Genomic DNA, 72,089 nt, shown 5'->3' with positions numbered 1-72,089 from the left:
CTGAAAACCTCCAGCTTTTGACACCTTGTGTCACCAACTAGACTTCATTGTCATCACTAGCAAACTTCAGTGCTCCTCTCCCTTATTTCTCAAAGATTTTAGCTCCTGGAACTATGTCATCCCCAATGGTAGTAGTCCTGTCTTAATTCCTGGTGAGCTCAAGAATGATCATTCTGATACACTGGCTCCTTCATTTCTCCTTCATGACATCGACCTTGACCCCAACTCAGCTACTCATTTGCATGGCCATACCCTAGGCCTTGTCACAGCAGTTACAGCAATTCCTGAATAATCTCAATTTCAAACATCCCTCTTTATGACCATCACCTCCTCTTTTTCCAGCTCATTTCCTCTGGTACCCAGACCCCACTATCCTTTAACCTCACAAAAATCTCCGGTCCATTGGTTTTGCCAGATTTCACCATCTCTCAGTCCCTTATTGTTTTCTCTCCCCTCCTTCCCTAGCTCAAATGTCACGCTCAGTCTTTATAATCACGCACTGACATATACCCTCCAGTCTCCTGCCCCTCTCTCACTTTGTTTGCTTCCCTGGCAAAGTCATAACTCTAGCTAAGTCCAAATACACCTCAAGGAGCCTGAACTCACACAGCTAAACCTGGCTAGAGGAAAATACACAACCACAAACTTCTGAATTTTGAACTTTCCCCGGGCTATCAATATGTGGTACGATACTCTCTCGTGATGCTGGGCAGCAGCAGAGAGCTGCAACTCCCAGTCAGCCACACGATTACAGGGTAAACAACTCATACTGATACACTTGCAATCATTCTGTACCCATTCAACCATTTTGTTTTTCACTTTCAGTACAATATTCAGTAAATTACATGAGATATTCAACATTTTATTATAAAAGAGGTTTTGTGTTAGATGATTTTGCCCAAATGTAGGCTAATCAATGTAAGTGTTCTGAGGACGTTTCAGGCAGGTTAGGCTAAGCTATGATGTTGGGTAGGTTAGTTGTATTTAATGCATTTTCGACTTATGATATTTTCAAGTTACAATGGGTTTATCCAGATGTAGCCCCATCATAAGTTGAGGAAGGTCTTTAGATCTTTTTCTCTCACACCAGTTCAACAATATCACTACCATCTCTCGCCCCTTTATCACCATCATCAATGTTGTACTCTCTACTAGGTCGTTTCTATCAGGATACTATCATGCTGTTATTTCTTATCTTCATGTAAATACATTCTCATCATTATATATGGAAAAAAATATATATATATATACATTCTCTTAACTCCACTTCTGAAACTTCTAGCATCCTATTTTTTGCTGCCCTTTGAGGCACATTTTTCTTTACAGATGTATGTAATATAAACCTCCATGTGCAATATTTGAACATGAATATTTGAAGGCATCGATTGAACCAGTTCCTGGTCTAAGACCACATTCCCCTAGGCTTTCTACCTACATCGATCTGGTGTCAAGAGGGAGCCCCAGACAACTTTCCTTCCATAGCCCCCTACCCTCTCTGCCTGCTCTCCACCTCACTCACTCTTCCCCAACCATGGTCTCTCTGCTGTTCCTCAAACAAGTCACAGTCACTCTTGCCTAGGGCATTTTCTATGTCCATTCCATCTGTCAGGAACGTTCTTCCCTCAGATATCCACTTGGACTACTCCTTCACCCCTTTATAATAGTTGTCTCTATTCACTGTTTCCAATTTTTCTCCTCCTTCCTATTCTCATTTGAACACATTCCAATCAGGGGTCCACCGCCACCACTCCACTGAAATTGCCATTCTCAAGGTCATGACTAATTTCTACATTGATCAATCCAATGGTCAATTCTTAATCCTTACTGGACCTATCAGCAGCATTTGGCACAGCTGATGAGCCCCTCTTCAGTTCACTGTCTTCAGTTGGCTTCCAGGACCCCACATTCTCCTGGCTTCCTCTGACCTCACTGGCTGCTTCTTCTCTGTGACCTTTACTGGTTCCTCTTCTCCTCCCCAACCTCTTAAAATGGGAGTGCCCCTGGGCTTGTTCCCTGTTCTTCTCATTTCTATCTACACTCCCTTGGTGATCTCTTCTAGTCCTATGCTGTAAAACACTTTCTATACTGATAACTCTTAAATTCAAGTCTGCAGACCAGATCTGTATTGCTGCCTACTCAGCACCTCCACTCAGATGTCTAATAGACATCTCAAACTCAAAATGTCCCAGACTGAATTCTTAATCTTTTTTCCCCAAACCTGCTCCTCCTACAGCCAGCCCCATCTCAATTGATGACAAATATATCAGTCCATATGCTCAGGCCAAAAATCTTGACATTATCTTCAATTCCTCCCTTTCTCTCCCACTGTACATTCAACCCATCAGGAAATCATTTTGGTTCTAACTCAGCGTGTACCCAAAATCCATTCACCATCACCATTGCTACATATAAAGTCTAATCCACCATCATCTCTCATCTGAATAACTAAAATAGCCTTCTAAGAGATCTCTCTGTTTTCATTCTTGATCCTCTATGGTTTATTCCCTACACACACAAAAATTAAGTGATCATTTTTAAATATAAATGAAATCCTTGTACTTCTCTGCTCAAAACGCTGAAAAGATAGCCAGTTCCATTCAGAGTGAGAACCAAAGTCCCTACAAAAGCCCTACATTTTCTGGCTCTCCATTATATCTCTAACCTCCCCATCTGCTCTCTTCTTCACTCACTCTCTCCCATCTGTGGCCTCCTTACAGTTACTCAGAAAAGCCAAGCTCACTGTTGCCATAGGGCCTTTGGAGTTCTCTTTTCCAAGTTATCCATTTATTTAAATTCTCTCACCTCCTTCAAGGCTCAAATCTCACCATTTCAATGAAGCCTATCTGTACTATCCTATTTAATACTGCAACCTTCCCATCCCTATTCTATCTGTCTTACCCTGCTCTGCTTTCATCATTCTCTAACACACTATACAACTTATTTACTTGCTATGCTTATTGCTTTATTCAGTCTTCCCCCATTAAAATGTAAAGTCCACGAGGGCAAGATCTCTGTTTTGGTCACTGATTCTAAGCACCTAGAATTGTGCACAAAATGAAGATTTGTTAAGTGAATTGTTTTCTCATGATTTTTGCTTCATGGTAAATTATATCACACTGTGTGTAAGCATCTACAACTCGATTTTTTCACCCATTATGCTTTTTAGATTTATCCATGTTCATGCTATAACATATGTATATCCATTTTAACTGGTATATAATATTCCATTATATGAATAGTTTCCTTATGCATTTCCATTCTTGTGAACATTTGGGTTGCTTCCTTTTTTCTATTACAAACAGTACTTCAATTAATATTCTTGTTATAGCCTCCTATTACTCTATAAATGTGTTTCCTAGAAGTGGAATTGCTAAATTACAGAGTATGTTCATCTTCAACCTCACTGGACATTGCCAAATAGCTTGTCATAATAATTGCACCAATTTACACACATATCAGCTATAGAAGTCCCCATTTCCCCCACATTCTTGCACATAAGTATTTTTAAATTTCTTTTTACCAATCTAACAGGTGAAAATGAGCATCTCCCTAGTGTTTGAATCTGCTGTTCCCAGATTATTTCATGACATGAGCACTTTTTATAGGTTTTCTGGCCAAACTCATTTATTCTTCTGTGAATTACCTTTTGATATCTTTTACCCATTTTTCTTTTGTTTGTCCTCTTAATATTGCTTGTTATGGGTGCTTTACATATTCTATATTCTAATTATTTGTCTGTAACATATTTTGCAAAATTTTTTCTGCAATCCTATTTTGTTGGTTTGGTTTACAAACCATTCCTATTTGGTTTCCAACAAGTGTAACTGGAATAAACCTGTTTAAGGAAAGAACAACTTTTGGTGAACATGCAACTCTACTGGTGGGAAAGTATCCTATTAGGCAGGTATTGAAAAGGTTTTACTTAAGTATAAAATACATACAGAAAAATTGACATATCTTAAGTATGCATCTTGATGAATGTTCACAAAATGAAGACACTCATATAACCAGCCCGCAGATCAAGACCATCCTTTATCCATCAATTATCCATCCTTTCTCCACTCTTTTGCAGTGCCATATCCTTCATAAATCAATTTCCTGTATATGCCATTTCCAATTTTGTAATCAATTGTCAAGTTCCACAAAAATGGGCCTGTTAATATTTTGATTGGAATGTTATTGGACTTATGGATTAATTTGAGATGAATTGCTAACTTATTGACATTAAGTCTTCCCATGCATAAATGCAGTATTGTTGGGAGACCCAATCCACCATGGGCCCTGAGCATCCCTGCATTTTCTTGCTGAGTATGCCAAAAATGCAAGTCCCTGAAGACTGTTTATCTGAGCCTTTTCTCAGGGTCATGTTTGCAGTAAAGGATGAAGAAGTATCTCCCCACAGACAAAGAGCAGGCTTGCTTCTACTTTCCATAAAATCAGTGGAGCTTCCAAACTCATTGTTCCTCCCCTGTAATGCAATCCACTATGTGTGCAGCCATCTATCATGCGTCCTTTACATCATCCTTGTGGGACTTGGGGGAGCATTAGGAACAGATGCAAACCAACATGAAGCTCTGGTTACTGCTTTTGTTGTCAATAATAAAGTCCTTTGTCTCTCACCCAAGAGTCTCATGTCTTATGCCAGAATCCATGAAACTAGGGCAGGCTAATGTCTTAGCTTTTATATAGGCAAAATCCCAGACTCTGTGCAGGTCTTGACAAGTATATTTCTTCACTTTCAGATATTTTAATATGTCTTTTAGTATAATTTTATACTTTTATGCATAATGGTTTGTTCATATTTGTTAGCTATCTTTTTAGCTGCCTTATAGATTTGGGGGCTACTGTGAATGGGTTATTTTTTCTACTGAATTTTCTAATTGGTTGTTGAATTCTACATCCTTTTTAAACATAGCTAGTGTAGCTATTCATATGGAATAATGTATCTTTCCCTCAACAGACTGTTGGCTTCTCTTGAGAGCAGAAACCATGCCTTATTCATGTCTGTATTCTCCCAATGAAATATTTAGTTCAATTAACATTTATTGAACATCTACTATGTATCAGTTGCTAAATAAGGAGTGAGAGGCATTTAACCATCAATAAAACAGGGTACCTGCTCTCAAGGAGTTTATAAAATGTGAAGAAGACCAAAACATCCACAGACTATTACCATTAAGAAAGTTATATTATGCATGATAGCAGAGATATAAACAAAGTACTACGGAAGTAGGGGCAATTCAATATGATTTGGAGGATTATAGAAGTTCTTGTACCATATGGTGTATTTGAGTTGGGCCTCAAAAGGTAATCAGCATCTAGACTGCTACAGATGGAAAGCAGGGGAAGGGAGATGACTTCTCATACCATGTCTGGCATTCAAAGTCATCCACAATTTACCTCCAAGCTATTTTTCTGAACCCAGAAGTTTAGTCCTCGAGGAGATAGGAACTAGCCTCTTATCCATTAACCCTTTCCCAAATTCATAATATTTGAGTTCCCACCTGTTGCTTTACATTGTAACACACTGATTAAAAGCAGAAGATTTAGAATCAGATAAATATGGATTCTGGCCCAGGCTCTATAACTTACTAATGATGAGATCTTGGGCAAATGAAAACTAGTAATGGTGCTTATCTCACAGGATTGTGTGATAGATTAGATAATTCTTGTAAAGCTTTGGTATAGTACCTGGTACAGAGTATGCACTCAGTATACATTAACTGTTATGAATGGTAACTCTATTTTATCCATCCATCTGGTATTAATTCTCAAGTCAATCAAAACACACTTATTGTATATCCACAATGTGTAATAGATTGTATTAGATATCATGGAGAACACAAAGATGAATAAGACCCTTCCTCTGCCCTCAGTGACCTGTCAAGTAAAGGATATAAAATATGTACACAAATAATCATGAGGCAAGGCAAATTAAAAGACCTGGATTTTCTCTCTGGCCCTCCATTGCATGAGGAAGTTGGAACATGATCACCAAGATTACTTCCAAGTCTAACATGATTGTATGACTTCGATGATTGTAAGTGCTACATCAAGGTGACTAAGTACCAGGGGAAAGTGGAAAAGAGGTTAAACCTGATTCTACCTGGGAGAGTCGGGGATGCCTGCAGAGAGGAAATGACATTTGAATTGTGTTATAATAGACAGGTATCATTTGGTGAGGGAAGAAATGGGAGGAATGAAATTCCGTGAAGAGAGAAAAATAAGAACAAAGGGAAGTGTAGGGCACACTCAGGGAATACCCAGTAGTCTTGTATGGTTGGAACATTGGGATTCATAATGTTTAAGTAGAGAAAAATATGGTGGAAGCAGTAAACTGGTGTCAGATCATGGAGAACCTTGAATGTCATGTTAAACCATTTGGATTTTATCTATAAGCTGCTCACATTGGAAGGTGGTAAAGAGATCTGTTAAAAAGAGTTGTGGCAGTTGTTCAGGTGTAAAATAAAAAGGGGCTGAACAAGGGCTGCAGGTCTAATAATAGAAAAGAAAGGACAGAAATCTTTCAGCATTTTCTTTTCTTTTTTTTTTTTTTTTGGCTGCACTCCGCGGCTTGTGGGAATTTAGTTCCCAGTCCAGGGATCAAACCCAGGCCCTCAGCAGTGAGGGAACAGAGTCCTAACTACTGGACTGCCAGGGAATTCTCACAGCTTTTTTCATATACTACTTTGTGTGTATTATTTAATAATTTTGAATCAAACATTTCTTCAGTGCCAGAACCATTCACTCATTCTAGAAATATTTATTGAGTACCTACTATATGCAAGACACTCTTCTGGGCACTGGAAATACAGTGGTGAATGAAAGAGTCAAGGTCCCTGTATGTTAAGACTCTTTCTGTTGAAAGTATCAACAAATGATGATACCACTGGAAGTGGGAAGACTAGGTTCAGGTGGGTAGGGGAAAATAGAAAGTTCAATCTTTGACATATTAACTTTGGGATTCCTACAAAATATCTCAGTGGAAATGTCAAGTAAGCAGTTGGATATAGACATCTTGAGCTTTTTTTGTGCTCCATCCCACAGTTCTTCTCCATTAACAGAGTAATTTATTTAAGGTGAAATGTTTACTTTTTGAAAACTTGATGAATGATTGGTATCTTTATAGATAATAGTATATTTTATTAATCAATATATATTATATTACAATGAATATGTCAATATGAAGGAGCAACACATATAAACTGATTTATTAACACAAGATGTATATTCTTGCTTAAAACAAAACAGAAGAACATTACCTATAAGAAACATTAAAATCCCATTCCTGAGAATCCTCTTTACTGTTAGCAAATTTTTAAAATTCAGCAATTAGTAAAAATCCAACAAAAGATGTTAGACACTATGAAAAATATTATGAAACTTTGAGAAACATTAAAATTAGAGTCTTAACCATTATTTTTGCTTACATTAAAACTCAACAGTTACTTTTGCTCTAATTTAAATCTCAACAATAATTTTTGTAGAAAATAAAATCTCAGCAACTATTTTGGTAGATATTGATAAGAACAGTTAAGAAACTCTTGAAGAACAAAAATGAGGTGGGAAGACTTTCCCTAACAGATAGCAAGACTCATTACAATGTTACAGTAATTAAGGCAATGCCATATTGGCACAAGATTAGACAAATAGATAAATGGAACAGAACAGAGAAGCCACAAACATTCCGAAGAATATATGAATATTTGATATTTGACAGAGTTGGCATTATGAATGAGTGGGGAAAGGAGAGATTTTTCAACAAATGATATGGGGCAATTGGGTATTTGTAAGGAAAAATAATGAAGTTGGACATCAATTCTCACACTCCATACAAAAATTAATTTCAAGTATATTAAAGACCTAAGTATAAAAGGCAAAATTATAGAAATTTCAAATGTTAATAAAGGAGAATATCCTCATGATGTTGGGATAGGGAAGGATTTCTTTGAAAAGACACAAAAAGCACTATGGATAAAGAAAAAAAGATTGATAACTTTGACTATAGTATAATTAAGGACTTCGGTTTGTTGAAAGAAAACATCAGGAAAATGACCAAAAAATAAGAGACAAAGTGGGAAAAGATATATGCAACCCATATAAAGGACAAAGAAATAAAGTTAGAATATATAAATAACACCTACAAATTAATTTTTAAAAGACACACTACCCAATAGAAAAAAAAAATTGGCAGATGTATTGAATAAATGCTTCACAAAATAATAAATCCTAACGTCTGATAGGCTTATGATAAGATGCTCAAGAGAAGAAAAAGAAATAAAAGGAGGGCTTCCCTGGTGGCGCAGTGGTTGAGAATCCGCCTGCCGATGCAGGGGACATGGGTTCGTGCCCCGATCCGGGAAGATCCCACATGCCGCGGAGCGGCTGGGCCTGTGAGCCATGGCTGCTGAGCCTGTGCGTCCAGAGCCTGTGCTCCGCAATGGGAGAGGCCACAACAGTGAGAGGCCCGCGTACCACAAAAAAAAAAAAAGGAATAAAAGGAATCCAAATCGGAAAAGAAGAAGCAAAACTGTCACTGTTTGCAGATTACATGATACTATATAGAGAGAATCCTAAAGATGCCACCAGAAAACTACTAGAACTATTCAATGAATTTCATAAAGTACCAGGATACAAAATTAACACACAGAAATCTCTTGCATTCCTATCTCTAACAAAAAATCTGAAAGAGAAATTAAGGATCCAATCCCATTTACCATTGCAACAAAAAGAATAAAATACCTAGGAATGAACCTACCTAAGGAGACAAAAGACAGACCTGTATACAGAAAACTATAAGACACTGATGAAAGAAATTAAAGAAGATACACACAGATGGAGAGACGTACCATCTTCTTGGATTGGAAGTATCAACAACATGAAAATGACTATACTACCTAAAGCAATCTACAGATTAAATGCAATACCTATCAAACTACCAATGGCATTTTTCACAGAACTAGAACAAAAAATTTCACAATTTGTATGGAAACACAAAAGACCCTGAATAGCCAAAGCAATCTTGAGAAAGAAAAATGGAGCGGGAGGAATCAGGCTCCCTGACTTGAGACTATACTACAAAGCTACAGTAATCAAAACAGTCTGGTACTGGCACAAAAACAGAAATATAGATCAATGGAACAGGATAGAAAGCCCAGAGGTAAACCCACACGCATATGGTCACCTTATCTTTGATAAAGGTGGCAAGAATATACAATGGAGAATAGACAGCCTGTTCAACAAATGGTGCTGGGAAAACTGGACAGCTACATGTAAAAGAATGAAATTAGAACACTCCCTAACACCATATACAAAAATAAACTCAAAATGGATTAAAGACCTAAATGTTAGGCCAGACACTATAAAACTCTTAGAGGAAAACATAGGCAGAACACTCTATGATATACATCACAGCAAGATCCTTTTTGACCCACCTCCTAGAGAAATGGAAGTAAAAACAAAAGTAAACAAATGGGACCTAATGAAACTTAAAAGCTTTTGCACAGCAAAAGAAACCATAAACAAGATGAAAAGACAACTGTCAGAATGGGAGAAAATATTTGCAAATGAAGCAACTGACAAAGGATCAATCTCCAAAATATATAAGCAGCTCATGCAGCTCAGTATCAATAAAACAAACAACCCAATCCAAAAATGGGCAGAAGACCTAAACATACATTTCTCCAAAGAAGATATACAGATTGCCAACAAACACATGAAAGAATGCTCAACATCACTAATCATTAGAGAAATGCAAATCAAAACTACAGTGAGGTATCCCCTCACACCAGTCAGAATGGCCATCAACAAAAAATCTATAAACAATAAATGCTGGAGAGGATGTGGAGAAAAGGGAACCCTCTTGCACTGTTGGTGGGAATGTAAATTGATACAGCCACTATGGAGAACAGTATGGAGGTTCCTTGAAAAACTAAAAATAGAACTACCATACAACCCAGCAATCCCATTACTGGGCATATACCCTGAGAAAACTAATTCAAAGAGTCATGTACCACAATGTTCATTGCAGCTCTATTTACAATAGCCAGGACATGGAAGCGACTTAAGTATCCATCGGCAGATGAATGTATGAAGAAGATGTGGCACATATATACATATATATGTGGCACATATATACAATTACTCAGCCATAAAACAGAATGAAGCTGAGTTATTTGTAGTGAGGTGGATGGACCTAGAGACTGTCATACAGAGTGAAGTAAGTCAGAAAGAGAAAAACAAATACCGTATGCCCATATGCTAACACATATATATGGAATCTAAAAAAAATGGTTATGAAAAACCTAGGTGCAGGACAGGAATAAAGATGCAGACATAGAGAATGGACTTGAGGACACGGGGAGGGGGAAGGGTAAGCTTGGATGAAGTGAGAGAGTGGCATGGACTTATATATACTACCAAATGTAAAATAGATAGCTAGTGAGAAGCAGCCGCATAGCACAGCAAGATCAGCTTGGTGCTTTGTGACCACCTAGAGGGGTGGGATAGGGAGGGTGGGAGGGAAACGCAAGAGGGAGGAGATATATGTACATGTATAGCTGATTCATTTTGTTATAAAGCAGAAACTAACACATGATTATAAAGCAATTATACTCGAATAAAAATCTTAAAAAAAATAATCATGTACCACAATGTTCATTGTAGCACTATTTATAATAGCCAGGACATGGAAGAAACCTAAGTGTCCATCGACAGATGAATGGATAAAGAAGATGTGGCACATATATACAACAGAATATTATTCAACCATAAAAAGAAACATAACTGAGTTATTTGTGGTGAGGTGGATGGACCTAGAGTCTGTTATACAGAGTGAAGTAAGTCAGAAAGAGAAAAACAAATACCATATGCTAAAACATATATATGAAATCTAAAAAAAAATTGGTTCTGAAGAACCTAGGGGCAGGGCAGGAATAAAGATGCAGACGTAGAGAATGGACTTGAGGACACAGGGAGGGTAAAGGGTAAGATGAGATGAAGTGACAGAGTGGCATGGACATATATACACTACCAAATGTAAAATCGATAGCTAGTGGGAAGCAGCCCCATAGCACAGGGAGATCAGCTCAGTGTTTTGTGACCACCTAGAGGTGTGGGATAGGGAGGGTGGGAGGGAGATGCAAAAGGGAGGGGATAATGAGGATATATGTATATATATAGCTGATGCACTTTGTTATACAGCAGAAACTAACACAACATTGTAAAGCAGTTACACACCAATAAAAATGTTAAAAAAGAACAAAAAAATCATTAAAATCAAATGAGAGGCCATTTTACACCCACCAGGTTGGCAAAAATTTTAAAGTTTGATAATAACAAATGTTGCCAGCAGGTAGAGCAATTGGAAATGCTAGTAAGTGTAAATTGGTACACAGAATTAGGAAAAGTTAGTCATTAGGAAAAGTTATGCATCATTTAGTAACATTGAAAGTGCCCATACCCTATAAACCAACAATTCCACTCTTAAGTAAAGATCCTAGAGACGTCTGTAGTTATATACACTAATAAGAATATTCATGGTAGCACTGTTTCGTAACAGTCAAAAACTGGAAACAAGCAGAATGTCCCTAAAAGTTTTCATGGATAAATTGTGGTATATTCACTCAATAGTACATACAAAAATAAAGTGAAATAAACAAACAACACTATACACATACTTGAATGGCCAAAATTCATAACACTGACAACATCAAATGCTGGCAAGGATGTGGAGCAGCAGGAATGCTCATTCATTGCTAATGGGAGTGCAAAATAGTAGAGCCACTTTGGAAGGCAGTTTGGCAGTTTCTTACCAAACTAAACCATATGCTTACTATACAATCCAGCAATTGTGCTCCTTAACATTTATCCAGAGGAGTTTAAAACTTATGGCCACATAAAAACCTGCACACGGATGTTTATAATAGCTTTATTCATAACTGCCAAAGCTTGGAAGCACCCCAGATGTCCTTCGGTAGATGAATGGAAAAATAAACTGTGATAAATCCTGACAATGGAATTATTATTCAGTGCTAAAATGAAATGAACCACAAAAAGCCATGGAGCAACCTTAAATGCACATTACTAAGTGAAGGAAGCCAATCTGAAAAGGCTACATACTGTATGATTCCAACTATATGACATTCTGGAAAAGGCAAAACTATGGAGATAGTAAAAGATCAGTGGTTGCCAGAGGTTGGGCAGGGTGGCAGAATAGGCAGAGCACAGAGGATTGGGGGGGGGGCAATGAAACTACCTTGTATGATACTATAATGGTGGATACCTGTCATTATACATTTGTCCAAACCCATCCAATATACAGCCCTAAAAGTGAACCCTAAGGTAAACTGGACTTTGGGTGATAATGATGTATCAATATAGATTCGTCAGTTCTAACAAATGTACCACTCTGGTGTGGGATGTTGATAATTGGTGAGGCTATGTACTTGTGGCAGCAGGGCGTATATGGGAATTCTCCCATATCTTCCTCTCAAATTTGCTGTGAACCTAAAACTTCTCTAAAAAACATCTTTTTAAAGTAAATTTATCACAGTTTAGAAAAAATGAAATAACTACAACTACCTGCAACAATATGGATGAATCTCACGAATAATATGAAAGAAGTAGTCACAATTCCAAGTATATAAAGTATATACAGTTCAAATATCTGTAAAATAAAACTGTGCTGTTTAGGGATGCTTATACGGAATGTTAGGGAACCATTGACTGAAACTGCCCTCCCTGGCCAGGCAGGATAATAACTGCTTGCATGAGTTATCTCACAACAGGAGGTCCTGATAAGGAACATAGAACTGACAAGCTACAGCCAGCCAGAAGAATTCAGGAGGGGCCAAAAGGAGGGAGGAAATGCCAGCCCATAATATGTCTGCCAACCTCCCAGAAACTTCACACTGGAATCCATCTTGGCTGAGAGATGCACACACCACCAGGAAGGACCCTGAGTCAGACCAAATATGGGCACAGGCAAGATGACTGGCCAGAGAAAACCAGGAAACTAACCTCACCACCATAAACCCTGAGACTGCGAGCCATGTGGCAGAGCAGTTCTCCTGTGTTTCCTTACCCTGTTGCCCAGGTGCTCCTCCCCAGTAAAGTCTTTTGCCTTATCAGTATGTGTGTCTCCTCGGACAATTCATTTCTGAGTGTTAGACAAGAGCCCACTCTCGGGCCCTTGAAGGTGTCCCCCTTCCGGTAACAAGAAGATAAATCTATAAAGAAAGTAAAGAAATGATATCATAATAGTCAGGATAGGAATTATCTCTAGGATGGGTGGAGGAATGTCATCAGTGAGGGGCCTGGAGTGCAGGAGGACTAGGGGTGGGGGTTATCAAGATGTTGCATTTCTTGTCTTGGGTGGTCATTACATGGGCAATAGCTTTATAAATGTTCTTTTAACTGGCAGTTCTCTTCTGAATGCTTCTCTTTTCCTAATGAAATAGAAAGTAAGGTCATAAACTGGGACTGAATATGGGGGAGGAGGTATTGAAGATTTGATGAAAAGGAAGATGGTATGAAAGAAACAGAGAAGTTAGAGAGTGAACAGAATAGAGAAATACAGTATTTTTTACCTTATTCTTTTAGGAAAACTTTTCACTTTTTTCCTGAGTTATCATGCTTTTTATCTCCTATATAACATTATTTTATTAACTTTAATATACTACACTATATGCAGTTATCCAAAACACATTATTAAATTATAATGCTGTTTAATGTTTAACACTAAATGTTAAAAGCAAAATTAAGTCTTCATAAACCATATACTTATGATAACAGTTGTAATACATTAGTTACTTATTATTTCACCTTGAGCGTTAGGAAGCTGATGTAGTTCATATTTAGACAAAAATACACAGAGCTCAGACAGGGATTTTTATTCTTTTTCTTTCAACTTTTTGTACCAAGTAGCTTTAGTGTTAACTTCTATATTTTATAAGTTTTAAACAGATGTAGGTATTTATTACCTCTTTATTTTATTGATCTCAAGTCCAAACGCCATTTTTCAAATGGCAGAAAATATAATATTAACACCACAAAACTAATTATTGATATTTAAAATTACTAGAAAACCATTACACTCTTAAATTTTACTCAAGAGTGTAATTGGCACAGTTACAGAAATTTTAATTCTGTAATAACTGTGCCAGTGTCATAGAGACAAAGCTCTTAGTCTTTTTAAAAGAATTTGAATCTACAAATATTGAATCTAGAAATATGAAAAATTGCAACTCAGATAGGTCAAGAAAAAACACCATGTGTGTGTAGACAGAGAATGAGTGCTCAAATAATAAAGCAAATGGTGTAAAGTGTTAATAGTAGGTGACTTTGGGTAAAGGGTTTATGGGTATTCTTTAAACTCTACTTATGCTGGCAACTTTTCTAGAAGTTCAAAAATATTTCTAAATAAGAAGTTTAAATGAAGAACTGACACATGGACTGACACAGTGACATAAATGGAAATGGACAGTGTACTTGGAAATAAATGCATCTCTTGAATAAAAAATGTGGGGGAGTACAATAGTTTATCCCCTTCTTTTCAGCTTAAAAACCAAAGCCATTAGCTAAGTAATGATTTTTGTAAATACTTTTTTTCATTCTGAAAGCTAGCGTTTAAATAGAAATAGCTGCTCTTCTACTTCCCCTTCCCTTGTACAAACTCTGTGTTCCCCATACTTGAATCTGCAAGCAGAGTACTGTCCCACCCCATCTAAGTCTGCACAGGGATCAGACATGGGAACTCATCTGCAGCGATTCTGGACCAGCCATTTTCTGTTGACCTTGCTGGCAAATGCTTTCTAATCTCATATTGCTTATAGCTGTGTCTTTAATTTCTTTGATATTCAGTGAGGAATCCCCACAGCTAGGATCTACAGTCAGATCATTATAAGTGACAATTTTGGTTTAGTAAGGAGGTGCAAGTGGAGATCATTACATGATATCATCTATAAGGGAAAAACTGCAACATATGTCATCTTGGAAATACTCAAATTTCCAGAGTTAAAATGAATCGGACCATTAGGCAATGTCTCTGTGAAATTTCAGATCCTACAGTGTTGTCAACAACAAACATGTCACCAATAACACAAACTCATCAAATGTCCCAGTGGAAAGTCATCTTTAATTGTTGTTGTTATTATTATCAGCAACAGCAGCATAATTATCACTAGCACAAAACTAAATCCACTAATAAAGCAAAAACCACACCCCAAAGGCAGGTCTTAATGACAGTGAATCAATAACATTATCTTCATGTACAAGGGACAGCACCCTGAGGATAAAGACCATATCACAGCTTGATAATCAATTCAATAATTTAGCCAACATTATTGAGCACCTAAGCACAATGGGAGATTTTAAAATGTATACAAGAATCCCTGCTTTCAAGGAGTTTTACAGTCTAGTAGGAGGTATTGAAGAACATCAAGAACACAGGACCACATGAAATCAGTGACATAATGGAATCAGTGCCACATATGAATATTGGAGAGGGGCATCACACGAGACTAATGTCACATTCAGTTAAGGGCAATCACATTCAGTTAGGGATAATCAGAAAAGGCTCCTAAGAGAAGGTGGCATATGAGCTGGGCTTTGAGAAACTGGAAGGATTTTGGCAGACTGGCATGTGGAGAATGGGTATTGCAGGTGGAGAAAATAGTGTGGGCCAAAGCATGGCCATGGGTAAGCTAGTCACATGTTTGGGGAGGGAACAATAGTCCAGTTTGGCTAGTATATAGGATCTATGTAAGTGGGAATGGTGTGATAAAATGCTACAAGTTTTATGGGGACCATATTTTGAATGGCTCTGAATGACAGACTATAATTTCAGATCTTTAACTTATGTCACAGTAACTATATTTATCCACAGCAATAAAATATGCAATTATTTATGAAGAGATATAGTCATTTCAGTTCCAGATTTCTTAGGGAAACTCAAGTGGTTTCTAGGCAATGTTATTGCCTTGCTATAAAAAATGTCCCAGCATTTAACACCAATCAACCTATAGTAGAATTTTCTATTCTGCATGCAACTAAACCTCTTCCCTCAAAGTCTATTCTTCCCATCCATCCAGGGACCACACTTCTTCCCACTCCCACCTGTTCTTGTGGCACATGATCAGTTGAGACAAGTCTAACTCAGGATTTCCAGCCATAACTGCTACCCTGAAACTAGTACCCATAGCCATGAGAAGTGAGAGTGGTGGTGGCAGGAGTAGTGAACAATGTCATGAAAATGTAGCCATCTGAGAAAGTCTATGGAATCCCCATCCTAAGAGTTAAGCTTAGTTCTCTGAAATTGGAATTCCTGGTCCTCCACTCAGTTTGGTCCAGAGGACAACTGGAGGGGTCCCAGAACTCACAGTGCCTAATTAAGGTCATCTTAGAGTTTCCTCTTATTCACATCTTTTAGAGTCAGTGAATTCCTTAAAGGAATGACATTTCATGTGGGTTACAAGTTACTTAAAGGCTTTCTGGGTCTGAGCCTGTTGAAGCTGTGGATAGACCGGGGTGAATTTCTTTTGCTAACCAAGGAACACTGTTGGCTTTGTCTTTGCCCAACAGGCTGGTAGTTGGGAAGTTCTCGAGTGCACTGACAGTTGAAAGATGCTAAAGAATAGTTGTATTAGGTGACCAAGCTAAAGAAGTAAGCTATTTAAACCAACCCAGGAAGGCTTAGAATAACAAGTTGCCATGGTCACACTGCCTGCAGCTAGTCAGTCTTTCAGCTCTTTCCTGGAACGATACCTCCTCTGGAGGAAGTCATGGATAGCAGTAGTGATGCCCCATGTCACGCTGGACCTTAGGATGACCAGGGAACCTCCACGGTAGATCAGGAACACCTTTCGGCCCCGAGTGTCCCACACGTCCTGGGCAGAGGCCCACAGGCTTGGCATGCTCTGCCAGCCAATATGGGACTGCATATTGGCAACTAGCACAATCAGAGGATACAGAACTAGGCAGGTGATTGTTCCATTGACACTCCCAGACACCAAGGCAGGAACCCAATGGGGCAGGCCTTGCTCTGCCAAGCTATCCTGAATGGGATCCTTGAAGGAGAAATACAGAGCACTCCCCAGGCTGTTCCTGAGAAGGACAGGCCAGAAACCGCGATAGTAACCCAGTGACAGCCGCCCCCAAAGCCCATAAGAGTGGAATTCCTTGAGAATGCTGAAGGTGCTGGGAAAGCGAGCTTGCTTGCGACCATCCTGGAGCACATTCTGCACCCTTTCAAAGGGGCTGAGTGCCACAGCCTCTACTACACCAGACATGAGCCCTGCAGCCCAGCGGTGTCCCAGGGAGTGTGGTCCAACAGGGGAGAGACAATACAGCAGGCTATCATAAGTCCCAAACAGCAGAGTCCCTTGCAACGTCTTGGAGAGAAGAGGCGGGTAGATTCCCCGGTAGAAGTATTGAGGGCCTTCATGCCAAAGCTGCCGCACAGCCTCTGACACCGCCACAGCATGGATCTGTTGCCGGAACACAACCTTATAGATAGGAAAGGTCAGAAAAGTAGACATAAAGTTGGAAACGGCCCCAAGGGTGTAGGCCTGGGAGTGCCAGCTTCTCTTTCCTGGAGACTCTGTTCGTGTCCAGTGCTGAAGCTCCTTCCCAGGAGAGTGGTTCTGTTCCCCCATGCTGAAGATAACTGGGTGCAGAAGGAAGAGATTGGCAAGAGTGGGAAAAAAAAGAGGTTAGACTGACCAATGAAATCTGTTGGTGAGCATTTTCATTGCTTAGTTAGAAACAGAGTTCCAAGAAACTCAGCTCTAAGGAAACGAGCAACTTGGGGGGCCAGTTTCTGAGAAACAAGTGCACTCTTAAGAAAGAATTCATCCACTTTAAATTAAAACAAAGGCAGTGAGTTTTGCTGAACAGAGACACCTCTACAGTGTTTTTCTGATCCAGCAAATACTCTCATATTCAAAGAAGGTTGAAGAAAATAAAATTGGGAAAGGAGGGCTCTGAAACCTTACTGCATTCATCACATGAAATCTTGCATTTGATAAACTGTTAAAATAATAAGTTGCTATTCTCTTTCCAAAAAGTGGCACTATCTTGTAGAGACAGAAGGCATTCAAAAGTTGTAGTGCAGTACTTTCTCTAAAAGTTGGTAGTAAATTTTGGGAGCAGGGAATCTCCTTGCCTCTCTTTCTGCAGATTCCTGACGATGTGGTAGCTGTTTCATGGCAACACCCTGCCCCCATCTCCCAGTTGAGGAACAGAAAGATTAGCTGTTCCTGGAAGTTTAGCATGAAAAGGCTCCGTACCTGACAGTTTCCAAGCTTAACCTTGTAGACCTGTAGATATATAACAGTGCAGGGCTTCTCAGTGTACATGCTACTGACATTTGGGGCCAGATAATTCTTTGTCATAGGTGCCTGCCATGTGCATCATGCAATGTTTAGCAGCATCCTGGCCTCTACTCACTGGATGTCAGTAGCACAAGTTGTGACCTACCCAGCTCTGACAGACAAAAATATCTAAAAACATTGCCATATGTCCCCGGAGGGTAGGGAGGAGGTAAAATTGCCCCTGGTTCAGAACCACTATACTAGAGGGAAGAGGCCATTCAAGGATTCCAAAATATTGGTCCTACCCCAGAATGGTCTGGGGCAGATGGAGATGTATGAAAGTTAACTGGGGAGCCAGGGTCCATGAAGGAAATTTGGGATCAAGAAGAAATGAATGCTCACTGCAGATCTGAGAACCTGAGAGAGTTTGTCAGAAAAAAACACGGGGTGAGAGGACAGGGTGTGCTGTGCGGGGGATGGCGTGTAGAGAAGAGGAACAGGAAACTGTGTGGGTAGGGGAGGCAGGGAGAGGGGAACAGGGCATGATGGTCGGGCAGGGGACTCACATCTAGATCGACAGGAAGCCTGGTCGGAACTGCAGACCCAGAGGTTTCACAAAGAACCCTGCGCTGTGTGGTCCCAAGAGGAGAGGAGTGTTGAGGCTCTAATTACACTAGCCTGTTCAGCTGAAACAAAGGGGTCCCTCAGGCTGAGGCACTGAGGGAGGGCTAGAGGCCAGGCACTGCAAGAAGCCCACTGCAGCCTTCCCTGGGCTGCCGCACTCAGAACCTGCCTTGAAGCGCTTCTCCTTCCAGAATCACCCCCCTTAAGCTCCTCCCTGGTTCTTGTTCCTGCTCCATCCATGACTCCACAACTGACCTTACAATCCACCTCAGCCACAATCTCTCTAGGTGGAGTGGGGTGGAGCCAGTCTACTGTGCTCTGCCTCCACCCCTCCCCCACCCCCAGCAGTCCAGGTGTGCCTTAAGCCTCAGCTCCTTAACCCTCATGGCCAGAAGGAGGCTGGGAGAGCTCCTCTGCCTTGGACCCTTTAGCTGAGAACTGGCCAGGAGCAAAGGCTCAAGAGGCCCACTCCTTGCATCCCTCTGGGGCACTTCTGGGCCCCTGGCAGCCACTTCCATCTCTGGAGCCAAAGGGGACCCCTCCTGCATGCCTGGGCAGGAGGTAGCTCCAGTCAGGCCCTCAAAGCCACAGGGGCACCTGATATTACCCAGCATTTCTACCAAGGATTTCTTCCCCAAGTTTTACCTGCATCTATGCAAGGTCAGGTAGGGAGGGAAACGTTTGTTCCCCCTTCTATCTCAGAGTGCAGTAATGTTCCTCTTCCTCCCCACATTTTCCTGAGTAACCTGTAAGCATGTGTTGATTGACTGCATAGGGAGGGCTGACTTAGCAGAAAGAAAACTGGGCTAGAATTTGGCAGACCAGAATTCTCAGTGCCAGTTCTCTTATCAACTTCTTGTGTGACCTTTAGAAATATATTGACATCTTGGAGTGTAATGCATCTCAGTTGTAAAATCAGCAGTCAGGGAGGAATGCTCTCTAGGCATCCTCATACTGTGCATGTGGCAGGCGGCTGATGTGGGGGAATTCAGGCCAGTATTTGATGGAGGAATTGTGCTTTTTCTATCCCTGGTTCCTTCTGCCATTTTTGCCAGTCGTTTTCAGGGATTAAAGCTGAACAATAATTTAGAAACCATTTACCTTAAATATGTCATCATTTTATAAATCTAATTTTCCTGTTTTATGGGGGAGGGGAGTCTACTTTACTGCCATGTGTTTTTCCGTTAAAATGCCAGCCTTTGGGGGCACACAGACCTAAGCCTGAATTCTCCCTCTACCACTTGCTTAGTTGTGTGACCTTAGGCAAGACACTTCCTCAGTCTCAGTTTCTTCAGCTACAAACAAAGTACAATAGACCTCCCTCAAAAGGTTGTTGCAAAGATTAACAAAATAAAATGAGATAAAGTGGTTGACCATCTCTGGCATGGTGGCCTCAGTAAACAGTATTTTTTTCAAAAAGATGCTTCCCGACCTCATCATCTGTGAGGATGCTGCAGACACTCCTGCAGGATACTCAGAACCAGATGAAGTGGTATCTTGTGTTCACATCAGAGGCAAGGAAGACCTTTCTTCTGTGAATGCAAAGGTGTTATAGAAACAATCCAGGACAGCCTGGCCCCTTAAACAAGAATTTCTAAATAGAGGCCACAGAATGAGTCTGGAGTCAGCCTACAGCAGTTACCCCCTGGACCCCATGATGTGCCTCCCATGTTTACAGCCTAGTAAAGTAAGCCAAGGGGATTCCAGACTCCCCTGGCCAGTCTAGTCCAGATGCACAGCTTGCATGACTGCGCCAAGATCTAGCCCTACATTTCTCATTCATTCCAGCATCCTTCAGCCAGCTCACAAACACATATTGATCATCTACGAAATCACTGTAGGTAAGTCACTGTGGAGGCAGAGGTGAACAGGACTTGGCACCTGCCCTCGAGGGCTTGGGAATCTAGTGGGGGAGACAGGCCAACCATGAGCTAAACTATCCTGGGAGGTAAAATAAAGCGTACACTAATCAAGGTCAGAGCAAAACGTAAGAGCAATTTATTTCACTTAGGATAGGGAGCAGCCAAAAATTTTTCTGAGGAGGGGCATCTGACTTGATCCTTAACCAGTGAGTAGGCTCCCGTTAGGTGGAGGAGTGACGGCAGGAGTTCTAGGCTGAGGAAGAGGCCTAAGGCACAGATGCCTAAAACATGAGTGGTACCTGGCTCTGGATACAGGCTGTGGGAAGAAGAGAGATCTGTGGGTGACAGAGACAAGCCAATGTAAAATGAGGGCCTTGTTTGTTTTCCCCACTGCAGTGCATTATAGAATAAAGATACAGCCTCTGGAGTAAGACAGCCCTGGGTTTGAACTTCACTGTGCCACTTCCTAGCTTTATGACCTTGGCCAAATCTCTTCCACTCTCTGAGCCTCAGTATCCTTATCTGTAAAATGATTGTCATGAAGGTTTCATGTTATGAAGTATATAAAATGCTTAGTGCTTTACCCAGTATACAAGTTGGTCCATAAATTATATTAGTAGCTTGATTTAAAAAAAATGAGATCCCAGTAATATAGGTAAGATCACAACAACATTGTTTTAAAGGCTGAAATCAGTCTAATGCACTGGGTCATCTGCAGAGTACATTTTAAATTGTTTGTTTGAAATGAACCTATCTATGAAACAGAAACAGAATCACGGACATAGAGAACAGATTGATGGTTGCCAAGGGGGTGGGGATTGGGAGAGGGATGGCGTGGGAGGTTGGGGTTAGCAGATGTAAGGTTTTATGTATAGAATGGATAAACAATGAGGTCCTACTGTACAGCACAGGGAACTATATTCAATATCCTATGATAACCCATCATGGAAAAGAATATATAAAAAAGAATGCATATATATGTATAACTGAATTACTTCGCTGTACAGCAGAAATTAACACAACATGGTAAATCAACTATACTTCAATTTTAAAATATTGATAAAAAATAAAATGAAGGAAGATTTTTTTTAATTTCTTGTTTGGAAGACAACAGAGAAGAGTCCTTCATGGGCTTTGGAGTCTGACAGCCCCGGACAAGAGTCCCAGTGCCTGCACTTACAAGGTGTGTTTACCTCCCTGAAACTCAGTTTTCCTCTCTGCAAAATGGGATAACAATGCCTGTCTCAACAGCGCTGCTGAGAAACTTAAATAAGATAACAGATGGAAAGTTCCTGGCACAGAGGAGGCAGGCAGCCAAGGGCAGCTATTGTTGCTTCAACTAATAGCTTTACCTCTCTAACCTTCAGGCTTTTTAGGTTTCTTTGTTGAAGTTGGAAAATGTGGTCTCATTAGAGCCATGAATTGGAACACACTCCCACACACGAGGCCAGAGATCAGGGATGCCCTATATCTAATTGGAGCTAGCTTAGCAAATCCTCCTCCCAGTCTTGCAGGAAGAGACCCTCACTTTGTTCTAATGGCCCAATCCAGGCACCGGTACACAATCTGTTTCCTTCCACTATTTTCTGTCAGAGCTATAAGATCTATTCTTTGTCCTATTTGATCCCACACCCACCAGGTCCAACTGCAGATCACCTACTTTGGCGATGAAGCCAATTAAAACACAGAATAAGAATCTGCAAGAGATCCAGGGTCAGATGTCATGATATTGGGAAGCAGAAGCAAGAGTCTGAAGGAGACCCTAGAGCTGCTGCTAGCATCACGCCTGATTGTTTGAAGTGAGCCTTCTCTTTACTTCCTCCACCCTCCACCCTCCAACTCTCCACACTCTTCCATCCACGAACAAGCCCACAGTCCTCAGATGGAAGGTGCTTCATCTCCAAATGTGTATTTTTTTTTTTTTTTTGTGGTATGCAGGCCTCTCACTGTTGTGGCCTCTCCCGTTGCGAAGCACAGGCTCCAGACGCGCAGGCTCAGCGGCCATGGCTCACAGGCCCAGCTGCTCTGCGGCATGTGGGATCTTCCGGGACCGGGGCACGAATCCGTGTCCCCTGCATCGGCAGGCGGACTCTCAACCACTGCGCCACCAGGGAAGCCCAAATGTGCATTCTTTACTCCAAGGAACTCTAGGTATTGAGGTAGTCAATAAGAAAGCAGAAAGGAGAAGGTGAAGTACGCAGGTTGAAGACAACCCAACAGCAGTCGAAGGGCATCAGATTGTTCACTTGCGTCGACACATCAGGAGTCAAGAACAATCCCTGAAAGGGGCCTCCTAACCACAGTCTACCTAAGGGAAGTAAGACCTGCTCTTCAAGAACCAGAAATCATGGAAAATGGTACAGATTTCTCTGCCCCTGGCTTCACAGCCCATTCACTCTGGACAGCCCTGCATGCCGTTTCCATGGAGTTGCTCCTTCTCTGGGGCCAGTGATGCCAAATCCAGCAAAGGAGAGGTCCCCTCAAGAGCTCACAGAAGGGCAACCTAGCAACGTGTCCTCAAGCCAAGAAATGAAAGAGCTATATCAGCGGCAGAGAGCTGAAGTTCGGGGGTTAGGTCAAATTGTGTTTCATTTCTCACACTTCTTCCTCAAGTACAAGTTGAGAGAGAAAATGTTAGTCAGAAAGATTGTAGGGGAGTGGTCCTTAACCATTTCTGGGCCACAGACTCATTTGAAAATCTACAAAGCTAAGACTCAGAAGAATATACAGAGTCCAACTTCTAGTCTTTGCAAACAATTTCAGGAAGGACCCTAGATAGGAAACTCTGCTCCAGACTTACATTTCACCACAGATATGGTAGGGACAGATACATTGGCCACAGTCCCATTTACTTATTACCACCAGCATAACGTGGTGTCTCCAGCAGTTGTTCACAAGCCTCTCTACACCTCAGAATTAACTACAGCACTGGTTAAAAATATAAATCATCCTCCCCAGCCCTAGTCCTAGTAAATCCGAATCCCCCAGAGGTAGAGCTTAGGAATCTACATTTCTGAAAGCTTTTCAAAATGATTCGGAGGCAGCCAGCCTTGTACCCATACTTTGGTTAACAGCATGGATTCTGGTGTCAGGGAGACAGGATACAAGTTTTGGCTTCACCTTGTAATTTCAGGCAAGTCATTTCACCTCTCTGAGTCTTATCTCCTTTGGGAGTCATAAGATGTAAAAATAACTTTTTACTTAAAGAAAAAGGAGGCAGCTTGTTGTAGTGTAAAAACGAGAAAGAAAAGTGCCTCAGTTTCCTCTTCTGTACAATAGGTACCATAAAAGTTCCCTACCTCTTCCCCACTGCCTCCCCAAGCCCTCTCTCAGCACTACCGGCACACCAAGACTGCTGTTGAGCTGGTTTAAGACCACCGGCTTAAAAAATGTCCCCAAGGCAGATCAGCGGGGCAAATCGTTGGCATCTGGAGAACAGACTTGGGTGTAAAACCGGATGCTGATACTTATTTGCTGTATGATGTCGGGCAAGACGCCTAACCTTTCTATGACTGCTTCTTCATCTGCAAAATGGAGATGATAGTCCCTGCTCACCAGTTCTATATAGTAGTTCCAAGTGGGCCTTCCCATCTCCACTTTGGCTTTGGCTTTTCTCAACTAACCCTCAATCTGAGAGTAGAGAGGAGTGTTTACAAGGGGCAGCCTTTGAAATCAGTCAAGTCGACTTGGGTGTGAGCTCGTAGCTCTGCACTTCCTAACCATAGTGAGTGGATGCTTAAGTCCCGTCTCTGTTAAATGGGCATACTGCTACTCCTTCACAAGGCTGCTGAGACGAACAAATGAGATGTCCGTGCGAGCGCGTTTGCACGCAGAAAGCGCTCAGTAAATGATTTTCCTCCCTTCCCCCTATACAAAGGTGAGGAACTCTTATTGTTCACTTGATTTCTGTCCCACCTCGTGTTGAAGGCATCCGGTCTCAAAGCGCGGAGGACCACAGAGGTGTAAGGGGAGAAGGAGAAAGGAAGCGAGAGGGAAGCAGCAAACTCACGGGTAAAATGCAAATCGGCCCAGTCTGAGAGTCCGAGCTGGACTTGACACCGCACCGGCTCCCGCGCCTGTGTGCCTCAGCCCCAGCCAGCCGTCTCCGCCTTTTTGCTAGCAATGGCCTCGGGCAGGAGGCTGCGCGGGGAGGCCGCCCCCTCGCCCCGTTGATTGGCCGCGCCGCCCGACTCATCTTGCTCTTTTGTCTCAATGGGCAGAGGCTAAAAGAAGCGGCGGCTGCTGGGAGGGCCCAGCGGGTGGGCGGGGGCGGCCGCTGCTGCCTTGGGAACCGCGCTGCCTCGACTAGGCTACCCTTAGCTGGGCGAAGCGGCTCCGTCTGGCGGCTCCGGGTCGCTCAGCGGCTGAGGAGGCGTCATAATTTTCCCCTGCAGGGCCACGGTGACCGGAAGGCGGCACCCACAGCTGTCCACGCCAGAGCATGGGCTGCTGGTAAAGAAAGGGGGCGCGATTGCCAGGACCGGAGAGAGGAGGGAATAGCCCCATCAGGACTGGGCGGCTCCCCGTTTGGGGAATCCTGGACTGCGAAGCAGGGGAAGGAGCACTCCCGCGACCCCACTGCGCTGAGGAAGGAGGTGGGCTCCACTGGATGCTGCCGAATGGGTAGGATTTGCCAGGATTGGCGGGAGGGCGTTTTCAGGAGGTGGTAATGGGGCGGGAAGGGTGGGGGGAATCGCAAGCTATCTGCCTTGAACCTCCTTTTTATCTCCTGGTCCCTTCCTGGTGAGGGATATGTGGGTGTGCGTGTCCAACTCCCATTCCCTTTTTCCGTGGCAGGCCATCAAAGCCGAATCCGAACTTGAATTCTGTGCGGCTGATTGCGGAGCTGGTAGGCCAACGATTTCCCGGGGTGGGGTGTGGGTAAATCGCTTTGGCTTGTATTCACAAGGTGGGAGAGGGAATTTTCCGTCTGGCTACAGCGGAGGAGGGGTCAAGGGAGCAGGATGAGGGATGAGACTGCTTCTGACCCTTCCCTGCCCTCCACGATGGTCCTGAGGACTGGGATCTGCAACTTCATATGGACAGAGGTAGACCTACCTTGGAATCGAGCTTTCTCACGGAGGCACCTGTTGCAGAGACTGAACGTGAAATAAAGGCGCACACTTGTTTCTGAGCTCATATAAGAATCTTGAGAAATAACAGGGCAAACTTTGAGAAGGGGGTGTGGCTGAGACATGAGACCATGAGTTTAATGGAGATCTTACTTGCTACCACAAATCTGGGAGACTTAGACCATTGTACTCTATTTTCAGAGCCCAATATCGGCTCCACATACTGACTATTTCACCTAGAATTCTAAGCAACAGTTGCTCTCCCACCTGGAGGACTGGCAGGAGGGGATGGTTGTAGCTCTGAAAAGCACCCTGCTAGCACGGGGACACCCATTAGCTCCTGAGGGTTGTAACTGCCAGTTTCCTGCAGGATACTTTCAAGGCAGTCGACAAATGGAAAATGTACCTCAGGGTGTTCAGGAAGGTAAAGAAAGCGACCGCAGAATGCTTTCCTGCAGTCTACTACCTCACTGACCTCCCCCCACCCCTTTTCTTTACAGTCCCTACTGAGATACAAGGAAGGCAGAGTCCAGAAACTTTGATTTGGGGATTTCTCCTGCGGATTAGACTTTTCTAAAAAGCCTGAGCATTTTGTTATATTCAGATAAACGATCATCATCCATCGTGGCTAGCATCATTGCACATGTGGGTAATAGCCGGCGGCAGAACACATCCTTGCCACCTTGGGCCCATTCCATGTTGAGGTCCCTAAGGAGGAGTCTTGGTCCTTTAAGGGTCAATATGGCAGAAAGAAACATGAAGTTGTTCTCGGGAAGGGTGGTGCCAGCCCAAGGGGAAGAAACCTTTGAAAAGGTTTGAAAGCCCCAAGTCAATGGGGCTCTGCCAGATTGGAATATGTCTGAGGAGGAAAAGCTCAAGCACTTGATGAAAACCCTTAGGGACCCCGCGCAGGAGGTCATGCGTTTGCTGCAGGCGGCCAACCCCAACCTAAGTGTGGCAGATTTCTTGCGTGCCATGAAATTGGTGTTTGGGGATTCTGAAAGCAGTGTCACTGCCCATGGTAAATTTGTTAACACTTTGCAGGCACATGGGGAGAAAACCTCCTTTTATGTGATCAGTTTAGAGATGCAGCTCCAGAGTGCTATTCAGGCAGGGATCATAGCTGAGAAAGATACAAACCACACTCGCCTGCACCAGCTCCTTTTAGGGGCTGAGCTGAATGGGGACCTACGCTTCAGGCTGAAGCATCTTCTCAGGATGTATGCAGATGATCCGGGGTGGCTTCCCAATTTCCTGGAGTTAATCAAGATGATAAGGGAGGAAGAGGATTGGGATGACACTTTTATGAAACGGAAGCGGCCCAAAATATCTGAGCTGATCATGGAGAGCGCAGCAAGCCCTGTGGCATTTCAGGGCCCCCAGCCAATAACCATCAGCACTGCTGATTGCGACGTGATAGAGGTAGATGATACCCTCAGTGACTCAGATGAGGATGTGATCCTGGTGGAGTCTCAGAACCCTCCACTTACATCCATAGGTGTCCCCCCACCCCCAGAGTCAGGGCCAGACTTCAGGCTCAAGTACTGGTCATCAATTCCCTAAACAGTTCCCAGGCTCAATCTCCTTCTACCAGTAGTGGTTCTGCATATAAGAATGATGGTCCTGGGGATATACGTAGAGGCAGGAAGAGAAAATATACAGTCCGCTGTTCATACTGTGGTGAGGAGGGCCACTCAAAGGAAACCTGTGACAATGAGAGCAACAAGGCCCAGGTGTTTGAGAATGTGATCATCACCCTGCAAGAGCTGACACATACAGAGGAGAAGAAGTCGAAAGAGGTCCCTGGTGAACACAGTGACCTCTCTAAGCCACAGTAAGGAGCTAGACCCAGCCCTAAGTGAACGCTTAACTGTATTCAGAGACTGGTGATGGGGAAAACAGGGGAGGGGGTGGGGGAGGCTTCTATGTGCATGAATTAATCCACAAAGTGACTTTTATTGGGGAAGAAGAGGTTGTGAATACCAGCAAAATGCAGAGGACAGCCTGACCTCTGTCCCTGCTCCCCCTTCCATCTGCCTAAGGATCTATTCTGTGTGTGTGTCTATTTCCTTGATGACTTTATTCTTTTTGTGAAAGGAGTATAAGTCATTGTTAAACCTTCAAAAAATGAAGGAAAATACAAAACTAAAGTAAAAATTACCTGAAACTCTCCATCCTTGTATAACCATCGTCAGTCCTTGGATAAATGTCCTTCTAGATATTTCCCTATTCCTGCGTACCGAGATAGATAATAGATAAAAGTGATCAAATGTAAGTGCTCTTCTATTCTGTGTATTTTTTCACCAAGCAATGTATGTTGTGGATTTTTATGTCAATTAACATATATAATCATCAAGTTTACTGTCTCTGTGTGTGATATTACTTTTAGGAATATAGAAGGAAAATAATAAGAAAACTAGATATAGAAACTATAAATGGGGGAAGCTCATACTGTGAAATGGTGGTTTATCAACCTCATTTAAGATGAGGAAAAGAGAAGCTGAGAGGAGCTGACTATCTTCCAAAGAGTCCCTTATCACAACTGACCTTTCTCCTATATCACAGAGTCAAATTTGCACCCACTAGTTCATAACGACCCAATGCTTTCTTAGCTAATGCATCTTGAGAAATCTGATGATAGGACAGGGTGGGAGCAAAAATGAGAAATGGGTATTTCAGGGGCTCCATTCCTGTTCACTTTGGAAAGGGGTGGTTCTCCCTTCCCTGTGCAGATTCCCTAGATTGCTGCTACTACTGCTTCTGGACACCACCTGGTGGCAACAACAAGACTGTCCTTTGGGTTGACACTACCCTCTGGCTCCTCCCCAATTACAGAGAAAGCAGCTACTTATGCGAGTTCAGTACCAGGAGGCTTGGCAGGGCCCAAGCCTTACCCTAGCTACATGCTAGGGGACACCAGAAGCCCAAGGACTCCCAGCTAACCTCCCCCGACCCAAGAAATGGGAATCACCAGGGAAAGATGAAAAGCAATCTGGATGCCAGGGCATGTGAAAACACGGGAATTAGAAAGCCAGAAAGCCCACATATCCTTTCAGAACTGAGGGCATTAATAGGGGAGAAACCTTCCTGGACACCTGATCCTGCCCCATCTCATGGCTTCAGATTGGAGATGATTTTTTAAAATGACTTACATGACCTCAGTCCTTGAGGGTCCCATGTTCTTTGTAGATATATCATTAGTTCCTATCCTTGTGAACAGGACAAGGTTGGTAGGGGGATGATTTCATTTAAGTCAGGGTGTGGAGTGCAATGAATGCAGACCTGAGGGAGTTTGTCAGGAAAGAACATGGGGTGAGAGGACAGGGTGTGCTGTGCGGGGGATGGCGTGTGGAGAAGAGGAACAGGAAACTGTGTGGGTAGGGGAGGCAGGGAGAGGGGAACAGGGCATGATGGTCGGGCAGGGGACTCACATCTACATCGACAGGAAGCCTGGTCGGAACTGCAGACCCAGAGGTTTCACAAAGAACCCTGCGCTGTGTGGTCCCAAGAGGAGAGGAGTGTTGAGGCTCTAATTACGCTAGCCTGTTCAGCTGAAACAAAGGGGTCCCTCAGGCTGAGGCACTGAGGGAGGGCTAGAGGCCAGGCACTGCAAGAAGCCCACTGCAGCCTTCCCTGGGCTGCCGCACTCAGAACCTGCCTTGAAGCGCTTCTCCTTCCAGAATCACCCCCCTTAAGCTCCTCCCTGGTTCTTGTTCCTGCTCCATCCATGACTCCACAACTGACCTTACAATCCACCTCAGCCACAATCTCTCTAGGTGGAGTGGGGTGGAGCCAGTCTACTGTGCTCTGCCTCCACCCCTCCCCCACCCCCAGCAGTCCAGGTGTGCCTTAAGCCTCAGCTCCTTAACCCTCATGGCCAGAAGGAGGCTGGGAGAGCTCCTCTGCCTTGGACCCTTTAGCTGAGAACTGGCCAGGAGCAAAGGCTCAAGAGGCCCACTCCTTGCATCCCTCTGGGGCACTTCTGGGCCCCTGGCAGCCACTTCCATCTCTGGAGCCAAAGGGGACCCCTCCTGCATGCCTAGGCAGGAGGTAGCTCCAGTCAGGCCCCCAAAGCCACAGGGATGCCCAACATTCTCTGACTTTTGTAGGTTTGTAGCCTCCTTTGCATCCTTCTCTAATTTACCCTTGGAGGGAATCTGCCCACTTATTTATCCTAGATTAAAATATTACTCTTTCTCCTCACCTTTTCTCAATTTTACCCTATAAACACTTGTTGAATTATTTACCCAAATAAAGTTTATGCTGTCATAATTTCTTTCGGGGACCAAGTAGAGTAAAGAGAAAAATAAATAAATGCTACACCTACCAGGGCCTTCCTTTTCACTGGACTTAGCTCGGGGGTTCAGTATAGACCACTGCTTTGAAATCCTCTAATTCATTCCTTTTTCTTCCCGCCCCCAGTCTTTCTCTATGTCATATGAACTTGAAGTTGTCTAAATTTTTATTTCACCAAAATGATGCATACCCGGTATTTTATTTCACTTTGTGTGACACTGTCTTTTCCTTATTTGGGAAGTATGTATTTTCCCTATTTGGAAGAGATGGGAGACCTGGGCATTCAGGTCAGTCTGAGGGTTATAGCCAAAAGAAAGCTTTTAAATAATTTTGTGTCTGATAGCCTTCATTTAAGATTATGGATTTTCTCCCTTCCTTTTCCCCTTCAGTCTCATTAGATGCTAAGAGATGAAATGAGTCTTTTGTCAGGAGAAACTAGCCTTTGAATGACCTTTTGTTGCATTATCTCCCACTTTCTAGATACTATCTTCCCTTGGTTTCCATGACACCTGTCTCAGTTCCCCCCCCAAGATCTTTTTGGTGCCTCTTTCTCAGTCTCCTTTGCTGAATTTTCTTTCTCTTCCTGATCGTTCCATAATAATAGTGATAAAAATTAAAATCACCATAACTGTGATTTATTGAAAGCTTATTACATGTCAGGAACCCTTTTTCTAAGCCCTTTAAATGCAGTATAGCTCTTTAATCCTCATAGCAACCTCAGAGGATAGCTATTACTATTACTTTCTATTTCTAATTTACTATTAATACTAATTTAATTACTATTAATTGCCACATATTTAGATTACCACAGGGGACTAGATATATTCCCTGTGCTATACAGCAGGTACCCATCAGATGTCCATTTTATACATAGTATCAATAATGTATGTGTGTCAATCCCAGTCTCCTAATTCCTCCCACCCCACCCCTTTCCCCCTTGGTATCCACTCATTTGTTCTCTATGTCTGTGTCTCTATTTCTGCTTTGCGACTAAGACAATCTATACCATTTTTCTAGATTCCACATATATGCGTTATTATACAATATTTGCTTTTCTCTTTCTGACTTACTTCACTCTGTATGACACTCTCTACGTTCGTCCACATCTCTACAAATGACCCAATTTCATTCCTTTTTTATGGCTGCGTAATATTGCATTGTATATATGTACCACCTCTTCTTTATCCATTCTTCAATCAACGGACATTTAGGTTGCTTCCATGTCCTGACTGTTGTAAATAGTGCTGCTATGAATATTGGGGTGCATGTGTTTTATTGAATTATGGTTTTCTCTGGGTATATGCCCAGTAGTGGGATTGCTGGGTGACATGGTAGTTCTATTTTTAGTTTTTTAAGGAACCCCCTACTGTTTTCCATAGTGGCTGTATCCATTTACATTCCCACCAAGTGTATGTGAGGGTTCCCTTTTCTCCACACCCTCTCCAGTATTTATTATTTGTAGATTTTTTAAATTTTTGTGATATGCGGGCCTCTCACTGTTGTGGCCTCTCCCGTTGCGAAGCACAGGCTCTGGACGTGCAGGCTCAGCGGCCATGGCTCACGGGCCCAGCCACTCTGCGGCATATGGGATCTTCCCGGACCGGGGCACGAACCCGTGTCCCCTGCATCGGCAGGCGGATTCTCAACCACTGCGCCACCAGGGAAGCCCTATTTGTAGATTTTTTGATGATGGCCATTCTGACCGGTGTAAGGTGATACCACATTGTAGTTTTGATTTGCATTTCCCTAATGATTAGTGATGTTGAGCATCTTTTCATGTGTTTGTTGGCCATCTGTATGTCTTCTTTGGAGAAATGTCTATTTAGTTATTCCGCCCATTTTGGTTTTTGGGTTTTTTTTGGGGGGTATGCAGGCCTCTCACTGCCATGGTCTCTCCTGTTGTGGAGCGCAGGCTCAGTGCCCATGGCTCACAAGCCCAGCCGCTCCGCGGCATGTGGGATCCTCCCAGACCGGGGCACGAACCCGTTCCCCTGCATCGGCAGGCGGACTCTCAACCACTGCGCCACCAGGGAAGTCCCATTTTGGTTTTCTTTTACATCTTATTTAAAATTTTTCTTTTATTTTTAAAATTTTTAAAATCTTTATTGGAGTATAATTGCTTTACAACGTTGTGTTAGTTTCTGTTGTACAACAAAGTGAATCAGCTATAAGTATACAAATATCCCCATATCCTCTCACTCTTAAGCCTCCCTCCCATCCTCCCTATCCCACCCTTCTAGGTCATCACAAAGCATCAAACTGATCTCCCTGTAGTATGCAGCAGCTTCCCACTAGCTATCTATTTTACATTTTGGTAGTGTATATATGTCAATGTCACTCTCTCACTTCGTCCCAGCTTCCCCTCCCCCACTGTGTCCTCAAGTCTGTTCTCTAGGTCTGTGTCTTTATTCCTGCCCTGCCACTAGGTTCATCAGTACCATTTTTTTAGATTCCATATATATGCGTTAGCATACGGTGTTTGTTTTTCTCTTTCTGACTTACTTCACTCTGTATGACAGACTCTAGGTCCCTCCACCTCACCACAAATAACTCAGCTTCATTCCTTTTTATGGCTGAGTAATATTCCATTGTATATATGTGCCACATCTTTATCCATTCATCTGTCGATGGACATTTAGGTTGCTTCCATGTCCTGGCTATTGTAAACAGTGCTGCAGTGAACATTGTGGTACATGTCTCTTTTTGAATTATGGTTTCTCAGGGTACATGCCCAGTAGTGGGATTGCTGGGTCATATGATTGTTCTAGTTTTAGTTTTCTAAGGAATCTGCATACAGTTCTCCATAGTGGCTGTATCAGTTTACATTCCCACCAACAGTGCAAGAGGGTTCCCTTTCCTCCACACCCTCTCCAGCATTTATTGTTTGGAGATTTTTTGATGATGGCCATTCTGACTGGTGTGAGGTGATACCACATTGTGGTTTTGATTTGCATTTCTCTAATGATTAGTGATGGTGAGCATTTTTCATGTGTTTGTTGGTGATCTGTATGTCTTCTTTGCAGAAATGTCTATTTAGGTCTTCTGCCCATTTTTGGATTGGGTTGTTTGTTTTTTTGATATTGAGCTGTATGAGCTGCTTGTATATTTTGGAGATTAATCCTTTGTCAGTTGCTTCATTTGCAAATATTTTCTCCCATTCTGAGGGTTGTCTTTTCATCTTGCTTATGGTTTCCTTTGCTGTGCAAAAGCTTTTAAGTTTCATTAGGTCCCATTTGTTTATTTTCATTACTCTAGGAGGTGGGTCGAAAAAGACTTTGCTGTGGTTTATGTCAAAGAGTGTTCTGCCTCTTTTTTCCTCTAAGAGTTTTACAGTGTCTGGTCTTACACTTAGGTCTTTAATCCATTTTGAGTTTATTTTTGTGTATGGTGTTAGGGAGTGTTCTAATTTCATTCTTTTACATGTAGCTGTCCAGTTTTCCCAGCACCACTTACTGAAGAGGCTGTCTTTTCTCCATTGTATATTTTTGCCTCCTTGTCATAGATTAGGTGACCATAGGTGCATGGGTTTATCTCTGGGCTTTCTATCCTCTTCCACTGATCTACATTTCTGTTTTTGTGCCAGTACCATACTGTCTTGATTACTGTAGCTTTGTAGTATAGTCTGAAGTCAGGGAGCCTGAATCCTCCAGCTCTGTTTTTCTTTCTCAGGATTCTAATTGCTTGTTGATGGTATATAGAAATATAATTGATATTTTGATATTGATTTTGTATGTATGCTGATTTTGCTAATCTCTCTTAATAATTGTGAATTTTAATTTGTAGCTTCTTTAGGATTTTCTGCATACACAAGCATATCATCTGCAAATAATAACTGCTTTATTTCTTCTTTTCCAATCCATATTCATTTAATTTCTTTTTCTTGCCTTCCTGCACTGGCTAGGACCTAGAATGCAAGACATGGTGATGGGGAACATCCTTGTCTTATTCCTGAGCTCAACGCACTTTGAACAATTCAACAGTAAGTATGACATTGGCTACAGGGTTTTGATATACCATTTATCAGAGTAAAGATGTTTCCTTCCATCCCTAATTTACTAAGTTTTAAAAATCTTCAATGGGTGTTGAATTTTATGAATGTTTTTCTGTATCTTTTAAGATGATCACATTTTCCCCTTTTACCTATTAATATGTTAAGTCACATTGTTTGGTTTTCTAGAAAGAAAATAACCAGGAATCCCTGGTAAATCCAATTTGGTCCTGATTTATTATAATTGCTAAATATTGTTGGATTCAATTTGCTAATATGTTTTAGGATTTTTATATCTATGTCCATAAGAGATATTAGCCTGTAATTTTCCTTTCTTGTAATATCCTCATCAGACTGTGGTATCAAGGATTTGCTGGCCTAGTAAAATTAGTTGAGGAGTACAACCTCTTTTTTTCTATCCTCCTTTGGTTTTCTCCATTTACAAACAAGGAAAATGAGGTCCAAGGTGTTTTAAGTAGATTATTTCTCATATCTGTATTATATTCAATTACTTGCTAATAACCATGATTTATTGAACCAGACTCCTTATATACCGTTATTTCCAATGTTTCCCTATTATAAACCTGCTGAGAAGAGCATCCTCATTCACATACAGATTTGCACATGTAACCACTACTTCCTGAGGATACATTCCTAGAGGTACAGTTGTTGAATGAAGGACTATGTTCCACAGGAACCGGATGGAAAGGTGGCCCATGGCATGACCTACTTTGGTAGCACTGGCTCATATTCAGGGCCCTTCCTCATTTCTTAATGTGCTTGTAATACTCTTTAACTCTGAGCTACTATAGACTTTAAAAAAATATTTATATTTATATTTATATATAAAAATACTTATATTTATATTAAGACCCAGCCATGCTGGGTCTTAGTTGCAGCACATGGGATCTTTTAGTTGTGGTATGCGGGATCTTTAGTTGTGGCATGAAAACTCTTAGCTGCAGCATGTGGGATCTAGTTCCCTGACCAGGGATTGAACCCAGGCCCCTGCATTGAGAGCATAGAGTCTTAGCCACTGGACCACCAGAGAAGTCCCTATAGACCTTAATATGTAATATTTACAGGTCAATTAGCTCTAAGAAATCACCAAATTACTTAAATATTCAAACCGTTTGGGGAGTTGTATTTTAACTTTTTTAATGGAACTTTTGAAAGACGCACAAAGTGTAGAAAATGGTATAATGAACGCCCATGTTCCCATCACCAAGCTTGAAGAATTATCAACATTTTGCAACTTGTTTCTTCTATAATCCTTTATTTTTAATGGGGTATTTTAAAGCAATTACTAAACAGCATATCAAATGGTATAATTCTTCTGTACTCTATCTATAGTTATATCTCCCTTTTTCCATTCCAAATATTTTTTTTTATTGGGATAAAATTCGTGTAACATAAAATTTACCATTTTAAGTGTACAATCTAGTGGTATTTGGAATACATCCATTTTTGAAATTTCTCTTTATTCTCAGTACATTTTTCCCAGAGGTTTGTTTACTAGTCTTTTGGACATATTCACTTTTGGTTTAGCTGACTTTTCTATTGTTTGTTTTCTACTTCATTGATTTCTACTCTTATCTTTATCGGATGTTCCCTTCTACCTTAACTAAATTATTATACTGGACATTTGCTGCACATACTTTCAGTCTTTTTTGCAGTCTTCATTTTAAATATACACTTTGGCTTTAAATTTGCTTTTGAGTACTGTTTGAGGTGCATTCTACAAGCTTGGCTGAAAATCAGATCTTTCATTATCATTCAGTTCTACATGTTTTATTATTCATTTCCAGCAGATGGAGGCACTTCTTTGGCTGAAGACCAATGGCAGATTTTAGCCTCAAGACAGACACAGGCTTCTGTAAACTTCTAGATCCACAGTCCCAACCACTTTATCGTCACCCTTGCTGAATACCACATCTTGAGGTACTCAACCAAAATAAAAGGGTGATCTCACTTGCGTTTTCTGGAATGAGACTACATCACCCCCTTCTTTGTTTGGCTACCCTAAATCCTCCTTTTGTGATAACACAACTACCCTCAATGACATATGGATGAAAAAGAAGATAATTACAAGTTTCATTTCAAGAAGGATATGTTGCTACACTGTATCAACTAAACCATGTTCCTCAATCCATCTTTTGGGAGTTGGGCACTGGATGAGCTGTTTGGGCACTGGCTAAGCTCTTTGAGATGTGATATAGTGATTCCAATCTGAATACTGTACTTTGTGTAAAAGTGGCCAGTCAGGTTGCCTATGGAGGGGTTGGGTAGTTGGATCAAGAGAGGAGGGACTTGATTTGGGCATTCTTGAAATCCTGGCTCCTTCCCTTACAAGCTGTGTGAACTTGTACATGGTAGTTAATTTCTCTGTGCTTCAGCTTCCTCCTTGGTAAACTGGAGTAATAACAGGAAGTCCCTCAAAGGGTTGTGGTGAGAATTAAATGTGTGAGCATTTGCAAAGTTTTAGAGTGTCTGGTACATTTTAAGCACTGTGCCACAGACTACCATCATAACTGCACCAAACGCTTCTCTCCAAACTTTCTGAATAGGCTTGTAGACGGATTACCTAAGCCCTCCCTCTCAGCCTCTTCACAGGGAATTTTATTAAACTCAGTAGCCTTAGGCTACTTTACTCATGTGAAGTGGGGAGAGAATAAAAATCCTGTAAGAACCAAATAATTCCCCTCAGAACAGGAACTGTCTTTGCTTAGGAATACACCTGCAGGGATGCTTGTTTAGCTGGCGAGGTGAGTGAGGCTCTCTGGAACCAGATGAAATGGCCTGGGTCTAGAGGAATATAGCAGCTATACTTCTCTACAGAAGGAACTCTGGAGAATGGGAGCTGCTAAGCCAGGGAGGTGAGGGAGACCAAGGTCCAGGAAGGAGGCTGAATGGAAGAGAAGTTTGAGTGAAACTGCCTTGAGATTCTTTTGTGTAATTTGCTGACTGGTTAATTTGTTTATTAGTTGGCCTTTAAAAAATATTTGTTTTAACATTGTTTAGTGTAGCATATGCTCAATTAAAATGAAACAGCTTTCAAACACAGAAAGAAACAAAGTAAAAATGAAAGCTACCCCAACTCCCTGCTTGTCTAGTCTGGTGTATGTTCTTCCAGATCTGCTTTTACACAAACACAAACATATATGTTCTTGTTCTTTTATATAAAATTCAGGTCATAGCAGGCACTTGGCTCTGAGATTCTCTTTCATGTTGTCTGCTGTGTTGGGATGAACTTCCTCCACTCTCCCAAACCTTCAGTGAGATCCTGCTACCTGCCTTGTGCTGGCAGATATTTAGACTAGGTCCTTGATTTTATCAATGGTTTCTCTCAGTGAAAGGGAAAAAATATAGTTTTACCTCCCTACATTCATATAATGATATTAATACAGCCACTGCTCATGGTGCCCCTACTCTGTGTCCAGCAGTCTCTTCGGTGCTTTACTTCAATTCTCACATCACTTTCTCACAAGCCCTTGTAAGTCAGTCCCGCTATTATTGCATGTGGGTTCACAGATAGAGGACTTGAGAGGCCCAAAAGCTAAATAGAGGAACAATAAGTAGGAAAATATACATATCAGAATCAGGACTCAGACCTGCAGTGTCTCTTTAAATCTTTACAGTGACCTTATGAGGGAGCTGTCACCACAGAGGAGGCAGAGGGAGCCGTCACCACAAAGGAGGCAACTAAGGCTACTGAGTTTACAGAGCAAGATAAAGCCCCTGAGAAACTACCAGTCCTCTCGTTTCATAGGTATATCTCTTCCTGCCAAACTGATGAAAGCAAGCAAGCGAGCAAAGATCTAAATGAATGGAGAGACATGCAGTGCTCATTGACTAGAAGACTCAATATAGTAAAGATGTCAATTCTCCCCAAAGTGATCTCTAGATTTAAAATAATTAGTATCACAATCCCAGAAAGATTTTTCATAGATATAGACAAGCTTATTCTAAAATTTGTGAGGAAAAGCAAAGTGACTATGATGGCTAAAACAATTTTGAAAAATAAGAATAAACTGGGGAGAATCACTCTATCCAATGATAAGACTTATTATATAGCTACAGTAAATTGAGGCAGTGTGATATTAGAGGAATGAGAGATACAGATCAAAGGAAACAAATAGAGAACCCAGAAATAGACCAACACAAATACGCCCAACTGATTTTTGACAAAGGTGTAAAACAATTCAATAGAATAATAGCATTTTCAAAACATGGTGCTTGAACAATTGAATATCCACAGGCAAAAAAAAAAAAAAAAAAAAAAAGAACTTCAACCCAAACATCACACCAGATACAAAATTTAACTGAAAATGAATCATGGGCTTAAGTATAAAATGTAAAACTATGAAATTTTTAGCAGAAAAACATAAGAGAAAATCTTTGGGACCTCAATCTTGCTGAAAAGATCTTAAACTAGACACCAAAAAACATGACATCCATAATGGAAAAAAAACATTATTAACTGGACTTCACCCAAACTAAAAATTATTGTGCTGAAATAGAGCACGTTACAAGGATGAAAAGACAAGCAATAGACTTGGAGAAAATATTTGCAAACCACATATCCAACAAATAATTGGTATCTAGAATATGTAAGGAATTCTGAGAACTCTACAGTAAAAAACAAACGATCCAATTAGAAAATGAGAAAAAGACATGAATAGAATCTCACCAAAGAAGACATACAGATGGCAAAGTAGCACATGAAAAGATGTTCAACATCATTAACCATTAGGGGAATGCAAATGAAAACCACAATAAGCTACCATTATATACTCATTAGAATGGGTAAAATATAAAATAGTAATACCAAATGTTGGCAAACATGTGGAAAATTGGATCTGTCATACAATGTTGCTGGGAATATAAAATAGTAAGGCTCTGGAAATCATTCTGATGGTTTCTTATAAAACTAAACATGCATTTACCATATGACCCCAGAAGCACACTCTTGGGCATTTATCCCAGAGAAATGAAAACATGTTCACACAAAAACCTGTACATGAATATTCGTAGCAGCTTTATTCATAATAGCAAAAGCAGGAAACAACCCAATTGTCCTTCAATTAGCGATTGTATACACAAACCTGGTACATCCATCCAGTGGAATACTACTCAACAATAAAAAGTAACCAACTATTAATATACACAGCAACTAGGATGGACCTCAAGGGCATTTCACTTGGTGAAAAAAGTCAATCCCCAAAGGTTACATATTATAGGGTTCCATTTATATAACATTCTCAAAATGCCAAAACTATAGAGATTGAGATTAATCATTGCCAGGGTATACGGACGGAGCAGGGAGCTGAGAATATAAAGGGGGAGCACTTTTGAGATAACTGAACAGTTTTATATCTTGACTGTGGTGGTTGTTACACAAATCTATACATGGGGTATAACTGTATAGAGCTACATGCACTCACGAAAATGAATGTGTGTAAAAAGTGATGACAACTGAATATGGTCTGTAGTCCAGTTAACAATACTGTACCAATATCAATTTCCTGGACTTGATATTTTATGGTAATTACATAAGATACTGTCATTGGGGGAAGCTTGGTGACAGGCACTTGAGCCTCTCAGTACTGCTTCTGCAACTTCCTATGAGGCCATAATTATTTGAAAACAAAAAGGGGGACTTCGCTGGTGGTCCAGTGGTTAAGACTCCAGGCTTCCAATGCAGGGGGTATGGGTTCAATCCCTGGTCAGGGAACTAAGATCCCACATGCCTCACGGCCAAGAAATAATAATAATTAATAAAAGTATATAAAATGTAGCATTAAAATGTTTTTTTAAAAATAAATAAAAACAAAAAGGTTTTTTTCAAAAGCTACTGTGGGATTTCCAGAGTTTCAAAAAGTAGCCTTGGTGACTTTAATTACTAGAATCATTCTGTGCTAGTTCCTTTTCAGGCATAGCTGGAGTAGTTTAAAAATTCCTTTTCCTTTTGGCAAGTTTTGCAAACATGTGCTCAAAGGAAGTGCATTAGTGCTTCTTTTTAAAATTTGACAGCTTTTTTATTATACAGTTTAAAATAAAATTACATGCACATGGTAAAAAAAGATCCTAAGAAAAAAAAAGATCACTACTATGTTTTTAGACCCTAAAGACTTTCTCTTATATAGGTTATAGATCTACCAATATTTACTATATTCAAAATCAAAACTGAAAATATCTAAAAACATTAATTCATTAAATAACAATAAATGCACATGTTAACATAAACACCATATTTTATTAAAATAACTATTTTCCAAAACAAAAACTAATTTAGAAATATTTTATATTTTTGAAAATCCCTGTAATGCCTTAACACAAGACAGCTAGACTCTCATATTTGCTTCATCATTGTGATATGATTGTGGTTATTTTGGTTGATGTGTATGAAGAAAATCCAACCTTATGGAGATATGTAGTGGGGCAAAGGAGGATTTCCCAGAACTTTGAATGTGTCTTAGGTGTCAGGTGTCTCCAGGGTCCCTAGACCACACCTGGAGAACCACTGTGCTGGAGATACATACTGAAATATTTACAAAAGAAATGTTAGGATGTCTGAAATTTGCATTAAAATACTCCAACACACACACATACACACGTCAATTCTCATTATACATGGTAGTCATGTTCAATAAAATTACCTTGAGCAGTGAAGTAGCAAATGTTGAGTCACTGCTCCTAGCAGACAGACAGGGTGAGAGGTTCCTGCAAGCCCCTGGTCACATTCTCATCAACCAATCAACATATAACCTTGTTTCACTTGTGTTTCTGTTTAAAGACACCTTATTTTATATTTCTTAAAACAATGAATTATATGCACTGGTTTTTTAAAAATAAATAAATTTATTTATTTTTGGCTGCATTGGGTCTTCGTTGCTGCACGTGGGCTTTCTCTAGTTGTGGCGAGCAGGGGCTACTCTTCATTGCAGTGTATGGGCTTCTCATTGCAGTGGCTTCTCTTGTGGTGGAGCACGGGCTCTAGGCATGTGGGCTTCGGTAGTTGTGGCACACGGGCTCAGTATTTGTGGCTCACGGGCTCTAGAGCACAGGCTCAGTAGTTGGGGCACAGGGGCTTAGTTGCTCCGCAGCATGCGGGATCTTCCCAGACCACGTCTCGAGCCCACGTCTCCTGCATTGGCAGGTGGGTTCCTAATCACTGTGTCACCAGGGAAGTCCCTGCACTGTTTCTTTATAATACCAAGAAGGGTCTAACATTTTCCTGACCCAGGTAACATGACCTTAAATTTCTTTGGCTCTCAGCCTCACAAAAATGTTGTTTACTATGCTTTGTAAAGTTTGGTTGTCATCTTATGAACCCACAAATTTAGCCGCTTTTCCATCTTTGCCATAGCTTCACCGCACACAAATGGTATTTTAGTGATTTCTGGAGTGGCGTCACATATAGGTCAGCAAATTTCCTCTTCCCTTTTCTGGATGTACCGTATTGTTAAATCAATATATTGAACTCACAGTCAACATCACTAACTCATGCCTGAATGAAGCTTATCCAATGCATGCATTTTCTCTGTAAGGTACATCACAGCCTTCTTGCTGTGTCAGCTTCTGAACTCTGTTCACTCCTTTATATTCATTGAGGGTTATGGCATCCCAATTAATTTCTTCTTTTCCACCCTTAAGTTTTTCCATTACCTAAAGTAATTTCAAGTTCCATGTTTTTACTCATCCAACACCCTCTCACTCCCCTGATCATCTTGTCTCCAACGACCTTCTTTCATGGTCATACCCTGAACTTTGTGATCACCTAGAACTCTTTATTCTTGAAACAGTGAACTTTAGTTTACTCCTGTCTCTCCAGCTCATTCTCTCTCTTATCCCCACTGCACTAACTCTTCAACCTTATGAAGACCTCCTTGATCCATCCATTTGCCTCCCAGCATGGCTTCCCATTTCCTTGTTTTTTACTCTATATCTTATAATCAATCGCTTCAACCTCTCTGACCAATATTCTCAGCAAACCTTGCCCCCAAGATATCAGCTCTGAATCCACACAAGGATTGTCTTTTCTATCTTATGCTATGGGTTCTAAGAACTGATAATGAAAATATCATGGATATAATGATTAGTATTCTCTCGTTTTTGTGGTTTTTCAATCTAATACCACCTGGAAATCCTCCCACAAAACGTCAGTCAGTTCCTGCTCTCACTTCCCACAATAGCTCTTCCAAATCTTCATCACTATCCTCAAGCCCAAAACCTATTCCTGCTCCCAAAATTCTCAGTACACAGAATAAACTCTTTGTTAACAGGAAAAATGGAACTAAAGATGTGAATTCTAGTCACATCCTGGTCTAGGTAAAGTGAGTAAGTGAAAGAAAGTACCACAGTCAACCAATTCTTGGGAGATCCATTACTGTCTAACCAACCTTCATATACTCTCTTATGTCCAGTACATGGGAAAGCCTGAGATTTTTAAAGATTCAGAGGAGGGAAGACATCTCCTATTTTAGAGATTAAAGTGCCCCACTACCCTTATGTCTAACATCAGCTCCTCTATTGGAGTTTTGGATCTCATCCCTTCCCTTCTCAGAAATCTCATGCACCAGTCATCACCATTAGCTGTGAACATTCTCAAGTCCCTACTATCTTTAAAAAATCCTACCACAATCTTATGAGACCTTCCAGCTGCCATCTGATCTTTCCCTTTCCAAGCTTATTGGAAGTATAACATGCATTTACAATCTCTATTACTTCAATGCCCAGTGTTCCAGTTATATATTGCTGTGTAATCAACCACCCACAAACTTGGGATTGAAAACAATAATCATTTTATTATTGCAATGAATGGGTGGTTGAGAAATTTGGGCAAGGCTTACTGGACAGTTTTACTGCCCCACGGGGCATCTACTGGAGCCACTCAGTGGCATCCAGCTGGCGGCTAGGTTGATCTGGTGGAGCCAAGATGGTTCTGGTTTCCTTTATGCTTGGCGTCTTGGTGGGGATTTCTGGAACCCTGGGTGCAGCCGGGCTTCTCTCTCTCTCTCTATGTCATCTCACAATTTCTCCATGTGGTCTCTCTAGTAGGGTGATCAGACTTCTTAAATGATTGCTCGGAGTTCCAAAAGACCAAGGCAAAAGTTACAAGGCTTCTTATGACCTACTCTCATAAGTCAAGCACCATCACTTCCCTGCATTCTATCAGTTAAACTTAGTTAGAGACTTTACCAGATTCAAGACTAGGGGACTATACAGGAGTATGATTACTGGAAGGAATGGTTAACAGAAAACACATGTTAAAGTCTACCACACCCGTGCACTCCTCAAACTGCAATCTGGCAACACTCCTTGCCACTCCACCAAAACTGCAATTTCTGAGGTAAAGACCTCTTAGTTGTTAAATCCAATGCCTGCTTTTCAGTACTTGCTTTTTCTGCTGAACTGGACCCTACTGACCACTAACTCCTTCAAGAAATTCTCCTCCCCTGACTTTTGTATACGACTTTTCCTTGTTTGTCTTTAATTTTTCTGACTGTTTCTCAGTTTCCTAAAGTGACTAATTTCTAATGCTCTTATGCTCTCTTATGATAACTACTGGGCTTTGTTATCAGTTCTCTTCTCACCCTGTACATGCTATTTGGTTACATCATCTAGACCTATGGCCTCATCTATCATTTATCCACTGGAGATTCTCCATTATATATCTCCATCCCAGATCTCTCTCCAGTCCTCAGACTCAGATGTACTCTGACTGGATGTCCCACAGGTACCTCAAACATGGCCAAAGCTGAATTCATCTTCCCCCTTAAACTTGCTCTCTTTCTTACATCCTCTATTTTGTATTGACCATCCTTCCAGACGCCCAAGGCAGAAATTTGGAAGTCATCCTTAACTCTACCCTCTAATTCTACCTCATATACTTTATCACCAATCCCCAACCATTCAACCTGCTAAAAAGTTTTGCAATTTATCTACTCTTCTCCATCCCAGATACTAGATCTGGCAGAGGACTGGGTAGGGGCCTTGGCCTCTCATTCTGATCTATGAAGTATACAGAAGTTACATTTACTACAATAAACTCAGATAATTTTTTTAAAGAGGAGGTGACTAAGAGATATCAGGACAGGGGATATTTAAAAAGTGAATCTCTTTATGGAAAAAGGCACTCAGGTTTGTGGCAGCAGGACCCTGCCTGTCCAGAGTGAACTCATTTTAGCTCATGGGAAAGCCCAGGTGGGGGCTTATCAAGCTTCTCATACCTCCAAACTTGTCATCCTGAAACTTCATTACATTTAGCTTATCCGGTTATAAAACTGCCTTTTTCAAGTCACATCATTGAGAGCTAACACCTGGATATAATCTGGGTATAATTTCTTATTACCTGACTAGAAGAGTCTTGCTACATTGGCCACAGGTCATACAGTAGTGACCAGGCAGGTTCTGGCTTCCAGTAAATGACCAAGTAGCTTCTATCAAGCCACCTTTCCTTTTTCCTTCAGATATAACAACAATATACTCTGGACAAAATATTAAAAAACAACTACCTGAAAGTACTGACAAACAACCTGAAGCATGCAGAAACTGGGAAAGAAACTACACTTAAAGGATAGGATTAGAACTAGGTGAGATTCCCAATTTTTAAGGCTTTTAGCCACAGAGCAGGTCCCAATCAGTGACCGGATAGGTTGTAAAACTGAGTCTTTACCGGGAGACAGAATTCAGGATTTCAGCAGCTGGAGCCTATGGAGGTAAAATACTGGAATGGAGAGATCTTGACAGGTGGAGCCCTAAATTCTGTGTATAAACTCTAACTCTCTGGCCAACTTCTGAACCATGCATGCACAGGGCAGTCTCCAAATAGCTCAGATAAAACTAAAACCACTGAAGAGAAATTTCAGCTGGTACTTACTGCAGGGGAAATTGAGTATAGAGTTTGAGTTCTGTCAAGTTGACTACATGCTAAAACAGAAAAAATCAATACTCTTCAGAAGGACACAATGGAATCCAGATTCTCCAGAACATGTCCTCTGACAAATCCAAATGACCGGGCATATCGGAAACAGAAAAATGTGACCCATACTGAAGAAAAAAGGTAATAAATGAAGACTAGCCCCCAAGATGATGTAGATGTTGGAATTAACAGAGAGGAGTTTTTAAGCAGCTATTATACCTATGTCCAAGGATACAGAGGAAAACATGCTCAAAATGAACAGCAACCTGTTGCATTCCGTCCAGGTAGAGATGATCAATATGTAGATATGGGCAACTGATTCAAGGTATAGAAGAGACATGGCAAGACTGGCCAGGAGCTACAGCACCCACTGACATCCCCTTAGTTCAGATTCTCATTGTTTCTCATGTAGACTATTAAAACAGTCTCATAAATTATCTTTCTGCTTCTGGTTACTATTTACTATGACCCTCCCCCCCACACACAGACCCTAAGCACATCTACATTGATTCCAGAATTAACTTTTAGAATACAGCTTTAATCAGGACTTTATTGGTTGCGAGTGACAGAAACACAACTTTGACTTGAACACAAGAGGGAATTTATTGGAAGTCTCACATAATCATACAAAGGGCAAGGATGTGGATGGGCCTCAAGGACAAAACCAGAGACTTGAACACTAATAGGAATTTACAGCTCATCCTGCATGCTGACTGCATTTTCTCAGACAAGCTTCCTCCCTGGAGTTGTAAAAGGGCCACCAATAGGTCCTGGACACACATCTCCAAGCTGTGCCACAAAAGTGTGACACAATACTTTCCCCCATTTAAGTTGGTTTTAAAAAATTGAAGAGAAGGATTCTGATTGTTTTGATCTAGATCACACGCCCATATGTCAACCAATCAAATCAACTGAGACTGGGGAGATGATAGGGTACTTGGACTGGAAACACCAACTAGAACTCCAAGGCTGGACAGGAGAGGAGCAGCACTCCCCTTGAAAAAATAAGGTTTTGTTTCCAAGGGAAGGGAAAGACCCTGGGTAAACAAACAAAAATAATAAAGGTCCAACAGGTTTCCTGTATTCTCTACCTCAACTCCTGGTAACCCCATCCTCCTTGCAATCACCCATGGCAGAGTTCTGGAACTTCTCTTATAGCAGAGACTGCCAGTTGTCCCCAGTAGCTGTTCCTTCCTTCCCTCTACCCAGCATTTTGCTGCTTAGAACATGAACGTGATGACTAAAGCTCTATCTTGTACCATGGGGACAAGTGTCACACTGTGGAGATGACAGGCCATTAAGCTTTCTAGGGTTTAATTAATTTCTTTCTTTAATGAAAGAGAAATGAATTCTATCCTGTTTAATCCACTGTTATTTTGGATGTCTGATAGCTCACAGCTGAACCTAATCCTAATCCCCTCACTCCCCACATCTAATCAAGGCAAAACAATCTAGAAGTTAAGAGTGACATGCACTGAAACAGGTTAGAGTGGGTTAGAACCAACCACCTGGACTTAAATTTAGGCTCTGTCAATTACCTGCTCTGTGATCCTCTGCAAATTGCTTTATCTCTCTGTACCTCAGTTTCCTCAGGCATAAAATGAGGTCAATAATGTTATCTACCCCATAGATTGGTTGTGAGAATTACGTTGAGATAATTCACATAAGCACTGAGAGTAGCGCCTGGCACATAATAAAAGCTCAGTGATGGGATTCCCTGGTGGCGCAGTGGTTGAGAGTCCGCCTGCTGATACAGGGGACACGGGTTCGTGCCCCAGTCCTGGGAGATCCCACATGCCGCGGAGCGGCTGGGCCCGTGAGCCACGGCCGCTGAGCCTGTGCTCTGCAGTGGGAGAGGCCACAGCAGTGAGAGGCCCGTGTACTGCAAAAAAAAAAAAAAAAAAAAAAAAAGCTCAGTGAGTGTTAGCTACCATTTTCAATGCCTGCCAATTTTACCTACTAAAAGTCCTGGAAGACAGTCCATACCTCCACTGCCCAAGTGCCACTTTATTCCACTCCAAGGAGCCCTGCCTCCAGTCCTATTCCTCCAAAGCATCCTCCATACTGCCTCAGACTGATTTTCCTAGAGCACCCTGATCTGACCAGGTCACTCCTTTTTGAAACCTCTTGATGACTCCCCATTATCTACAGAATGAAGTCTTAACTCCACAGCTGGGTGACCAAGGCCTTTTTGGATGAGGGACCAACTGGCCTTTCTAGGTTCACCACCTGCCACTCCTCCACCACCGACCACACCCTGGCTGCAGCACTGACCTATCCTCTACCACCACTTCCTTACCTGCCTTAGGAGTGTCAACCACTCCCACTCCCTCTCTCCTGAACTCTTTCCTCTCTTGGCTTCTGTGGCACCACACTGTGCTGATTTTTTTCCAGTCTCCCCGGCTGTTCCTTTTTCATCTTCTCATGGGCTTCTCATTTTCCACTCCCTTGGTAAGTGTCAGGGTTCCCTCCTTAGTCCACTCCCTGTTTCACTGCATGTCCTCTCCCGAGTGATGGCATCTACCATCAGGCTTTCAAGCTCCACCTACACGCTGTGATCCCCTGATCTTCACTCCTGACCGCTGACCTGGGCTCTGGTCTCACACATCCTCCTCTTAGATCACACGGACAAAACCTTAGCATGTCCAAAGTGGAACTCATCTTCCACCCCAAACTCGCTTCTCCTCTTTGCACTGAATCTACTGGTGGCACCACCATTACCCAAGCCAGAAACGTTCATTCTCTACATCTAAGAAATTACCAAATACTGCCAAATTCACATCCTCAGTAACTCTCCAGTCTGGCACTCCTCCTCTGTAGCATGAACTCAGCAATACCCGCTTCTCTGCCTCCAATCCAAATGATGACATGTGTCACCTACCTACAGTGATAACCTTATCATGCAACTGACCTGCCTGAAACTCTTCACTGGTTCCCACTGTCCAGTCAGACAAAATTATTCCTTTCCCCATAGTTGTTAAATACTTACTATGTACCAGGAACTATGTTAAGTATTGGGTTGGCCAAAAAGTTCATTTGGGTTTTTCCATAAAATGTTACAGATTACAATGTTGACCGTGAACTGGCCCCTGCCTTCTAAGGAATTTGCCACCTATCTGGAAAGACAGATACACAACCACATACTAATAATACTAATAATAGATAGATGTGATAGATTCACAGAGCATTACAGGAGCATAAGACTGAGTTCCTTGAAGCAGAGACTTGGGTCTTCCTAACCTTTGTATCCCCAACATCTGGTACCAGGTCTGATTCAATAGAGAATTGTTTTTGAATACTGAACTGATGATCCTCTCTGATCCTCAGTTTCCCTCTATGTAAAATGGCTCACAGCTCATATATCAAATGAAGTAAATCTATGAACTTTGTTTGAATCCAGATTTGAATGAACCAAATGGAATTTTTAAAATGAGACAACTATGTAAATTTGAATACTTGGTATATATTTGATAATGTTAGAATATTATTACTTGGGTTTTTTAAAAGTGTTATAATGATACTGTGGTGTGTTTAAAAGCCCTTACCTTTTAGAGGAATGTAAGAAAGTATTTAAAAATGAAATTATGCAGTGAAAAATTATCTGGGATTTGCCTGAAAATAATCCAGTGGTGTTGGATGGGGGGGTACAGCTGAAACAAGCCTGGCCACGCCTATGTTAACAATTGCTGAAGCAAGATGATGGACAAAATAAATGACAAAATTAATCTCTCAGGGTTCTGTGGCAATTCAACAATGTGATTACATAAAGTTTCTGATACAATGCCTGCTGTCTCAAAAAATGTTAGTTTTACTTCTCACCTCATTCTTTTAATTCCATCCAGGGCACAGCAGGAGAAACAAGTCGGTGGTGTGGAAGTTAGAAGCCCAACATGCAAAGAACTGGAAATATACTCAGCATCGTTTCTCTCCTCTGCCTGGTAAAGACAGAGCGGCTTGAGTGCCAGATGACTCCCAAGCAGCCTTGGGTAGGAACAGCAGTGCTCCAAAACCAGCAGAACAAAGGGGAAGAAATCATGGCTTGAATTTCTGTGGAGAGGAGAGAAAAACTGCGTCAGACATAAACATGAACTCTTGGCTGGAAAGGGCTCCTCTTTTCCTCTGCTACTTGAATCCCTATGCAGTACTCCCACCTGGTGGCTCTCTCTCACTTTACCTAGTTCCTGGATGCAGTTGGCTCTCATAGATCTGACTGCACTGAAAATTCTAGAAGGGAACAGCCCCTCTCAACCAAATGTTCCCTGAATTGCTCAAAGTTGAGCATAACATATCATATCCCTCATGTCCTGCAAAGTGCCTTGTACTCAAGCTCTGTTATAGCACCTCTCACTGCATTAGGATTGTTTACCAGTGAACATTCATTCACCTAACAAAATTACTAGGCATGGGAGACACAAGAGTGAACAGTTGAATTCTGTTTAATTGAGCATATAAACAGAGTTAAACATATAAATAGAAAATTAAAATAATCACCTTCACACCCACTATAAAATTAGTTACATTTAACATTTGTTGAACATTTACTATATGCCAGGAACTTGTCTAAATCCTTTATGTACATATGTATTAACTCATTTAACTCTTACAGTAATACTATGAGACAGATATTATCCTGCAGAGGCACAGAAAGGTTAGGCAAATTGTCCAAGGTCACAGAGCTAGGAAATGTTAGGGCTCAGATTCAAGCCTGACCTGGGTCCAGAGCCCCTGCTCTAGTTAAAAAAAATACCACTGCGCCTCCACCCTCCCCAGTGTCTGTTTGATGAGCGAATAAATAAAAACCTTGGACCTCTGAAACCCAAGGAGAGAAAAGCTCAGGTAGTAGAACCTACTCCCTGGAGGTTAAGCTGATCAAGGACTTGATTCCATCCCTCTGAATCTCACCTAGGCCCTGGGGGTTCTCTCTGTAGGATCCCTGCCTCTATTGCAGTGCCCTGTTTAATGTTCTGTCTCTCAAACATAAACAAAAAACACTCCATACAATTCTTCCTAACATATGGAAACATGCTGGCATTTTCAATAATATGCTACCAAATTCTAAAGGTGAACTGAACAGAAATAAACAAAGCAATTGCAGGAAGCGTTCAAAAACAATTTCAATTCTGACCATACCGACATGGTTTCCAGCTTTGTGCATCTGGTATCTGAATTCGTGGCTGGACTCAGATTAAAAATCTGGCTGTCTTAGGGATATAATGTACAACGTGATAAATACAATTAACAATGCTGTATGTTATATGTGAAAGTTGTTAAGAGAGTAAATCCTAAGATTTACTTATCATCACAAAGAAAACTGTTTTTTTCTATTTCTTTAATTCTGTACCTATATGAGATGACGGATGTTCACTAAATTTACTGTGATAATCACTTCATGATATACAAAACTCAAATCATTATACTGTATTAAGTTTATACAGCGGTGTATGTCAATTATATCTCAAAACTGGAAGAAAAAATATATGGATGTCTTTTGGTGAGCACTTACTCTGTGCAAGGCATTGTATTTTGCACTATTGATGCATTATCCCATTTAATCTTCTCACCAAATCTGTGAGGCAGGAAGGTACCCCTATTTCACAGATAAATAGGGTCAGAGAGGTTAAATTGCCCAGGATCATACAGCTAATAAGCATATAAGCAGAAAGTCTGGGATTTGAACTTAAGCAGTCTGACATCAGAACCAGAATTCTTTTTTTTTTTTTTTTTTTTTTGGTGGTACGCGGGCCTCTCACTGCTGTGGCCTCTCCCGTTGCGGAGCACAGGCTCCGGACGCACAAGCCCAGCAGCCATGGCTCACGGTTCCAGCCGTTCCGCGGCATGTGGGATCTTCCCGGACCGGGGCACGAACCCGTGTCCCCTGCATCGGCAGGCGGATTCTCAACCACTGCGCCACCAGGGAAGCCCCAGAACCAGAATTCTTGACCATTATGATATACTGCCTCCTCCATTTTTTTTTCGATATGCGGGCCTCTCACTGTTGTGGCCTCTCCCATTCTGGAGCACAGGCTCTGTACGCGCAGGCTCAGTGGCCATGGCTCACGGGCCTAGCCGCTCCGTGGCATGTGGTATCTTCCCGGACCGGGGCATGAACCCATGTCCCCTGCATCGGCAGGCGGACTCTCAACCACTGCGCCACCAGGGAAGCCCGCCCCCCACCCCCGTTTTTTTAATCATTGCCTAGTCTCTGGCTTTCTCCCAGGGATAAGCCTGGGATATATTCTTACAGTGGCTCAGTGAGGGGAATTAATTACAGATATCTCAGTTGGTTGCATTAAATGTAACTGCTTTCCTACTTACCATACATTTTCTTCAACTAACCAACATGCACCCATTCTTGCAGGATCAGATCAAATCCGTGCCTCCTCCAGGAAGCCTTCCCTGATCTCTCCATCCCACTACTCATTGGTTCATTCAGTAAGTGTTTGTTTCCCCCTTTTTAATATCATTCTCTCCCAAATTCCTTCTCAAGGAAAGGTCTAAGTCCAATAAACTTTCTGGGGAATACGGTGAACAGTAAAGGGGAATTGGTGGCCCATCTCTGGAGAAGTTTGGCTGAAACATATCTCCAGGTTTTCAGATGCCTATGAGCACAGAAAGAAACAACCTAGTTAGGGAAAAAACAACATTATCTCACTGGCTGCCCATAGTTTTCACCCACTGTGAAATATCCACACAAGATTGTTATTTTAGATGGAGATCTGATTGTACCCTAAACAGAATAAAAATCTATGAGTAGGAGCTTTTAGAATGGCACAGTAAGAACCTCTGAAGATCCACTCTTGCAAAACAGCAATGAGAACACTGGCAAAAAAGTGTTAAAATCAACTTTTTCAGAACTATGGAAATGATTCAAAAGTTTGCAGACAATCTGAGGAGCATTTATTCAAGAAAACTACTGAGTCTTGCTAAGAACACTGATCTTTGGGGCCTTTTAACTTGCCCTATTTCAATCCCCTCTCTCCTGTTCAGTGGTAGCCTTGAAAACCAGCAGCCTCACACCCATGGTCAAAGGCCATGAAAGCCAGCTGCCTAACAGTCACTGGTTGGGGCAGAACAGCCTGGAGCTCCTCAAAAACTCCCATCCTCAGAGCACTATGACTATTTGATCTGTCAGCTCCCTGAAAAAGCCTCTTTCCCATGGCTTGTAGTTATTTGACATGATTCAGCAGGGCGTGAGATAGTGGGAAAAGCCCTATTTACAGGGCATTTGCCAAACATTATCAGTGGCAATTGTTTAACATCACAGCTGCCTAGGCCATGATACCTGTTGGGAAAAACAAAAGACTGACCAAAAAACTTAAAAGGAAGATCTGGAGAATGAGATGTCCAAAAAGGTCTTTGAAAAGCTACAATACATTCCTGAGGACCTAAAAGTACACACACATTAAGGGCTGTGCACATGCCCAGGAAAGACATTAGAAGGCTCCCATGTCTCACCTCTGGCTAACCTTGAGAGTCTGTGAAAACAGGAAGTGAAGGCTAAGGCATAATTGTGAACCGCTTACCAGAGCACTGACAGTGTACCACAATACACACAGAGCCTTTCTGCAAAAAGTGAGAGGGTTATTAATTCAAGACACTTTAGAAAACCTCTGACTAATTATTAGCTGACAACTAAGCCACAGTGATATAACTGGGCAAGACTTCCGTGGCTACACACAACAGGAAATACAGACTTTACAGAATTAGTCCACGAAAGACACTAAACAAATAGCAACAACAAAAAACAGCAACAACAACAAACCCTTGCAGTGTGAATGTGATTTCCAGAGTTGCCACAGAATTCAAAATGTCCATTTTTAAACAAAAAATATGAGACACACAAAAGAAAGAAAGAAAGAAAGAAAGAAAGAAAGAAAGAAAGAAAGAAAGAAAGAAAGAAAGAAAGAAAGAAAAAGAAAGAGAAAGAAAGAAGAAAGAGAGAGAGATAGGGAGGGAGGGAGGGAGAGAGGAAGGAAGGAAGGCCCAAATACAGGAAAAAAATCAGTCAATAGAAACTGTCCCTGAGGAAACTGAGACATTAGACTTACTAGACAAAGGCTTCATATAACCTATTATAAGTATGTTGAAATAACTAATTAAATCAAACCATGTACAGAGACTTAAAGGTATGATAAGGATGTTTCACCATACAGAGAATATCAATAAAGAGACAGAAATTATTTAAAAGAACCAAACAGAAATTCTGGAGTTGAAAAGTACAATAAATAAAATATTCACTGGAGGGGCTCAACAGCAGACTTGAGCTGGCAGAAAAAAGAATCATTAAAATTGAAGACATGTCAATTGAGATTGGTGAGACTGAGGAACAGAAAGAAAAAAGAATGAAGAAAAATGCACAGAGCTTCAGAGACCTATGAGAATACCAACATACACATAATGAGCCCCAGAAGGAGAGGAGAAAGAGAAAGGGACAGAAAGTATATTTGAAGAAAATATGCCCGAAATTCTCCAAATGTGATGAAAAACATTAATCTATACATCCATGAAGCTCAACAAATTCCAAGATAAACTCAAAGGAATTCACACCTAGACACATCATAAGACCAGAAACAAGACAAGGATTTCCATTCTTGCCACTTCTATTCCACATTGTGCTGGAGGTTCTAACCAGGGCAATGAAGGGAGAAAAAGATATAAAAAGCATCCATGCTGGAAAGGAAGAAGTATTTGTAGGTGGCATGATATTTTACATATAAAATCCAAAGGATTCACAAAAATACTATTATAATTAATAAAATCAGCAAGGTTGCAGGTCAACATACAAAAATCCAATACATTTATATACAGTAGCGATGAACACTCCAAACAGGAAATTAATAAAATAATTCCGTTTATAATAGCATAAAAATTACTTAGGAACTAATTTAACAAAAGAAGTGCAAGATGTATACTGAAAACTACAAAACAATGTTTAAATAAATACAAACAATCCCGTGCCCATGGATCAGAAGACTTAATATTGTTAATATGGCAATACTCCATAAATTGTTCTACAGATTCAATGCAATCCCTATCAAATTCCTTGCTGTCTTGCAGAAATGGATGAGATGATCCTAAAATCACATGAAAATTCAAAGGGTCCAAACAGCCAAAACAATCTTGAAGAAAAAAAGGAAGAAGTAAGTAATAGGACTCAGAATTCATGCTTTCAAAAATTACCCCAAAGCTATAGTAATTAAGACTGGTACTGGCGAAGGATTAACATACAGATCAGTGGAATAGAACTGAGAGTCCAGAAATAAACTCAGACCTTTATTTTCAACAAGGGTGCCAAGATCATTCAATAAGAAAGAATAGTCTTTTCAACAGATGGTGCTGGAACAACTAGATATTAACAGGCAAAAGAATGAAGTTGGACTCCTACTTCACATTATATGCAAAAAGTAACTCAAAATTGATCAAAGACCTAAATGTAAGAGATTAAAATATGAAACTAGAGGAAAACATAGGTGTCAATCTTCCCAATCTTAGATTAGGCATTTGTGTCTTAGACATGATTCCAAAAGCACAAGCGATGGCTTGTAACTGAGATTTGTTTTTAGTAAAAGATTAAAACAAACAAAATAAAACTCCTGAAAACACTCTCTTAGATATGGTTCCTTAATTCTTTGGGTCTGTTCAGCATGTTTGGCTTCTCTAACACCTATTTATTATGTATGTGGGGTGCCACTCACGTCTCCCCTTAGGCTTCTGATGGCATATACACACAAGGGTCTGTTTTAATAATTTTAAGAATAATAATAATGACAGATATAACACCTAACATTTAAACAGCACTTACTGTTTAAACATGGATGAATCTAGACATTATCATACTAAGTGAAGTCAGATAGAGAAAGACAAATATCATATGATATCACTTATATGTGGAATCTAAAAAAAAAAATGAACTTACTTACAAAACAGAAACAGGGAATTCCCTGGTGGTCCAGTGGTTAGGACTCCATGCTTCCACTGCAGTGGGCACAGGTTCGATCGCTGGTTGGGGAACTAAGATCCTGCAGGCCGCACTGCGCAGCCAAAACCAACCAAACAAACAAACAACCCAAAACAAAACAGAAACAGACTCACAGACTTCGAAAACAAACTTATGGTTACCAAAAGGGAAAGGTGGGGGAAGGATATATTAGGAGTTTGGGATTAACATATACGCACCACTATATATAAAATACATAATCAACAAGGACCTACTGTATAGCACAGGGAGCTCTACTCAATATTCTGTAATAACCTATATGGGAAAAGAACCTGAAAAAGAATGGATATATGTATAACTGAATTACTTTTCTGTACACTTGAAACTAACACAACATTGTAAATCAACTATACTCTAATACAAAAAAAGAATAAAATAAACAGCACTTACTGTTTGGCCAGGGACCATCCTAAGTGCTTCACCTATATTAACTCTGCAAATCCCCCTAACAACTCTCTATTTTACAAATAAGAAAACTACAATACAGAGAGGTTTAATACCTTGCCCAGAGTCATCAAAGCCTATGGGGTGTGGAGCCCCAGCTGCAACACAGGCAGTCTTCCTCTGGAGTCTGTGCTCTTCATCTGGGCAAGCTCCCTTAACTCCTCAGATGGAGGGGTTTCTATAAACCATGTGGCTTAGGACTAGACTGAGGCCAAAGTGCATCTCCCACTCCCACTGTCCCAGATTTTAAATCTTAAAAACTGTACCTTCAGGTACCACAGACAAGGAGACGCTTTTCCTATATAAATTTAGTCAAAATCACTTTGGCTCTGGGTGTGGGAATCAGGAAGAAGAAAGATTGGAGTAGAGCTAAGGAAAAGAGACCTTTTTCAGAACCGAATAAGCAAAGGCAAGGAAACAAAAGATCATTATGCCAAAGGAGGAAGAATTCAGATTGGGAAGGGAGGGCATATGGGATTTTCCTTAGTGAGATTTGAGGTAGGAGTTATCGGGATGATGACCACAGGCCAGGAAGTATAGGGGCTAAAAACTATATGGTTTTATCCATCGTATTTCCTGTTTTTCAGCCACACCTATGGCCTCCATTACCTGGGGTCAGCTCTACTGAGAGAGCAGGACCTCTTGGGTAACCCTAGACCCCAGCCACATTGTCCCACTGTGATGCCCCCAGCAAGGCCAATAAAAGGCAGCCATTAGCAATGGGCTCTGCTTTTTTTTTCTTTTAAAGAAATAGTAACTTTCCCAAGGTTTTTACATAAAATGACATTTTGTGCCCAGCACATCATATTTTTATCAGAACATTAATGCAAGAGTTCAGTGGGAGCTGTCTCAGAGTCCCAGAATTGCTACCAGGGAAAGATAAGTGGTGCAAGAGAGCGGTGGAAAAATAACAAGTGCAGGAAAATCTGGGGTTTTCTGGCTTTGTGTTTCTCCTTTCATGCATCAAAGCAATGCATGAGATAAGAAATTGTGATAAGTAAACTATACCCATGCCCCCTAAGGTCATTGTTATCATCCCTGTACATAAATGCCTATTTACCCCAATTGCTTATTATTTCAGTAAATATTTACTGAGTGCCTACTATGTGCCAGGCACTGCTCTAGGCACTGGGGAATGCAGTAGTGAATGAAACAGATACCAAAGGTTTGCGCTCATGAAGCATTCTACTTCCTCCTGCTTTTCCTCTCCCCCGCTTCCTCTTCTCCTTCATCTAGTGGAAAACATCAAGGTGTGAATTAGGAGACCTGGGTTCTGGCCCTAGCTCTGCCACTGATTGGATATATGATCTTCATTAGCATCTCCAGGCTCAGGTGTCCTCTCTGCAGATCCTAAAGATGAACAAAACATCCCTCTTGGAGCTGTGGGGAACCCCCAAATCAATCTAATATAGATTCTGTTTTCCAGGAGCTCACAGACTGGTAAGAGGACCAGACACATGCCCAGATAACTATAATGCAAACTGAAGGTGGCAGAAAAGAGAAACAAGGAAAGGTTATGAAGAGGAGAACACGAGACCTAGATTTCCAAACAAGTGGCGCTCACTGACTTTAGGCCTTGAGTGTTGGAAAAGATTAGGATATGTGTGAACAGACAGGAATACTTTTCAAGGAAGAATGTAGAGGGAATAAGCAGAACCAGCAGTAGGAGAGGGGTGATCAAGGTTCAACTGGGGGAGTTCAGTGTGGCTGGAACATATTGAAAGAGCCAAACACCAAATTCACATGAATTTTTACAAGGAAACAAGAGACTGAGACATTCTGTACTTGGCCCATAACCATGAGGTCAGTTGGTGGTTGTACTCAACATTTATAACCAATATCTTTTGAGGGATCACCGATTACACAATTCCAATAATAGTACTAGGACTTCTAACTTACAGATTGAATGACTTACCCAGCAAGAGCTATTCGTGTGTGTAAAATATAGACACATATGGAGGCTTTAAAAGTGAGCCATATTCTGCCAGATTAAAAGAATAAAACTTCTGCACATGTCATTGGAAATAACACTGTGATTTCCTCCAACCTCAGACAATGATATAGAGGAGAGCATCGTCCCTCACCCTCTGGTTACTAAATAATATTAATTAGGGTCACTACTTGTTTCCTTATGGAAAAAATAAAAAAAAACCACCCACATACTTCTGTTAATCAAGATGTTCAATTAAAGAAATACCTAAATATTTCCAGATCTTATTTTAGAAGGAGGTACAATTATCTACAGAAGTTTCATTTAGTGTACTGAATAACTTCCCTTTCCATTCTTCCCTCTTCTGTCCACTCTGGAATCAAAAAGCTCAGCAGCAGGACCAACAGCAAAGCGAAATGCTCTGTCCCTAGCCTGTTTCTCCTCTTACAATTACTTGTCTTCCTTGCTCCTTTCACTCCATTTCTTTGGTGTTAACCAACATTTCTACCTCTGTTGGGGTTACTATTGCTTTGTGCTAAACCAATCCAAAACTCAATGGTGCAAAACAATCATTTTATTTTGTTCTCGGAATCTGTTCAGGAACTCAGGATACAGCAGGGATGTCTTGCTTCTACTCCATGATGTCCGGAGCCTCAGCTGGGAAGACTCAACAGCTGGGGGATTTAATCATCTAGAGGTGTCTTCATTAACAGGTCTCCTGGTTGATGTTTGCTATCAGCTGGGACTGCTGACCAGAGGACCTGTAGGTGGCCTCACTAGGAACTTGGGCTTTCTCAAAGCATGGCAGTCTCAGGGTAGTCAGACTTCTTATATGGCAGCTCAGGACTCTAAAGGTCAATGTCCCTGCAGATAAGGCACAAGCCACATTGCCTCTTATGGCCTAGCCTCAGAAGTCACAGAGTCTCATTTCTCTCTATTCTATTGATTTAGACAATCAAAGTTTGCCTAGATTCAAAGCAGAGGGGACATCAACCCAACTTCTCAATGGAAGGGTGGCAAGGTCACATTATAGAAGAGAGCATGGGATGATAGGTACTGTTCTGGCCATCTTTGAAAAATACAATCTGCTATATTCTCCCATCCACTTACCTTGCTTAAGTATACTCTTATGATTTTTTTAAAGGGAAACAATCTCAGGAGACTGCTATTTCTCACTGAGGCTCCTAAGTTCTGTTAGAGGGTAACCAGATGCTTTCATCCACACCCAGCCCTCAATCTTTCCTGTTCAACACATCTAACCATTTCTCTGCTATATATGGCTCCTGGCAGAAAGGGAATTTGGTCTCCTACAGGCTGCAGGACCTGGCACTGATCACTCTGAGAAAAGCAGCCACTGACATATGGGAGCTGTCCTGGTCCTCACAGCTAGGCCTTGTTGTTCTCCTGATGAGTGTAACCAATTTCACAGACCATCCACATCAGACATGGCCATTCTGTGACAAAAGCAAGACTACTGCATAATCATGTCTGAAAAGAGACAAAACATGAACTTTGACCGAACCACAAAACAAGCAGACGTCCTCCTATCCTGGCTCATAGCTGCTACTTTACCAATTAGCCTCCTTCTAGTCTATCCTCCTAGATAAGATTCATTAAGATACCCAATCATGGAATTACCCCTATGTACAGTCTGTTACTGCCTAACAAAATCCAACCCAGAGCAAAGCCTCGCTTCTTTAAATCCTCCCCCAAATCACCTAACACAAGTCCAAATCCTATAATAAGTCCTTTCTAACACCCTCTGAAACGTTTACCCAGTTCCCTGTGGTGTGTGTTCTCCCTCAACTCACTAACTAATCAACCTGACTTGTTAAACCATAGATATGTTCCTGGTGGACTTTGGCTGCAGGGCACTGGAACTCCTCTAAGGACCTTGAAATTAGAAAACACATTTCTGGCAAGGCCATTTCTGATCTCCTGAACTCCAGCTTTCAGTAAGACTTTGGATTTGGCTCATTTACCTGCAGTTTTGGAAGACAATTATATGAATTCCTTGGATCTCCAGAGGCTATTAAAATGCTTCCGTAGTTTTAAAACATACATATTTAGGGCTTCCCTGGTGGCGCAGTGGTTGAGAATCTGCCTGCCGATGCAGGGGACACAGGTTCGTGCCCCGGTCCGGGAAGATCCCACATGCCGCGGAGCGGCTGGGCCCGTGAGCCATGGCCGCTGAGCCTGCGCGTCCAGAGCCTGTGCTTCGCAACGGGAGAGGCCACAACAGTGAGAGGCCCGCATATCACAAAAAAAAAAAAAAAACAAACATATTTATATGAGATTAGGTTATCAGGGTTTCTTCATCACCTTATCAAGTGCAGAAAACTTATCATGATAAATAGCAGCAATAGCTACCCTGTCCCCAACAGATCACAGGACCTAAGGGGAACCTGGCTGCAGGCACATGGGTGTTTAGGCCTCTATTGTGGGAAAAGCAATAAGTTATACACCCAGAAAGTGGCTCATCAGTTGCAGATTCCAGATTCTAGAATATACTTCTGCCTCCTCTTCCTCCTAGTGAGTTCTTCATTTTTCTCTAATCTTATTTTGCAAAGAAATGTGATATTAATTATGATAATTACCCTTCTCCCCTCTACTTTATAGTTCCCACTCACTTGATGTAAGAACTCTCATCCTCAGAAAGAACATTCCAAACAAAACAATGACATCCATATCCTTGTTTTTAAGTGCCAGACCTAAAACCCCACTCCACTTCAGGTGAGAGATACATATTGATTTAAAGTCGTTTAGGGGATCAGCTGTAACAAGCAAGAAATCTGGACTGCAAACAATCCTGTCTGAATCTGAATTCTGGAGTAATCATGTGTTTGCTACTCTGACACAGACGGCCCCAAATTCTCTTCAGCATCCATCTGTCTGCTCACAGGGTCCATAAGCTATTGAGTGTTCAAGCAACAAAATTAAATCATTCCTACTTAGGAATCACTTAGGACACCGTGATACGTAGTTCAAAATAATAGGTTTATTTTATTCCTTTTTATCTCCTCATATTTCATAGAAAATTATACTGTCTGTAAGACTACGTGCGAATTAGGCAGAGATGAGGACTGGTGAGGAGGGGAGGAGTATAACTGAAAGGCTCATCAACCATTAAGTGAAATTTAATTGATATTCAAAAGTCGTGTGTGTGTCTGCCGACAAGGTTCAGAACACACTACCCCAAAATATGGCACCGTGGCACACTGAATATTTTAAAGCTGAAGGAATTTCAGTAAATGGCAGAAACAAGAAGGACACTTGACCTCCTGCCCCTCTTCTCCCTTGAGACAGGTCATAAAACCCATAAAACCTGGATATAGGGAGGTTCCCTCCCTATATCCAGAGAAAAGGAGAATCTTCATCTCCAAATACAAAGGGATGCAGAGGAAAATCCTAACAAACAGGACTTTTTAAGTCTCCCCCAGTTTACTACACTTCCCTCATACTCCTTAATTTGTCATATTTCTCCAAGACTTCCCAATCTTCGTCAAACCTAGCATAAAATACTCAGCTCTGTTTCTCTGGGTCTTCATTTCCCTATGCCAGCTCCTGTGTCATGGAAAACTTACATTAAATACATTCGTATGCTTCTCTCTTGTTAATCTGTCTTTGTCAGTTTAATTTTCAGACCCAGCCAGGGACCCTAAGAGAGTAAAGGAAAACTTTTTCTTCCCCTACAGTGTCCTGCTGACTCCCTTGCAATGTGGATATGACAGACCCTTAGATTTCTGAAACATCCAGGGCACTGGTCATCCTAGCATCTTGCTGGCCCCTGAAAAGGGGCTCACAATAGATTTGGACTTTTCTGTGTGTTTTATGTGTGTCTGCATGTTTGGTTTGGGGGTTTGGTTTGGTTTTGTAACTGGCCTTTGGGGAAATCTGGGATCCAACACTGACAGGTCTAGAATTAGTGACATTTCTAAAAATCTGTCCTGGCCTTTTTCAGGCTCATGAGAGGGTATGGAGGGTAGGTAAAACTGGGGACTGCCACCCTCCAGTAGGCTGTTTAGGTCAATCCCTCAAGGCAGGTTTCAAGTTAATCTCTGGCACAGTAAGAATTCTGGTCCCTTCTGTGCTTTAAAGTGAATAAACTGATTATTTCTTCTGAAGAGGAAGGGGTTTCATTGAGGGTGAAAAAATAAATAAAACTACTTATCACACCATCGCAATTCTGGCTGCTTATACAAATCTTTGTGTTGATTAGATTGTCCCAACTGTCTTTTCATTTTTCAACTTCAAACATAATTAATTACCAGAAGTTAGAACACCTCACTTTTGGGGGGGGGTGATGACACAAGCAGGGGTGTGAGTTCTGTAAATAACTAGCTACTTGAATATAACTCAGAAAGGGATCTGAAAAGGAAATAACTACTTTGTTTTTTAAACAATTTAAGGAACTCTGAACCCCATGAGTGAAGAAAAAGCTGATGCAAACCTTACTTTGTTTAGTGCAGGAAGATTCATCTTTGCTCTTCCATTCAAAACATACAAATGAACAACAAAAACACATCCGTTTTATTTCATATCTACCATGACTTATTTCAGACTTGTCTAACCTTTAGAAGTGTGCCCAGTCTTCCCTAGAGATGTCCTTTCTGGTTTACTAATCTCAGTTCTGTTTAGACCAGTACTTCTCCAAGTGTGGTCCCAGGAACAGCAGTATCAGCATCTCCTGGAAACTTGCTAGAAATGTAAATTTGGAGGGCTACCCCAGACCCACTGAATCAGCAACTCTTTGGTGGAATCCAGTAATCTGTGTTTTAACAAGCCCCCCAGCTGATTCTGATGCACAGGAAAGTTTGAGAACCATTGACTTGGACTGTCTGCTATACTGTTTTTTCTCTGGTAAACAAAGCAGCAGGTTTGATGATCCAAACTTTTAAAAATATTGCTTAGGATTCCAGGTAAATTCACAATTCCCTGCCATGAACTGAGTATGCTAGAAAACCAAAGAGCTGGCACAGAAGTGTTTCATATGGTTAAGGCAGAGAGCCCTTGAGTTCTGCACTCTGGTCCTACCCAGAGCTTGCAGGCTATGTGTGCAAGGGGAGGCCTTGATCTCAAGTTAAGAGTGACTCTACAGCAGGGGTCCTGGAAGTGCCACTGTGATGGACAAATGCTCTCACCAGGAATAAACGAGTTTGGGCCTTAAGTGCTACTCAGTCCTCCAGGTAGCTGCACCTGAGCTAAACAGAGAGGCAACATGCTTAGAGAAAATTGCACATAGTTTTGCCCTGCTTATTTTATCTTTAAAATATATGTCAAATCACCACATCAAAGATCATCCCAGATGGCAACCTCAGGGGAGTCTGTGGCACCCAGTAGGTTATCAAAACACTTGGGGTATCTCTATCTCCTTGTATTGTAATTGCCTGTCTCCAAATGCATACGGTAACTGACAGGCTGTAAGTGTCGAGGATAAAGGCTAATTCCTTTCCTCATACAGAACTTCTAGTACAGTACCCAGCACAGAGCAAGTACTTGGTAATTTGTTAAAGGGAGTCAACCCATCAAAAGTAGAATCTGAAACCAGGAGCCCAATAAAATCATGCCATATAGGTACGATTCATATGTGCTGGTGTCCCGCCAACAACACGTTTTCACCCTGCTGGTTTTACCCTCCATTTGTCTATTCGCCACCTCTCCCACCCCCAAATACTTCCCAAAAGATTCACACAACTCAATACCTACGTAACCTAGTTACACGCCCCCTTCCGACACCCACGCCCTCAATTTTCGCCGCCGGGTCCTTCACTCTGTCAGTTCCCCCTTCTCCTCACCCCCTCTCACTTCCGTTCCCCTGTCCCAGCGCGACTGGAGGCAGGACATGCCTACGCCTTCAGCCCAAAACAAGTGCTACAAACCTCCGCCTCGTCCGCCCTCCCGGTGGCGGCCGACGGCCCATGCCTTGCGGCCTCCGAGAGCAGCTGCGCCGGTAGTGGCCAGACCCAGCCTACCGATGGCCCTTACTTGGGGTCGGTCATAATAGAGACGCGCACTGAATATTTCCCAGGAGCCCTGGGGCGACGTACAACGGAGCTCCCACAATCCTCTTCACCTCCGCTCGGTCCACCCCCAAACTACGGTATTAACCCCTTCACGTCTATGTTCATTGGCCCATCGACGCCCCCTGGCACGCCCATTGCTTCGTGGAGATTCGGGACACTTAATTGGTAAAATACATAAAAGACCGGGCCTGTCCCTTAGTTATAGTTATCTATTGAAGATTTTGTCAACTTGCTTGTAAGTTGACTTGTAAGCTTACTAACTCATTTTTAAAATAGGAGCTTAACTTGTTAAGTTGACAACATGAACTGATTATAATGATGTGTTTAATTTCCAGACCTACCAAACCTCTCAATTTCCTGTTTCTAACTGTTCACCTTGAACCTGTGCGTTTTCTACCCTCCATTCCCCATCTCCTTTTGGTTCTTGACTGATTATTTAACTGCATACGTCAATGGTTAAGGGCACAGGCTTTTTAAACCTGACTTTCTGGGTTTGAATCTCCATTCTACCACTACGCAACCATGGAATCTTGGGCAAGGGATTTAAGCACGCTATTCCTTGGCTTCCTCATCTGTAGAATGGGTATGATAGTAGGTTGTAGTGAGAATTTTAAAAGTCACATGCAAGCAGCACCTAAAACATTGCCTAGCACAGAGTTAAGTGGTATATTGAAATAGAAATTATAATTATTGACGTTAATGCATATGTCTTCTCAGCTAAGACCTTCTCGCTGATAAATAATGAACGGCAATCATGGTTAACGTTTGAGCGTCTGTGGACCAGGTACTATGTTAAGTGCTTTACACCCATTTTTGTTGTTTTGTTTAATCCTCATGATCATTGGCAGTAGTTGTAAGTACTATCCTTCTCTCGCCTCCTCTTTGTTTTTCTAAGCAGCTAAGAAAATTCAGGCCAGGAGCTTCCCTGGTGATGCAGTGGCTAAGAATCCACCTGCCAATGCAGGGGACACGGTTTCGAGCCCTGGTCCGGGAAGATCCCACATGCCGCGGAATAACTAAGCCCGTGCGCCACAACTACTGAGCCTGCGTGCCGCACCTACTGAGCCCGTGTGCCACAACTACTGAAGCCCGTGCACCTACAGCCCATGCTCCACAACAAGAGAAGCCACTGCAATGAGAAGCCCGTGCACTGCAATGAAGAGTAGCCCCCTCTCGCTGCAGCTGAAGAAAGCCCACGTGCAGCAACACGGACTAAACGCAGCCAAAAATAAATAAATAAATAAATAAAATTTTTAAAAAGAACATAAGGGTTCATATATCTTAAAAAAAAAAGAAAATTCAGGCCAGTGAGATAGCAGATAACTCAATAACTTGCCCACGGTCACAGAGCTAATAACAAATAGAGCCGAGACTTAAACTCAGAGATGTCTTGGCCCTTCTCAAATATCACTGAGAAAACGGCCGTAAATTCTTTTTGCGTGCTCTTCTTTTCCCTAAGAGTTGTCTCAATATCCATGCAGGTCAAGAAGGCTAGGTTCTCTTCAGAGACAGAAGGGACAGCAGACAATAAAGCAAGGGTCTCTCCTTTAAAGGCTGACAGCAAAGATGACTAAAATAGCAAGTCCGAGTGAGCTCAATTATTGTGCCCTATTGTGCCACACAGGCCCCATTACTGCCCATACTGCCTAAGGCCACCGGAGATAAAAGGTGCAGGACCCGCAACTCACCCCATCAGTCTCTAAAACTTGGATTTTATAAAAGAGTTTGCTTGTTTTAAGACAGCACCAAGAGACTCTTTAATATACTATTCTGACTCCAGATAAAGTGGTAGTAATTTCCACATTAGCAGCAGGTAGAATACGGTATTTCTACCTCAGCCCAAGAGCACAGGGACATCTCCTCTTTCCCAGATAAAAACAAAAACGGAATACCTTCCTTTCCCTCAGAGCCTACAGTACCCAGGGTCTTGTTACTCTTCCTCCAAACCTACCCACTCCCACCTCCCAACTTATTCTCAGGCCACCCACAATGTTTTTTTTCAGGAGAAAGCCTGGTGATGATAAAGGGACTGGGGAAGGAGAAGAAGGTAAGTCACCAAATTTGCTGAAGGTAAACGAAGTACTGCTTTGTCCCCATTCCTGTACCACTTTTGTAGCTCCCTGACCTTCTTTACTCCTTTATGGCATTTCAGAACTCATTACCCTGCACACCCAGGAAAGCCTCTGGGCTTGAATTGAAGAAGAATCAAGTTGCCATTTTTTCTTCACAACACCCAACAATAGCACACGTGTCTGGGCTTGGTTTTCTACTTAAAGTGGCTAAGTTTAGATTCTTCTCCCATATAGGCCGTCACTCTGGCACACATTGTGAGTCAACTATACTCCAATCAAAATTTTTTTAAAAGTGGCTAAGTTTATAAAGAAAAAGGAGAGATAGCATGAGAAAGCTTTTAACTTAATTTCCTCCATTATTTCTAGTGTAAAACTATTAGAAAATGTCAGCATAAGGGTAAAGCTGAGAGAAGTCCAGTTCCAGAGGCCTGGTGCAAAGCAAAAGTGTTGACGGAAAACAAGCAGACAAGGGTGTCTCTAGGGCCAGTAGAAATAAAGCAGAGAGGTTGGGTGCAGATCTCAGACACAAACAAGAGACCCTGCCCTTACAGCTCCTTTCACCCTAAACCACATATCCCCATTCCAGAGACTTCATCTGCTTTATATTCTCCCAACCAACCCTGTTCTTTCACTGCTGGGCATCTTGCCCTGATCACAGAAGCCACCACCAGCTGCTATTGCTTAGCAAAGAGAGTAGGTAAGGGGAGAGGATATTCCTAAACCCAATGTTAGAAAGGGAGATGTGTTCTTCCCATCATCTCATCCCAGTTTTTCTCATAACATAATTTTAGAAAGTGTCATACATAGTTCGTATTCAAGTTCTGCAGTGCTTTCTGTGGTATTTTTCAGTTATATGTTTCTTAAGGGCTGATCTGGGGTCCTAATACACATATGACAGTGTTTCTATAGTGTACACACACTGCTGGTGCCCAGTTCAGGGCCCCCTTTGCAAGGCAGATGGACGCACCCCCAGCAGCTGTGGGTGTTAGCAGCTAACTACACCTGCTTCCTTTTCTGGATAATTGCACTCTGCAGAATAAGAGCTTCAGTACTCTACAAGACTTCTACTCTCCATACACCCCTGCAACCTGCAGTCAATGACTGATGAGAGTACATAATGCCAGACTTTGCCTCAAGGTAGACCAATTTTGTGGTGCAAAACCTATCCCAGCACTCCTTGTAGGGTCAGGTTGAAGCTGGTTTCCAGCTGGCTTAAGTTTTTTCCCCCTGCCGTATCCTGCTTCCTTCACTCCCCTGCACTTGAGAGCACTCCCCTGATAAATCACATGAAGAAACCCCCCCTCCCCACACCTCAGTCTCAGGCTCTGCTTCAGGCAACCCTCCCTAAGACTTTTTTTTAACTGAAGTATAATTGATTCACAATGTTGTGTTAGTTTGGTATACAGCAAAGTGATTCAGATATATATATATATATATATATATATAGATAGATAGATAGATAGATAGATAGATAGATAGATATTCTTTTTCATATTATTTTCCATTATGGCTTATTACAGGATATTGAATATAGTTCCCTGTGCTATACAGTAGGACCTTGTTGTTTATCCATTTTATATCTAATAGTTTGTATCTGCTAATGCCAAGTTCCTAATTTATCCCTCCCCAACCCCCTTTCCCTTTGGTAACCATAAGTTTGTTTTCTATGTCTTTGAGTCTCTCTCTGTTTTGTAAGTTCATTTGTATCATTTTTTAGATTCCACATACAGCTCATATCATATATTTGTCTTTCTCTGTCTGACTTCACTTAGTATGATAATCTCTAGTTCTATCCATGTTGCTGCAAATGGCATTATTTCATTATTTTTTATGGCTGAGTAATATTCCACTGTGTATATGTACACCACATCTTTATCCATTCATCTGTCAATGGACAATTAGGTTGCTTCCATGTCTTGGCTATTGTAAGTAGTGCTGGTATGAACATTGGGGTGCATGTATCTTTTCAAATTAGAGTTTTCTCTGCATATATGCCCAGGAGTGGGATTGCTAGATCATATGGCAGCTCTATTTTTAGTTTTTTGAGGAAACTCTATACTGTTTTCCATAGTGGCTGTACCAATTTACATTCCCACCAACAGTGTAGGAGGGTTTCCTTTCCTAAGACTTATTTTTATCTCATGTTTATCAGAGGACTAAGCAAGCAAGGCCCTCTGTAGGCCCCCCATTGTAGGCAGAACAGTCATAAGCATCTCTGGGGAAGCCAGGGGTGAGTTAAGGTGCAACTAGATAGGGACCCTCAAATTAAACTTGGATATATGACCTAACAAATGCAAATGAGGCTCAGCCTATTCATAACATCTCTTGTCTTGCTGACATTAACAGACTACATTCTCTGAAATTAGAAATGAAAGTAAATTCGTTCATGCTTCATTGTAGTTCTTTGCCAATACAGAATCTGAAAAAAAATCTTATAATTGTTAGAAAAAGCTACTTGACATTCCTTAAAAATTCGGTTAGATTGTAATTATTTTGTGATAGATATTCTTGCTCTAATAACACGCATCTTAAATTTATCAGTTGTTGGTTGTTTCATTTCTGTTAACTGTAAACTGTTACTGAAGATGGCCAAAGAACAAGCCCAAGGTTGGATACCCGATAAGGATGCTCTGATTAATCTAGAAGTGTTAAAAAAACAGACCAGATTACCACTTTGCAAATAATAAAAATATATCCTAATTTAATAATTCTGCTATGACTCAGAAGACATATTGGGGTCATTATTATGAACCTTGATCATAATATTGTAGAAGTATATAGGTATTGGTTGAGTAGGGTTCAGCTGAAAAAGGGTTCAGGTTGAAAATGACCAGATTTTTAAAATTACATTTACAGACATACAAAATCCTTAACTTCTCGCATCACATTCAGTTTTTTCCTCCAACACATAAATCCTATTATATATCCTTTGTAAAGCCACCCATACCAAAACAGTTAACTAAATCCACTCTTCTGGCTTAAAATAAAAGAGCCAAGGCAATTCTTTTCACTGGGATTATCCTCTCAATTAACTTCCATCTAAATTAAGACCGAAACATATCTGAAAACTTATTTCTGTGTATATTTGAATATATTCCTTTTAGTGTGACCTCTCGTCACTAATTCCTTTTTTTATTTATTATTTTTATTTATTTACATGTATTTATTTGTATGTTACATTATTATTTATTTCAGTTCCTTTTTATTTGTTATTTAGCAAAATATATTGATTGTATGCTCCCTTGAAAAAAGTCAGATAATGGAGGGTCTTTTAAGTGTTTGTTTTTGATTTGGTAACTGAAATAAGCATTTCCTATTTCATAAGAATAGAATATCATTATTTAAAAATTTATACTAATCTGAGAAATATTGGTTGTTTCTGAAAAGCCCTTTCCACATTAGTCAAATAAATCTCAATGTTTATAGGTCTTATGTAATATTTTAGTTCTGTACAAGGTTTTCAGTATAGCATAGGAAAGAATACTATTTTAACTTGCACAACACAGGTATACTGAAGAGGAGAGATGACCTTCCTAACTTGTAATAATGGTTAAATGAAGTCTTGGTAAGAGCAATTGAAGAATGGAGAATTACTGATTAAAATTTTTTAAGTGCTAAAACATTGGAATGGATAGAATTACAGGGCAATAATATATCTTATTTCCTTTTCAGAAATAATAAGAAAATTATATGAGGGCATATATGTATATTTTATTACAATAGTACCCTCTGTTGGTATTTCTCAAAAATTTTCTGGCCACCAACCCTTAAGGGTTTACATGATTGTACATGATTAATATCACATCATCAATTTCTAATAAAAAACATTTTCTAAGTCCTTCATCTATCTTTCAACATTCACCAGTTTCACCAAAGAAATTATATGAAATTTCAGTGTCACTGTTTGATCCAAAATGCCCATCTTTCCTGGCCTAGTTGACAGATACTCATATTCTAAAATCCCAGGCCAAATGTCACCTCCTCTGTGAAGACGTTCCCAGTCTCCTTTTTCCTATGCAGAATTCATCCTTTCCTTAAATGTGCACTCATAGGTCTTTATACATACCTCTTTTAGACCTTACATCTTACTATATTATAATTATATGTTTCATCACTTAGCCATTGTGTTTGCCTGTCATTAAGAAACCCATTATTTTTCTATCACATAAAAGAAATCCGAAGGTAGGCAGTTCAATATTGTTACAGCAGCTCCTTTCATCTTTTTGCTTTGTTTTCCAAGCTCAAGCTCTGCCTTCCTAACTCAAAGTTTCCTCAGTGTAACAATATGGTTGCTGTAGTTCCAGCCATCACACCCGTGTCCTAGGCAAGAATGAGTAAAAAGGTAATGCCTCCCAGCTTAGCAACTTCATAAGCATCATCACTCTTCCTCCCCCACCCCAGTGCATGTATGTGCACATACACATACACATGGACAAAATTATGAAGCTTTCTAGGAAGCCCCACCCAACAACTTCCACCTACGTACCATTGACCTATATTTAGTCACATGGGCACCCCTATCTGAAAGGAAGGCTGAGAAATTAACATTCTTTCACATTTGGGTACATAGCCACCCCCCAACAAAACCACATTTTATCATTTAGAAAGAATGGGGAGAACGGTATGTGATAGACAGCTAGCAATCTCTGTCACATTTTTTTTCACTTAAAAAATCATATATGTTTCCTTACCTAGATTGTAAAATCTTGGATGGTTTAGAGTATGTCATATTTATTTTGTATTTCCAGGGCCTAGTGTAGTACAAGACACGGTTTACTGTTTATTTCCTTCACCTACAATATGAAGGATTATTCTATGTAATCTGCCTAGATAAAAAAGATTTCATGTTTAACCAGAATAATTTTCTGTGCTTTGTATTGACTTTATCATGTCCTTGATTATTTAAGAAAACAAAGCGTCCTCACTTATGAAAGAGCTAATGTTCTTGATAGTCATATTACTTCTGTTTATTTTTAAATGCTTTATTGTTCCTTTCATATGAATAACCAAATATTGTTTCTTTTCACCAACTCTCCTATTTTAAGTATCCAAATCTCCTGACTTTTGATTTTGTTTCCTTCCTAAGATTGACTCCTAAATATAAAATGAAATAAAATAACTTTCAGGATATATTTTCCACCAGGCCCCTGGACAATCAAAAACTTATTCTTTCACCTTAGAGAAAGATGCTAGAAACTATTATGTTTATTCAATGTTACTATTGATGAGACGCATGGGAAGGGTTATCTAATCAGAAGATACTCAGCCTTCTCCAGGTTAAATTTGTATGGGAAAAATGTTATTAACATAAAAATTTCAAAATTGTATGCTAAATGGGAAGTACCTAGAGATTTCTCAAGGCCCTTGGTCTCCAATATGTTTCTATTTTTCAGAGTCCTGGTGATTCTTTACCTGAGAATATTAGGCAATAGCAGTATAGCATTATCAGTTATGATTTAATTTACTATTTTAAACTGTTTCTTGACCACAACCTTCTTATTAATTTGAATCTAGCATCTTCAAGGCCAGTGGTTTTTAAATGAGGATGTGCATCAGACTTAACCTATGGAGTTCCATTAAAATAAAGGTTTTTTGGTACCTGCTCCAGATTTACTGAATCTCTTCCGTTGGTATTCTTGATATTCTGTCAATATATATTCTTCCTGTATGTTTGGTATATTCATGGTATAGAATGTACATTATATCTCTATTATTACTTTTCTTACAGTTTTTTCCTCTGTAAAAACTATGTTCATCTTTTTTTGTAAATCAGATGTAACATTTACTGTCTGATGAAAATAAGCTCAATCATTATCCTTATAGATATTTTGTCTAAAACTTTGGGAATTGGCTTTATTATCGGGATTATCTCTTATATCATATATTTTGGCCCATTGGTTTGTCTTCTAGGAAAAAGGATAAGCAGATAATTTAATTCAAGAAAGAAAAAAAGGAGGGGGACTCTGACTAGAGAACAGAAACCCTAACTACTTTTGGGGAATTCTGGATTTCTTTTTCCTCTCCTCAGGCCTCTTAATTTCATGCTTTATAAAAGGCCCAGAAAGTACAGCAAATCCTACATGCTGTGGTTCAGAGAATATCAAGCGATTTAGACAATGCCATTGTATAAATCTAAATTGAACTGTCTAGATATGATTGGCTTCTTGAGGGAGAATGTGAGCTACTTTAACAGTAGAATGTTGTGCTTACATCCCTGAAGACTTCTCTGAGATCTGTGATACTACTAAAAATCCAGGAAGTAAACCAAGAAATCGGAATTGGGGTAATCTGGAGAATGACCTCATAGCTGTTTCAGCAGACTCTTCAGATCAGGGATGGGATATATTCCCTTGGTTTAATATAGGCACTCTTGGCTCCTGGCTGAGAAGTGTATCACAAACTGATCATAATCAAACATACAAAATCTGATCATAATCCTTCTTTTAGTATTTAGTATTGTTTGTTTTGCAGTTTCAGATTTATGATCTCCATCATAGCTGTTGTTCTGTCAAACAATCGAGCAAGTGGTTATATAGCAGAAAGAGC

The 72,089-nt window shown here is 41.1% G+C and overlaps 3 protein-coding genes and 1 long non-coding RNA gene across 5 annotated transcripts; 3 read left to right on the top strand and 1 right to left on the bottom strand.

Moving 5' to 3' along the window:
* Window positions 1–15,115: 15,115 nt before the first annotated feature.
* Window positions 15,116–63,524, bottom strand: SLC25A53 (solute carrier family 25 member 53). Of its 2 annotated transcripts, XM_067023446.1 has the most exons (3): window positions 63,328–63,524; window positions 48,897–49,124; window positions 15,122–17,665 (listed from the first exon to the last, which is right to left on the bottom strand). In XM_067023446.1, the coding sequence occupies exon 3, from the start codon at window positions 17,652–17,654 to the stop codon at window positions 16,734–16,736; it is 921 nt and encodes a 306-aa protein (XP_066879547.1). In that variant the 5' UTR covers window positions 17,655–17,665; window positions 48,897–49,124; window positions 63,328–63,524; the 3' UTR covers window positions 15,122–16,733. The 2 variants fall into 2 exon arrangements, with proteins under 2 accessions (XP_058906293.1, XP_066879547.1); XM_059050310.2 differs by lacking the exons at window positions 48,897–49,124; window positions 63,328–63,524 and adding an exon at window positions 24,807–25,003 and having other exon boundaries at window positions 15,116–17,665.
* On the top strand, window positions 20,356–37,250 carry LOC136793380 (uncharacterized). The gene is made up of 4 exons (XM_067023158.1): window positions 20,356–20,449; window positions 24,887–25,420; window positions 34,067–34,144; window positions 35,962–37,250. Exons 1-4 carry the CDS (start codon window positions 20,356–20,358, stop codon window positions 36,039–36,041), a joined length of 786 nt encoding a protein of 261 aa, XP_066879259.1. The 3' UTR covers window positions 36,042–37,250.
* Window positions 26,158–27,755, top strand: ZCCHC18 (zinc finger CCHC-type containing 18). The gene is given in 3 exon segments (XM_067023883.1): window positions 26,158–26,293; window positions 26,474–27,370; window positions 27,373–27,755. Coding segments are annotated over 3 exon segments (1,368 nt in total). The 3' UTR covers window positions 27,708–27,755.
* A 33-nt stretch (window positions 63,525–63,557) lies between the features above and the next one.
* LOC131748296 (uncharacterized) lies at window positions 63,558–64,716 on the top strand. Its single transcript, XR_009333033.2, has 3 exons — window positions 63,558–63,636; window positions 64,189–64,255; window positions 64,370–64,716. It is a non-coding gene; the product is annotated as an uncharacterized lncRNA (long non-coding RNA).
* The last annotated feature ends 7,373 nt before the right edge of the window (window positions 64,717–72,089 follow it).

Source organism: Kogia breviceps, chromosome X, assembly GCF_026419965.1.
Source record: "Kogia breviceps isolate mKogBre1 chromosome X, mKogBre1 haplotype 1, whole genome shotgun sequence".
NCBI lineage: Eukaryota > Metazoa > Chordata > Mammalia > Artiodactyla > Physeteridae > Kogia > Kogia breviceps.
The sequence above is the reverse complement of the archived record's forward strand: the minus strand, read 5'-3'. Positions and strand labels throughout refer to the sequence as shown.

Bases quoted from the DNA above. Each gene is read 5' to 3' on its own strand.
- SLC25A53 (XM_067023446.1), bottom strand. From the start codon at position 17,654: ATGGGGGAACAGAACCACTCTCCTGGGAAGGAGCTTCAGCACTGGACA.
- LOC136793380 (XM_067023158.1), top strand. From the start codon at position 20,356: ATGCTTCCCGACCTCATCATCTGTGAGGATGCTGCAGACACTCCTGCA. The intron at 20,450-24,886 runs GCAAGGAAGACC...TGTGTGCCTCAG, and splicing joins ATCTTGTGTTCACATCAGAG to CCCCAGCCAGCCGTCTCCGC. The intron at 25,421-34,066 runs GTAGGATTTGCC...TGCACTGGCTAG, and splicing joins CACTGGATGCTGCCGAATGG to GACCTAGAATGCAAGACATG.